Below are 72,089 nucleotides of genomic sequence, written 5' to 3' on the forward strand. Positions count from 1 at the left end.
AGCGGGGAGCCACCAATGCCAGGTCTGGTCTTTCCGAGTTTTTTTTTTTTTTTTGTTCTCTTTTAAGATTTCTGGCTGGAAAAATCAGAAACAAAACGAAGAACTGAAACGCAGGATTTTTAATAAAGATCACCAAACTCAAAGGTAGTGGGTGCATTAGCCCATAGAAACATCCCTTACATTGCCATTGGGAGACCTGAGAGGGGAAACTCGCTGTGGTCAGCCCGGGGAAGGACCATCCACGAGCCGATCGTGTATCCCCGTACCTCCTATCACTTCCCTGCCCGCTAAAGGATGCGGTGGAGGAGCAGAGCGAGGAAGGAGGCAGAGAGCTCCGTCAGACGATGTTCCGCCAGCACGAGAGCAGCACATCGGCTGGGTGTGCCTGGTTCACGATCACAACTTTTGCCTAACGGGATTGTACGATTGCAGCCCAGGAAAGATATTTGGAAAAGGTGAACACACAAAACTCTCCCAGTATATTTCTGTGGTCTCTTACAGGCTGTTCCCTCTGGCTCCTTTGAAAATCCTCATCTAATGCACTGTACTTTTTTGGTTTATGCATAAATCCTTTGGGATATAGTCTCTTTTAATGCACCTATTTCCATGATAGGTTGATTGACTGAAAATGCTGCACAAACATCCAATTTCCAGATCAGTATTTTAACGTGGTTAGCATAAACCTCCAGATCTTCTCAATTCTCATGGGAGAATTTGCATCCCACTGTAGTGTTTCCAAGAAACTCTGTACAGTTTGGGTTTTTTTAATGTAGGAAAAAAGATTCCCTCGTAGAAGAAACAAACCAAGATAACATACCAGCTTCTTTTACATTTGCTGTGTACACTGATCAAGATGGAAGAGCTTGCAAAGACTGCAGATGAAGAGATACTATTAATAGTTTCATTTTCCAGAGATAAGGTGGCTTGCAGTATTTTTTTTCCTTTCTTTTAGATAACGATGACATATGCTAGTGTAGAAATAAAGGAAAATAGGGTCATTCTAATTCCTCCACACAAGGGTAAACCACAGCACAGTAATAGCAAGATTGCCTATGACAGAAAGGTGTAAAATTCAGATGAACTTGAGGAATATTTCATGTGCCAGCTTGAAGAGAGTGGTGGCACGGGACGTCCTCAGGACTCACATTAGCTTCTGTAGGTAATGGAGCTCCCATTACTTTCAGAAGATTTGTAATTAATATGAAACCATTTAAACTAACCAAAACCAGTGGTGCTTGGGAGCTGTGAGATGGGGAAGCACATCTGAGAGGGGCCTTCAGAGCTGCGAGTCATCTCTGTTTCATGCAATAGTACAGTCACCGGAGTTTTCCTGGGTTCTTTAGCAGGGGAGCCAAGCTTTCCATGTTGCAATGATATTTAGCAAGAGCTGAGGCATCTAAAAGCAAAAAGCCATGACAGCAACATCCCAGCCATGCTGGGCTTTGCACGTATTGCAAGCGCATCTCACAACCAACAGTCTCCAGAAATCAGCAAAAGAAATCAGGAATTGTCCACAAAAGTCACCAGTTCTCTTGGATTTTAAGGTTTTCCTGATGCCATTGCTCTCACTTCAGTGTCCTTTTTTGTGGACCTGACTGCTTTCACACCAGGAAAGAGAAATATCGCAGAGCTCTCAGATCACAACTCCACTCACCCTTCCTTGCTTGTCCCACTGTGAGATGACCCTGGGTGCTGGATTTCCCTCTCAGCACAGCATCTAGAGGAAGGTTGACCATGCAGGACAGACAGACAGCACAAGGCAATCACTCTGTGGCTGCGTTAGAGTCCTTCACCAGCCAGACCCACACTGTAGCTTGCTTTTCATGCTGGAAGCTTTGAAAAGCCACCTGCAGACTGCTTGATTGAAACATGGCAACCACAATTTAATCAGCACGGATATTTGTTCACACCTAGTTGCAGAAGTAAGAATAGGCTGGCCCTCTTCCAAAAGAGTTGGCAAGATTTTCTATACTACGTGTAAAATAGGCTATGTTAGTGCTAAAATGTTTTGAAACATGGGGGAATAGACCATGAGCCGGTCCAATCCATGAAGACAAGCTATGTTATTCCTGGTGCTTTTACAGCAGGCAAGGCCATGTAGATGCCAGGCTTGAAGCACTGAGTGTTGGCAGCAGGGCAGTCTCAGCCTGTGCTACCCCAGTTGCAAGGTTCTTGTTTCTCCAAATGTTTCACCTTGTGACCCAAGGTTATCCATTGCTTTCTCCATCACTCAACAGGACCTTCGTATTCTTTTCAGAGATTTGATGTTCTGCAGTCCAGTAGCCTTTGTATTTCACTTATACTAAGAAAAGATTTCTTGATGTATCCAGCGTTTTATATCTTACAGTGAAACATCATATGGGACCTCTGAGACCCCCTTAAAAAGATAGTCTCCTTCTGCTGCATGTATGGCTCTGAACAGATTGGTTGTTCCACCAGTGTCTGATTCTGGAGCTGTCGCAGGATCTACAGTTTAGGAAAACTGCTTTGCAAATCAGTGTAACTACTTAAATTTCCCCTCACAGCATGGCTTATTCTTTTTGGAGCTTATCTCTGGAAAGATACTTTACATACTATTTATCTAAGTTGTCAGTGATCAGTCTACGCAACACTATAGGAGCATATATAGGAAGAAGATGGCTTTAGAGAAAGGAAGCTGTTCTTGTGCAGTTTCTATTCAATTTAGCGACTTGAACTTCTTCCCACTTGTATCCTTGGATCTCACCATTTCTTCTGACTCCACACTTGACCTTTTTCTTCCCGGGTACAAGACAGGCATTGGCCTTCATGGCTTACATGAATGCAATGTCTAGGAGAGAAATCTCTACTGTAAAAACCTCTATGACAAAACAAAGAACTTCAGATAAACCAAGGAGATATATCTTAATGCCTGCAAAGGTGTGACCTAGTCCTCTGTCTCAGAGTACAACAGAAAAAGAGAAACCGAGATGAGGACTGTGATCTCACCTTCCCCTGACGTGCAGACACACCAGGCAGGGACTCCTGAGGTGTGAGAAAATCTCAGCCTGGCCTGGAGCCATCACAGGCAGGGCTTCAGCAGGCACTAAAACCACTGGGGGTGAGCTTCTGCATGGGATGTCAGCTGCGCCCTGCCTGGGAGAAGGACTCAAGGACATTATAGGCGCCCAGCAGCAGTGGGGATGCAGAAAAAGGGAGGTGAGGTGACCCCCCTCCTTGCCCCCTGGCCGGAGGGCAGCCCCAGCCTGCTCCCACCTCACGCCCCGTGGGCATCACGAATCTTATCCGGCCACCAAAGACCTTCCTCCAGGTCAGGACTATTTTCCAGAAGAATAGCTTTTCACTGGGAAATTTGTTCCTGTTTGTTCTTTTTTTTTTTTTTCAAATGGGGAAATAAGCTGCTGTTACCTTTTCCTTCCATAGCACTACATAATACATAAACTGGGAAAAACAGCTACACAGCCAGCATCTCATTAAGTAATGTAGAGTGTTGTAAGAGTTGGAACACCACCAGCAACATGAAAGTCAGGCAATTACAGATTTATTTGAGGCATGACAGATCTGAGTGTGCTTTCATATTCCAGGCAAGAAAAGCTTAAAAGTACGTAGCCCTGGTCCTTCTGCCTCCCTTCTCATTTTTTACCAATTTCAGGATTTACTGCATTTATCTCAGAAATGTGGAGCTTTGTGAGCATCTGTGAACAAGCTATCAAGCAGCTGGCTTCTCCCACTCCAGCGTGCACGGTGCTGGGGAACGTGCCACCGATGGCAGGTCACTGTGGCCACAGCACTGACGGAGGAGCATGGTCCGTATCCTGAGTTCCGTTGACACGGGGCATTTTTCCTTTGTGTAATTCAGGGGAAAAATCACAAATATATGCAATCAGTGCCCCATACAAGGGATTTGAATCAGGTGTATGTATGGCTGTTTGCCTGCCAGGCAAGGCACTGTTTTAAATTCCCATCACCAGGTCCCTAGAGATCCTAATTTCTATCAATGGATAATGATATTTATATTAACTCTAAAAATTAATGCATTTGCTATATCATAAAGAAAATAATTCACAAGACACAGACCTGTCAAGTCTCTGTGTGCGTAAATTGTAATTGCCATCCCTCATCTTTGAGATATGGAGCTGACCCCCTGCAGTGTCACCCAACCCCACCGCTGGACCTCTTTCCTCAGTGACACAGCCACACACTCACTAATTCAAAAGTAAGACCGAATATTTATCAAGCTCCATGTGCAGGGATCTGCTATGATCGATCACAGCGATGGGTACAACCGTACCACAAAGTGCTGTGCCTCAAAAGCTGCTTGTCCCAACCTTGCTGTGCCTGACCCTGTGTCACCCCAAAATGACCTCCACGCTGCCCAGTGTGGGGCTGCCTGTTGGGAAGGGAGCGTGTACCAGTCTGGCAGCAAATCTGGACTCAGAGTTGAATGGAGCAAGACAGAAGATTGCCTGGCAGCTCCAGCGAGCGGCACCACGGCCACGGACGAGGATGCCATCATGTGGCTGAAACTTTTTATTCACTTCCCACTTCCTTTGCATTTTTTTATATCAAAAGCTTTCTGTCCTCTGCTCCCTTTCTACACCGCATAGTCCACAGCTCTCCCTGACAGCTCCTTCTGGCAGGTATGTGTTACACGAGAGTTTTGTCCAAGTAAATCCTGGGCATCCATCTCAAAACTGTTTGAATTGGATGAAGAATATCAGGAAAAATCACCATGCAACTCCAGTGTGTGTCTCAGGGCTTTACGCCCAGGGAGGCACTGAACAGACCAAACCTGGGCGCCGTGAGGGCAGGATCATTCAGATACACAGCTTGTTGCAAACGTCATCATTTTAATTATTCATGGTCCATTTTACATAATGCAGGCAGATAAGCATCACCATTTATTTGCACTGAAAAAACCAGTCTCCCAAGCATTATCCCTGGAGACGTGTGATATTTTGTATCTAAAGAACATATTTTACGTATATGCCTTAAAATAGGTAACATGGAAAGGATGAATCCTTAAATGCAGCCAGCAACAAATACTTGTGTGAAGGCTCATCAATTTTATCCATACTGTTTATCGAAAACAGTTCCCTGTGTTCTTGCCAAGCTCAAAGGCACTGTGAGCCTCCACGCCTGCAAGTCCTGAGATGAAGCAACACCAGCTGTTTCCCCCACTTTTTAAGGCCAGTTTTGGGGGGGGAAGCTACATGCCTGGTTTTAATTTGGGCCCCAGTGAAGAGGACCCCAAAGTTGGGGACCCCATTTCTGAGTACTGCTCCAGACCCGAGTTTTCAGGCACTTTCCGCTAAGGTCTTCAAGTCTTGTCACCAATTCCTCCATTCGTCCAGGGAGGAGGATGTAGGAGTTTCTCTTTCCTTCTCCTCCTCTTACAGAGGGAAGCTGGACAGCTGCTCCAGGTTGTCTTCAGAAACCTTTACTGAAGGCATCTACTAAAACTGCCATTGCTGGGCATTTTTCCCCAGAGCTCCTCTCCTCCAGAGGAAGATGGGGAGGAACCATACATCTCCCAGAGGACAGTGTTGTCTCAGACTGTTCCCCCATGCCACGTGTCCCTTTGCATGTGAGGCTGCTACCCCTCAGCCTCTCCTGCCAGCGCCACCAGAGTCCTCGTGTCCCAGCGGAGCTGGTTCTTCTTGGGTTTTGGCATCAGAAGCTCCATGCTTAGAAAATAAAGCATGGAGATATTTAACAGCATAAACAGAAATAAACGTGATGTAAAAGGTCTTGGAATAATTGAAAGGCTGAGGTAGACCAAAGAGAGACCTGGGTCTGCCCCAGCTGTCTCAGTGGGATTGCAGCGAAGAGCTGGAGGTCTGAAGCCGGCCTGTGTATTTTACTGAATAGTCTGGAGTAAACTCTGCATCCCTTGAAGAGACTTCCTTTGGTGATGGTCTCTCAAGGCTGCAAAGTGATGGCTGCAGTGTTTGGCAGTTGGCAAGCTGGACTATCACGTCAGGGAGATCAGAAGGTCTAACAAGATACCTCTAGTAGGTCCCTGGCGGGCTACACAGGGCAAGTTAGGTAAATTAATAGGCAGCCATCTATAGGAAATGCAGAATTGTTTTATTGTTTTCTGAAGAAAAAGAGCAGCTTAGTTTCTGAATTTTAACATCCTCCTGTATCCCAGTTCTGTTTATACCTTGGATAACAAACTGAAGCTGTTGAAGCCCTTTGCATTTTTCCATGATAGTGTGTTAAATTGTGCCAACTGAAGAGTTCTGTGATGTAAAACACGAGTATCCATTCTTATGCGTGGAGTCATGCATTTCTTTGATCGTGAAAGCAAGCTAGGATTTGGTGGGAATCTAGGCCTTCCTACACAAAAAGCACCTGCACACTCGCAACACCTCCTCCTTTCCTTGTTCACAAGAAAGATGAGCTTTATATGCAGTGATGTACAAAAGATGCTCCATCAGCTGGTGTTGGGTGGGCTGGGTTTGGGTGTATCATCTCATTCGTGTGGGTAAGGGAAGTAAGTTGTTCCCTTGGCTCAATGGGAAAAATGTCATCAGTGAGAAAGCCCAACGATGGGAATTATTAAGGTGCTCTTAGACAACAGAGTGAAAGATTCGATAAGAAAATAGTTTTGCATTTGATTGAGCTGGTGCAGTTTTCGGAGTCCTCCAGGGACTAAGTCTGTGGTAGAAGAGAAAGCAGGTGCTGTAGGTGCAGGACAGGAGTCTTCGGTCAGAGCAGCTGAGCCCTCATCAACACCACACTGCTGATTTGGCTCAGGAAAGTAGGAGACTTTCAGGTCTTCTTGGCAACACTTTTGAAATAAGAAAGAAGGAGGTTTATGAAGTACTGCAGAAAACAGCAAAGACTGGCAAGAATAATTTTGAGTATTTAACCGCTTAAAAAGTTTCTTTAATCAGATATTTTTAATGCTGCTCCTTTATACAACCCTAGGTTTATGAGGGAAAGAGTAAAACTGTGAGCTGATAGTCAAGACACTTTGAAAGGGCTTAATTTCAGGTCTTTGTGAATGGATCAAGGGAGGAAAGGATACTGTGCAGGGACTTTAGGGAGAAGGGTATTTCAAAACTTATAAAACATTGGAGAATATTCTCCTTTCAGATTTTCTTTTCTGATTCATACTAATCAAAACAATCACAACAATCAGAAAAGATTGCAGTGAAATTCCAGATCTGGAATGAAACCAAAATCCATCGGCACATCTATTGTCTGCTCCAGATCCCACAGACCCAAATTTGAAAGTGTTTGACTATTGAGATGTAGGTACCCATGTGAGTTATCTGACTTTCAGAGGATCTATACAATTGTGACTCCATTTGATTCAAAGATTAATTCTCTAATTTTAATAAAGCTAGAGGGTCTTTATGCGCTGACCTGGAAGTTAAGGATTGGTCTCAGTTTGGTCTCTTTTCATTGCTTTGAGGGAAAGTTCATAGCCAAGAAACATGGCTGAACTCACTGGGAATCCTCGCACTGTATTGACCGTGATGCCCCTAAAAAAGACCTGTTGGGGATGGAGAAAGGTTAGAGCACAGGAATATACTGGCTATTTTAAGAAGAAGAAGAAAACATTGAATGAAGTCACGGTGGGATTCTGAAGAACCAAATCTTGGTTTGCTCAGAAGATAAGTTCTCACTGCTGGTCTTTGCCAAAGTCTGCGCTGGAGAACGGAAACTCAATGGCAAAAGTCACTGGTTTGGTATTATTGTGCTCCATGCTCCCTATGGACCCCCATCGGTAACTGCCGACAAGAGTTACAAGAGGGAAAGGGTAAAAAAATGGCCTCCTGCCAGTGGGGTAGAGCAGAAAGCAAGAAACCTAAACCATCTTCTAGTGTCGTCCTGCCTAGCTACAGTCCCTCCTTCCCTTTGCATACCTAAGCGTGTGGGGATCGTTCAGACCTCAGGGTAGAACTAGAAGTCTGTTGCTTTCATGCAGCAAATGCTCTGACTCCAGGGCCCGGGTCTGTGGCCGCAGAAGACTTTTGGAAAGCGGAGAGGGAGCGGTGTGGCTGCAAGCCAGCCCAGCCAATGTGGGCACTGTGCCACATGGACTATTTTGCAGGTTTCACCTTTGAGCACAGAAAGAATTTCTCAATCGACAGAAAACTAGACTTACTCTGTACCTTGCTGAGAAATTGCTCTCACCACTGGCTTTGGGAAAAATATTCAATAGAAGCTGATTTTTTCACATGTGGGTTCCTAAGGTCAAGCTTTGGTGCCCATACGTATCCCAGCATTTTCTTTCATTAAGATAATAAATATCCACAGCCAGGCTTCCTCATTCTGCTCAATATATATTTTTTAAAAAGTTGCTGGGACTTACAAGAGTGAAAGAACCTCTGCCTCTTAAGTGCTTGAAGAGTAAAGTGCTTTCTGGAAAGTGGAGAGGGGTCTTTGTCACTCCTTGCTCCTCGTGTTGGCTTGTCTCCCTTTGAACATCCCCCCCCAGCTACAAACACTGTTGCCTGGTATGTGCAAGTCTGTGCACAAACCACTTGTGCTGGGGTGAGCCTATTTACAAAATGATGGTTGCAGGGAGTATCTCTGCTGGCCTGTTTCTCACAAAATCTCTCCATTAACCACCCAGGCTAATCACTGTGGTCACTAATCTAAACACCAGAAGTTCAGAATAGACATGAAAACTAACATCAGCAAAGCAAGCCCCCTTCTAAGCTTTACAAAGGCAAAGCTCCCACGGCTACTGTAAGAAAGCATGGAAGATCTCGTCTCCAAGACCAGAAGCCCATAGATTTAAGTGTCTAACCAGGATTTCCCCTGAAATACTGAGCTCTGCTAAACAGCACCGTATCGTATGTCCAATAAATCCAGTGCATGGTGCCGACTTGTACGAGATAGAATCAAAATATGTTCACATAGTTTAGGAAGGAGTTTGCAACGTGAAATTGCAATATTGGGATATTTAGGATATTACTCAATTTATTGGGGTGTTTTATTTTGTTAGGAAATATAGAATTTTCTGGGAGGAAATTCAAACTTTTGCAGCATCCGTAAAGTTACACTAGAGTGCCAGGTTAAATAGTAATGAAGATTTATGAAGAAAAGCACAGAGGCATAAATTTTTCTCCTCAGAATGAACACACCTGACTACGGAGAAAGAAGAGGGCTATATTTACATTTTTTTGTGTACATCAGGCAATTATTTTCAGCACTGCAAATTTTGTTCCTTTGTCCCAGAATGAAAACATCCAGACCTGGGTTTGCTATTTACCAGTTGTGTGTCTCCCAACATATAAAAAGATTTTCCTTATGAGAGAAGGATCTAGTCTTATCAACTATTACTCAACCCTATTGCTGGCTTTGGTCCGCATGCCAGGCGTGATAGCAGACAAACTGCAAGCAGCTCAACCTCAAACAAAAAAACCTAAGTGCCTGAATTAGTTGTGAATATTCAGGCAGGACAAGGAGGGTGGGGAGTGAGGATGAGGATGGAGAGAGAAGGGAAAGCACACGGAAATTCCCTTTTCAGCTACCCTATGTTTTAGCATGAAACTGCATGCCAAACTGAACGCACAGGGCAGGGAGCCTGCGTAGAGCCTGGGGCACCCTGACCCTCCTCTGACCATCCAAGTGTGGTCTTTAGCATCTCTCCGGGTGCCTGTGCTTCCTAGGACTGTGACTTTCTTCACTCAACGGCAAAAAACGAACCAGACTGCAGGGTCCTGTGACGGCTGGCATAACATAGTGGCATGTTGGCAAATATTTAAATCACACCGAGTTGTGATTTTGCAGGTTATTTTTCTTTTTGCGACTTGTTATTTTCCCTCAGAATGTGAAAAATAACACTTTGGAGCTAAGAGCCCACATGATGTTTTGATGACAACTTAAATACAGATTTATTTCAATATCAGAAGATGTTGCTTTTCATAACGATGTATTGGCAGTGCAATAAAGCTGCAAACCCTGGTTCTCTGCCATTCACATTTAACTGAGGCAAAGTTTGCAGGTAGAGCAAACATCTTTTATTACACTAATAGACAAAGTCAGAAAAAGGAGATAAGTGCTTTTTGGCACACAGCCGCCCTTCATGTTTGAAACCAAAGCAATTCTGATTTAAGAACATCGTCAATCAACTCTATCTTAGTGCAAAATGAGGATGGGCAGTGCAAAATGCAGCATCAGTTCCATCAAAGCATTGCCCAAGGCAATCAAACGCACCTGGGGTGCCAGCACCGTCCCACTGGAATCGGTTCCCACTGACTTTGATGTCAATGGGAAATATTTGAGCTCTGCATTTTGTAGAAGTAATCACAGAGGCAAGATTCTCTACCTCTGATTTATAATAAGTCAAATCATGTTCACAATTAAATGCACTGACATGAAGTGTTATTTTCAGTTAATTACACCAGCAGACTGTGACCCCCAGTCATTCATTTTTTCATTGCTGTAAAGCACATTATTACTCTCACTATTATGATTTAGAAAGAATCTGCCCTGTAATTACCTACTGTCATTATTATAATTTAGCAGTAATTGGCTTTAGCTGTCTCTCAATCCTGCAGATAAGTTTGTAACAGCCATTATATTTCCCAATTGAAAATTAAATGTCTAATACCCAGATTTTACTTCAAATATCACTTACTTTTAAGCCCTCGTTCTGGTAGCTCTGCAAGATACAGTCAAGGGTCCCTTTGTACTTGTTTAAATAAACTCCATCTGCCTGAAGTCGAGTTTTCACAACATCCATTGGAGTAGCAATCGCCCAGGAAATGGCTCCTAGAAAAATGCAGAAGTATTTGAACAATTTCTTCGCTATATTTCCTTGGCCGCAGGTCAGTGAACTCAGAAATTCACCTCTCATCTACCGCATCATACTCATGGGATTTTCGTTTCAGGGCATTCACCCTACTCAGGTACAGCAATGGTATTTCTGGGAACAAAGTTCCCTGTTTCTGAAGAAGCATTGAGATTTTGGGGGTTACGCTGGTAGTCAAATGCAGGCAGCCCAGGAGGTGCTCCCCCAGGTGCGAATACATCTTCTGCCATGCTTCTGGTGGGGCATGAACACGCCGTGAGGAGAACCCGAGCTGCAGGCAGCTGCCACTTGGGGCAATTTCAGAAAAACTGGACTCCTCGGATAATACTGTTGAAAAGCAAAGTTTGAGCTGAGAATGCAAATAAGAGGCAGGTTCTTCTTATGCAAACAGGATTAGGCTCCACACAGCTGAGATACATCATCATTCCAATAATGAAGCCATCTATTTACATTGATTACCCTGCTGCTGAGTGGGATGTTTTGCCTTTCTGAAAAGGTCAGTGTGTGACTGCAATACATGTCCCAGTTGGACAGACAAGAGTTTGTTTGGAACTATGTGAGTGTTGGGGCATTTTAGAGAAGCTGTCCAGGTGGGCCAGGGCTCTGTCTATTTGCAGGAGAAATGGAGACAGCATTTTGTAATCATTACCTGAGCTAAGGATTGATCTGCATTTAGGGGTCTGCAATTTAGAAATGGCCAAGAAATGGGGAGCGGGTGTAGGGATGACCTTACACAGGTAAGCATGGTGAGGGATGCACACGCCGGTCTTACTGGCAGGTGTACACGGGGGAAAAAAAAGAAGATCAGTAACAGTCAACTCTGCTTCTGCTGCGCATGGGTAGGGTGCACACCCTCCTGGTGGGCAGCCAACAGGTTGAAGTCCTCTACTGGAGGCATCTTGGCTGCCGCGTATCGCTGGCAATGTGATACGCAGGCTGCTGTGAGACATCCAGGGAGATGAAGGCACTGGGTGTTTTCTTTCTTGCTGACATTGAGCCCGATGAAGGTCTGATAACGTGACTTCCATAAAGTTTGGCAAGTTGTAAAGTGCGGTCGTGGTGCTAGGGAACTTGGTCAGGGGGGAGAAAGGTCGTTCAGCCCCATGTCCTTTCCTGGTGACCAGGAGGATGTGGTGGCCCCTGAGCCACCCCGTAATCTGCCCTGGGAACCTTCCCATCCTTGTTTTCCAGTGTTGTCGGAAAAAAATGGGCTTACCTGCTACACCCCCTGCCAGCCAGATGGAGGAGGGATTAGGCGAAATGCATCCATCAGGCGTAATCCAACCACAGAAAAATGTGTAAGGGATGAAATAGAAGCAGTACCCAGGAACATCCCTCAGAAGCATTGCGCCCGCGCCTCGGTATATTCCTGCTATCCCCTCTTTCTGTAGGACTGTCCTAAAGCAGTGAATTGGGCCTTGGTACACAGGAAAACCAGGAACTGTGGGCTTTAGTTTAATGTTTGCTGCAAAAAAAAAAATACAACCGTTATAATAGACATATTGCTGCAGAACTCCTCTCAAAACCCCACCACCATTGAACAGAAATCACTGCCATCCATTTTGTTTTGCTGGGATCAATATGTAGCATGGGAAAAAAAGTTTTAAGATAGAGGACTTAGGTCCATTTTTGAAAGATATTTAGATACTTCAGGACAGATTTTTCTTAAATGCATTGCATGCCTCCCAATAAGTATGTGCCTAGTGAGATTTCCAAATGAGTTTAAGGCTATGTGCCCAATTTTCGTGGATTTTAACTGCCTCTGGTGCCAAGCTGCACCTCTGAAAGCCTTGAAATCTTCAGAGTCTGGCCCTTGCCACGTAGACCAAGTTGCTTTTGCAAAGGGCATTAGGTTGCTAAACTGCATGGAGGCTTTTAAAAATGGGCATAATATTATTTTATCAAAGCAATACAAAAATGTCAGTATTTCAGAGTTAAACACCACAGCTGCAATCATGAGAAAGGTGTTTCTGAAACTGCTGAAATCCAAGCTGTTCAGCTCTGAAGCTGTGCCGTCTCGTCCTTCAGCTATGCGTATGCTCCTGTGGGGTTTGCTCCGTGCTGGCAGCCTGCGATGAAATTCAGCCACCATCTCGAGCAGAAGCAACTCCTTTCTGCAGGTTCTGGAGAGGTTACAGCTGCCCACTGCCATCCTGCCTGTGTCCCCTCCTGACCCGTCTTACCTGCGCCTGGGTACCTGTAACCCTGCTGCGAATAAACCAGCGGTTTTCAAAAACGGACGTGTAATTTCTGCTTTTGAACAGAGGAGGGTAGAATAACAGAGAGGGGGTTATGGGCAAATATATTTGGGACTGAGAGTGTGCGATGGGAGATGGGGAGCTGGCGTTACCACTGGCAGCTGTGGTGTTGCTGGTGGGATCTCTAGGGGACCCAACAGCCTGGGGACTTGCTAGCCCGGGGACTCACTGTTCCTGCCCCACGGCCGTGTGGGGAAGGTGGCTCCCACAGCTCCTGGTCCTGAGCAGACCTGTCCCTGTGTTCATTACGGAACCCAATCAGCTGGAAAGGACGGCGGAGTTCTCATCAATGTCATTGATGAAAACCCTCCCCTTGAGCTGAGCAGGATGGGGTCCATCCCGAGGCAGAATGAAGCTTTTTTAGCTCAATTGCAGTGGCCCGAGGCAGCAGAGAGCCAGGCCTTGAAGCGAAGTTGTCCTAAAGCTCTCAGTAAACACCAAGAACTGGGAGAGAAATGAGGGAGAAACTCTTGCTTCCTACCTTCAATGTACGGCTGCGTTTGCATCTGTAGCCTTATCTTTACCAGGTCGACAGGAGTGCCGATGGCCGCGGAGACGAACCCTGCCACCGTGCTGGCTAGAGCCATGTCTGCGAGCTCCGGCGTGCGAGATGGGTCTCCGTGGCGGAGCTGGCTGAGGAGCCGTTGCGTGTTGCTGAAGACGCCGAACACCACGGAGCTGTAGACGGCGATGCTGGCCAGCGGGAAGGACATGCCTTTGAAGAAGCCAGCCACCTACCCGGGGAAGGGAGCAGGAGTTAAGAGAGCTAACGGGACTGAGCAACATAAACCCCAACTTGTCTATCAGGCCAGAAATGCAAATCCAAGTACCAGATGTCTCCTGGAACCAACCGTTTGTTTGCACATGCTGAGCAAATTAAAATTAATTCGTACTGCTAAAGACTTGCAAAGATTGTGCAGAATACAGGATATGCTGAAAGCACAGGAACCCACATAAAAGTCCCTCTTATGGCCAGCTTCTGTCCTGGAATCACCAAAGTCAGCCAAATACCTCCGGTAGAGCTTTGCCAGCAGGTACGGGCAAAAGAGGCACTGCGGATGTAACACCCTGACCCACGTGGCAGTGTTATTTATCACTCCATGCCAGGGATATGTCTTTTCCCTATAGGAGTAGCCAAGAGATTTACCTTAGAGTTAAGCAAGAGTAGGCTGTAGGGATTTGCAGGCTCAATTGCACGGACTTTATTGGTCTTCATATAACTGCTGGTGTCAACAGTGATTTTGTATAATTGCTTTATGTATTGATCTATTTATCTATTTGCATTTTCTACTAGCACATTTTAAGTAAGGTAAAGGACTTACAGACTCATTTCTGTACACAGTGAGAACGCAGTTGAGTGTATTTCCATACCCTTGTCCAGCTTGCAAACGAGTCTGCAAAATACATTCATGAAATGCAGTTAAAATCCCATGCTTCCAGCCCAATGAAAGCTCATGCTACGTAAACAATGTGTATTTTGCTTTGAGAGCGAATCTTTCCTTAGTTGTAAAGAAAACAGAGCAATAAAATAAGATATATATGCATCCACCCCCCCTTGAACTTTGCCAGAAGCTGGGCTAAACAGGACCTCAGAGGTCTGAAGCTTTCTGCAACATCTGGAATCGATGACTGTCAGATTGTTCTCGAGACCAGACCAGCTACCCTGGCCCGGCCCAGCAGAGTGCTGGTGTGCGATGCTATCATTGGCAAGTTCATGATTTATGTGGAAATTGGAGAGTGATGTGGTCTCCTCCGTTCGGGGACTCGCAGTGGAGGTTGGGATGCGTTGCTGAAGGATGGAAAGGAGAGATCCCCTGGGAGGCTTCCAGGGCCCTTCTGATCCAAGGTGGATTCTAAGACACAGAAATACTAAACAGAGCCAAAATAGTTCAGCTCCATCTCAGAAATTCTCCATGCTTCGCTCAAAAATCCATTTTTACATCATTTCCAACAAAGACGTTTTGTTTCTGGAAAGCAATGGTTATATGCCTTCCAAAAAATGCCTACAACAGCTGTAAGAAATGGCATTTAAGTCACGACAAAGCCTGTATGATTCAACATACTTTCCCCTTCTCACATATATTCATATACCCCCACATATATTTAGATCATCTTTCGTTCAAGCTGCTCACAAGTTTGCACTAAACCCATCCTAACAAGGGATGCATTTTTTTGTTTGGGCTTAGAGGTGTGTGAGGAAACGGAAACCCCATTCAGTTCGCAGGACCTGGGGCTGATCTTGGCTGAGGCCAGAGCTCATTTTTTGTAGGAAGACACTCACACGTGGTCTGTCGGGGATGTTTTTAGGGAATGGGGACAGCATTTCTGGTCATACCCATCAGCAATGCTGCTAGCAGGAGTGATGAAATGAAGCTTGGAGGGGACAGTGCCAACCTGCGCTGGAGGGACAGTGCCCAGTCCCCTCCGGTGGCTCAGCCCTGACTTACACCAGGGTGAAGCAGGAATTTTATTTGGGAATTTTAAGCCCAGAGGAGTGCGTGACCTCCAGAGTTTGTGCCTGGGGAGAGCTTTTGGACAGCAAATAGCAGGTTGAATGACCCAATCATTTGGCCCAGAGCCCTGCAAGAGGCTGGCCGGTGGGGTGCCGTGGTGGGACCCTGACCGGGGAGCGGGAAGGTCCAAAACCTGGGCTCAACCCCTCACCCCCGGGGCTGCTCCGTGCAGCCATCTGCATGCACCAAGCACCGCCGCTCCGCTCCGCGCCTGGCCGGAGGCCACAGAGAAGGCGGCAGCAAAAGCAGAATATGTACTGAGCCCTTAGAAACAAGCTGATACGTGAAGATGCCGGCTACGGCTTATGCAGCACGCGTTGTGCAACGCAGGCAGGCCCGGGCCGTGGGTGCAGACCGGTGCATGCCGTGACTCACACTGGGGGTAACGGGGCCAGGGGGGGCTGGCGGGGAGGGAGGCTGCAGCCCGAGGAGCCCAGGACAGGGCGACCACGGTGCACAGTCCCTCATTCCTTCCTGGCTTCATTTGCACGCTTAGCCCAGACGTTTCTCTTTGGCCTGCATGGGCATTTTTTTCTTTTACACAGTAACCAGGTATTTAGAGGTTCAAGTTAATACATTTTTTGAGTAACTGAGGGCAACCAAGTGTCCTCACAAACTGCTTCTCACACGTGTGCCCCTTAGATAAGCTGTTAACAGCCAGCACTGAAACCCCTGCTGGCATCTCTGTCAAAGTCAACTGACACCAGTATGGATATTCCTCAGGAAAGTTCTCCTTTTTGTTACATTTTGATTAGATAGGGCTCTTGGGTGACACCCAGAAACTGAAGAAAGTTCTGGGGAAATGAATGCAATGTGGAAGATGAAAAGTGAGTAAATGTAAAACCATTTAAAATTCCATGAGGCCGTGGAAAAAACCAGCTGCTTGGGTTTGATGGAAGCTGCGACGCTGGGAAGGGGCCAGCTGAAGGAGGAGACCTGCTTGGTGGGAACCGTGGTGTGGATACCACACACCCCACCCAACCTTTCGTTCAGTCCTGTCCTCTCCTCCAGGTGGGGAAGGACCCCCCCGTCCCCGGAGGCTGCGAATGCCACTGAGCTGCCCCTTTGCTGGCTTAGTGCTGTGTAAAAACTCTCCTTTCCACTTCCCTTCCGCTAAATTTGGAAAGATAACAAGTCTGCCTACTTGGTATTCCCAGGCAACGTCCAAAGCCAAGGACAACAGAGGGGTCAGCCTGACAGTTGTCTTTATAAGCACTGAAGGATGGGCTCGCTCTTTCTTGGCATCCAGAAACTCGATGTTTCCCAGCAGGATCCTCTCTCAGTTGTTGCCAAACTCCCCCAAACCTGGCAGCGATGCTCTGATGGCCAGCCTGAGATGAGGATTGCCTTGGTAACCCTGGGCAGAGCCTGCCTGCGCTGCCCGTGCCCTGGCCCTACCCATGGCTGGGATAGCGTGGGCAGCCGTGCGGCTCCTCCAGCACGGGGTCTGCGCCCGTCCTCCTGCGGCGATGCTTCCAGGGCTGGTATCACCTTAGCAGCTCAGAAAGGATAGGGCTGGCAGGCCATCTCCTGATCCCAGGAGAGGCGGCTGTCGTGCAAGGGGATGGCTGCAGTGGCTGGGGAAGGGATGTGGCGTGGGCTGCGCTGGACCCTGCCTCCTCCCCATTGCCCTCCAAGGGTCTCTAAGGTGCAAACAGGACCACTGGCTCTTGGGTTTGCCACATCTGACAGCCCTGCCTGGTGCCAGGAACAAGGCTTGAACCAGATCAGAGCGTGTGGGCAGAGCAGCTGAAGCGATGAAAGCTGGCCAGAGATGCCTATCGCACTGCACAAGAAGAGAAAGGAACAGGATCATCTTCTATATTTCTGTATCAGTATGGACAGTAAACTTGGTTGGGCCAGGCTGTATCGGTGTGTGCATGGGCTTGTCTGCATCATGCTAGCAAATATCTTCTGGCATCTCTAAACACTTCCCTCTGAGGAATAATTGTCTTGCAGGAATAGTAAATACTGTATCTCATAGCCCTGGGATAAAATCTCAGCACTCTGCCCTTCCAGCTTTGCCAACACTAGGAAAACACATAAAAATGCGCCTGCAGCAAAACAAATATAGTTCCCCTGTTGCCCTTTGAATACTTGTCTGTGGCAAAGTTCAATAAAACATTGGCAGAACTGTTCGGTAAACTGTTAGGTAAACCACACACTAAGTAAGGCCAGATTTAATTTTCAGCATTAATCCTCACTAGAGGAACTCGCATGTATCAGCCAGTTCTTTTAGTTTCTTGTTCAAAATAAGCATTGGAGAGGAAGAAAGTCTATGAAAACATTTCTACTTAGGCTAAATTCCTCCTTGGGGTGAGGAAGTGAAGGGCTTCTGAAGCGTCAGTTAGAGAGAGGCCACCTTCCCATCAGTGGGGTTTTGGGTGGTGATGGGAGAGCACGGTTCAAAAGTGGTTTACCTTGATTGTGTCCAGGGGGTGGCCCACAACCACGCTGGCAGCTCCTGGGGATGAAAGCAAAGTATTATGCAAAACATTGAATAAGGTTCTGTGATGGGACAGGAAGCAATGGGTTTATAGGGGAGGAGGAGAGATTTCCATAGGAACAGTTGTATTGGGCCAAGCCAGAGCAATCCCCAGTACGGTGCCCCGTCTCTGACGACAGGTAAAAGCTGGGCAGAAACGCTTGCACGTCTTTCCTTGAATACTCTCCTGGACTCTGTCAACTTTACGTCTCAAAGGCATCTGAGCAAGAGGAGGAGGTGTTGTATTTGTCTACGAACAACCCCTCTCGCACTCTTGTAGGCTCATGCAAATTTTTAGCCTCAAAATGGTGAGATTTAGGTTAGACACAAGGAAATGCATTTTTCTTCATTAGATAGAGATGCTCTAGAGCTGACTGCTGACAGGGACTGTGAACCCCCATCCTTTGCTGGTTTAAGAGCAGTTTATAGAGATACCTGTCAGAGACGATTCAGGTAAAGAGGATCCTGCTCTGTATTGATCCCTACAGTCCATCCAGCCTCATTCCCCATGGTTCTCTGGGAGAAACTGGCCCATTCTCCTTACCATCCTGCCCACCTACTCGTGCCACTCACTGCCAGAAAGGAGCCCCCGTGGCAGGGCAGAGCACAGCTTGGTTTCCCCCTTCTCCGGGAGGACAGAGCAACCCACGTGCCACGGCCGGGATATGGGTTTGCGTGCTTGTTGCGAACACCACCGGCAGTTTTTAGGGTGTTTGTGGAGATGGGGGGTAATTTGTGCTGCTTCCCCATTTGCAAGTCTCTGTGTAAACCGTTGTCCCCAAGTGCTTTAGAGACTACGTGAAATTTCCCGCTTGTAGTGGATTAGGACTGAAAATAGCATCATGTCCTTGGTCAACACATTATGACTTTACTCAAAAACATATTATAAAACGTCCCCTCTCCTCCTGGACCTTAACCCAAGACCACCCACGGTCCAGCGCTATGCATGAAAACTGTCCGCTGCCACCGACACTGAGTTCTGGTGGTTGTTCACCCCCTTGGACATCCCGTCCCACTCCTGGGGGTGTGTGGCAATAGCACAGGGGCAGAGGGGCAGAGAGAGCGACTGCATGCTATGAAGCCTCTGCAGGCTGCAAAGATCCAAAAATCAGCTGCTCGCAATAACCTTTTGGCAGACGTTCTGGGGTTTTTTAGAGTTGGCTAACCTATTAACCTCGTCTGGCTGGTCAGGATCCATGAGCCGTCTCACACCCCCTTCCTGAGCCTGGTGTGAGCAGTAGCCCGGGCAGAGCTCCGGTCTGCGGCCGTCAGTGCCACGCTTGACCCTCGGCCCTGCCGCCCCCGCAGCCCACCCGGGGAAGCCGGACAGCTTAGCTGTGCACCTTATCAGCTGTTAAACCCAGTGGGAACTCTCAGTTCTGGAAGACATCCTCCATTACTGGTGCCTCCACACATCCTCACTTTTCCTTTTCTTGCCGATATCTATTTTCCCGGTGTTTGCAATCAGCATTTTCAGTAGACCGGATCGATAACCCCTCTCTGCCAGCACTGCTGCCCCAGCCATCAACCTGTTTGCCCTGGTGGGATGGCTGGGGGGTGGGGGGAAAGCCAGACCGTGCCTCTCCCGGGGGTGGGTGTGTGCCGGGGGGACCCCGGGTTGGTTGTTGCGAGCCCCCGGCTGCTCCCCCCCCCGAACCCGGGGGGTGTTTTCCAGCCGTGACAGCAAGGAAAAGAGAGCCCGTGGGTGTCGGGGACGTGCCGGGGTGGCTTTGGCAGCCGCCCCCCCCCCCACTCCCCGAGGCACACCCCCCTCCCTGGGAGGGCAGCAGCATCACACACGTCCCGATACTTAAATTTGAAGCATCCCGCCCGTGGAAATGGGATCAAACCGCAGTTCGGAGTCGAAACGAAGCAAAACAAACCGCACATCCACGGGTGCTACGAGCACGCCGGTCGGAGGCACAGACCGTAGGTGACACGGGAGGATTTTATTCCCACGCACCCACCCACCCACCCAGAGCCCACGGCACCACTTACCTCCCACCCAGCCCGCCGCGAAGTCCTGCAGCTGAAGGCTGCCCATGCTGCGCTGCCGAGCCCGGCCCTACGGCGGGGGGCGAAGGGGGTCCCCACCGGGCAGTGGGGGTCCCCACCGGAGGAGGGGTCCCCACCGGACAAGGGGTTCCCACCGGACAAGGGGGTCTCAGTGGGTAGAGGGTCCCCACCGGGTAGGGGGTCTCGGCGGGCAGGGGGTCCCCACCGGGCAAAAGGGGGTCCCCACCGGGCAAAAGGGGATCCCGCCGGGCAAAAGGGGGTCCCCAGCGGGCAGGGGGTCCCCCACGGACCACGTTCCCAGCGGCAGCCCCGCCGCCCAGTGTCTCCCAGTCGCACTGACATCACGCAACGGGGCTTAAAGGCGCCGCGCAGGGGCCGGCGGTGGGGAGACACCCACCGGGGCTGGGGAGGGTCTCGGGTGGGCGTGGGGAGGGGGGTTGACGGTGGGGACAGAGCGGGGGTTTCCCGTGGGACTGATGCTGGCGGCTGTCAGGTCACAGGGGGCAGAGCAGGGTCCTCTTGACCGCGGGGGGCGGTCGGATGGAGGAGAGGGGAAGAGCAGGCAGGAGGGGCGGGGGGGTCTGCGTGAAGGGGAAAAAAAGAGGGGGCTGGGGGGAAGAAAGTCTGGAATTGAAGATGGAAGTGCTGGGAGAAGGAGTGTAACTCGCACAGCCTCGCTCAACTGAAAAAACGTCTCCGTTTACTTCATTGAAATCACGCTGCCTCGTCTTTTCAGGAGATGCGCCCGATTTCTGTATTACCTTTTCAGGAGGTATCCCCAATTTCCGTATTTTGGCAAGCAATGGACAATCGCTTTCCACCTCCTTCCTTTTCCATAGCATTCATAATCTTCTTGTACCTCTATTACCTGCTTCTCCCTCAGTCCTGTCTTTCCCAGAGTCGAGAGCCCAGCTCTGTTTAGTTCCCCTTTCATGCCAGATGCTCCTTTTCACCCTCGTCAGTCTTTTTTTTTTTTTTTTTTTTTTTTTCAGTTTTTTAACTGGGCAGCCAGAACCACAAGTGTTAGGAACGAACCAGGCACTGATCAGCGTAAGGATATTTTCTGTTTTGATCTCAAACCCTTTTCTGGCAATCCCTAACAAGCCTTTCTGATGGGCACTGAAGACTGGGCTCTCTTTCTCAAATGGTAAATACCTGATTTTGAGCCCAGCCTGGCCGTTGTGCCTCCTGGGTGGCACTTTCAATTAGTAAACCTAATGTCTTACTCCTGAATAGCACCCAGCCACTCAATAGCAGGACATCCTTCTGGTCCTTCACCAGATCACTGATATCCTTGTGCTCACAACTCCATCAGAAAAGTCCTCTTGGACTCCAGGGGCACGACTGGGCTCTGCAAAAGCTGCCTTGGCACTTTGCCACCGTATGTATACGTATACATTTGTCTCATCTGGCCGTGGTTTACTATAGCCCAAAGCGAATTTTGTTCTATAGAGGTCAGATTTCTGCAGATAGCAGCTCCTTGGATCAGTTTGGGAAGCTTTCTAAAAAGATTGGCATCGGGTTTGCTACATTGCCGCCTTGGAATACCAGACTGGGTTTTGCTGAAATGTATTTTGTCTACGTATTCTGGTAACTATGGAAAATGTTGATAGTTCATAAACAAGAAATCCTGAATCCTGAAAATACTGGCTGAAAATATAAACATTTAACATTTTTGCTTAAATAATCAGTACTTTAGTTTCCATTAATAAATGAATATTTTCCACAAAAAGACCTTAAAACAATGTCCCCTTATGTGCATGCACATATATGCAAGAAACCTTATCACCGAGTTGGCTGAAGGGAGCTTTTGTCTAGAAGTTGCTTACAGAAATTTGATATTAGGTGCATGGTTATCAGCTCAGATAATCTACACCTGAAACTTTAGATTTTTCAATGTATATAACAATGCACGTTCTCCATGAGGAGAGTTTTCCTCAAGCATCAAGTCTCTAATGGTGCAGAGCGGGTTTCAGGGAAACTGTGGTCCTGGATAAATGTTGGAGACAACATGTGTGCACAAGCACTGTGGAAACTTGTCAGTTATTTGTTTTCTCAAATAAAGTTGCTGTCTTCTTTTCAGAAGAAATGTGATTCATATATACAGTAATACAGAAGAGGATGTTGTCCTCATTGTTCACGCATATTTTTCTTGCAAAGCCAGAAGAAAAGCTGGCTGAATGAGGTAATTGTTCAGACAGCAGCATTAATCATTAATCACATGAATTGTCTTTAACTGTAACATTTCCACACCAAATTCAGAACATCTGCTAACTCAGGGAGAATACTGGAAATGGTCTTTGTGCAATGTTGAACCAAGAGGTGAAACCAAATGTTACAGAGACTTTATTGTCATCAACTCCTAGCCTAGAAGAGGAAGGTAGAGAAGCTAGGGTGGATGCAGAAGGTGAAGGGAGATGCCCTTGCAGCTGTACCTGTGGGCACCCTCACCCCAGCAGCACGCAGGGGTGCAGGATATTTACGGCTCTTGCCATCGCCTGCTGGTAGCAATGCCCACAAACCTGCAAATCCGCCCCAGAGCGGGCAGAGACCTGTGCGCAGTCTCGAAGTGGTTAATATTAGTTTGGCCTCTCGGTGCCCTGCTCCTCTGTGGTTTATGAGGGTGCGTTTGCCCCTGAAGTGAAGTGGCTGCAACTCATAAAGAGGTTATCATAACTGTCAGCTATGGATTGTGAGCAGATGAGCCATTTCCACACAGGCTGCAGCGCCTCTCAGCAGTTATGCACAAGTAAACTCGGGCCACTGCTGGTCTGTCTGCAGGCATTTTGCCCAACTGCTGTTACACTGGAGTGAACTGGGACCCGTTAAAGCAAAGCAGAACTCCCCCTGCTTTGGGCAGTGGTGCTAGCAGCTGCGTCTTTGCACTTAAAAATACTTGCCAGCACGCTGTCAAGTCCTGCCCATGGGCTGAGAAGCTCATGGCTCTTATCTTCAGCCAACAGGGTCGGATCCACTGCTGTTTGTTGAGACTTGTGCACGCACCTCCATCTCCCAGCTGATGGAGGATCTCCTTTGGCTGATAACAGGCAGCAGTGCCGTATGGAGAACTGGGAAGGGATCCATCCTTTCTGCTGCTCTGAATCCCAGCCTGGGCTTGTAGCCACTTACAACAAGTGCTGGTCGGAGGGAGATGAGCGTGGTTTCAGTTAGGAATGAGGAATCCTCCTCCTCCTGCCAAGAGGGGGAACAAGGAGATTGTGTCTTGATTCTGCCTCCTCCTCAACTACAAACCCATTGTTTTTCACCGTACCCCACTCATTTGACCAGCTTACATACATTCCACAACAGTTTTATAACGCTACTGATAAAAGGGAAGACCTTTCCCACCATCTTACCAGGAGCCATATATTTTCTCTGGGTGAGCGCTGCAGTGCAGGGACTGGGGCAGACTCAGTAACTTGTGGTAGATTCACACTTAACTGCTCCGGGAATTAAAAAAACGACTCAGCAGAGACAGGGTATGTTAGAGATGAAACTGGATTATAAATTTCTTGTCCAGCTGTAAAAGATTTCTGGGCTGGATGCATTTCTGGAAATACAGCTAATCCAGGGATAAATTCCCTTTAAATATTAACCTATTAATAGCATATAATGGCTTAAGCTGCTGGGCAAGATACGAGTAAAACAACATTAAACCTCGCTGCTGCAGCCAGCATCACTGGTCATCAGGGTCTAATGCTTGGTGTCTCTTTGAGAAGCTGAGTCCCATGAGCAGAGGCCAGTAAATTAAAAAGCAATGTACACAAACATCCTGAAGCAATGTGCAAGCAGTGATAAGAAGACAACTTCACTGGCTACAGGAATCAGACGGATCCAGGCAGCGGGAAGACATGTCAAGGGCCACATAGCAGAAATAGCTATCCCCTCCAGGAGCTACCAAACAAGCTCATTTGTGTGGGCAGCAAAACATGAGTGCTTTCTCTGCAGGAATGTGTGTGGAAGATGGATTAGGGACTACGAAGACGCCAGAAACAGGCATGGACCTGGGTAGGTTTTACTGGAGGAATAGTGCCCCAGGAAGAACCAGGCAGTAACGGGTATCCACTGGTCTTTTCATTACCTGCTTGCTTATGCTATTATACAGGGAACACCTCTGAAACATGCTTGAAGTATTTGATGTCCCATGAGAAGGTATGTCTCCAGACCTACAGACAAGACTCAGCTGATGCAATTGCGCAGTGCTGGAGCAGACCTCCTGGGACAGGCTGCCCTCAGCCTAGAGGGACCAGGAGATTTCCCAGTTGCATCCAACATATCCCCATAGATCACAGCCTGGCTAAGCACCAGCCAGCAGTCAGGGCAAGTGTTCCACGAGCAGCCCCCCTAACACCATCCAACATCTTTGCTTGAGGACCACGAACAGCCCTCTCTGGCATACCGAGGTCTTCCTCTGCCACCATTTCTGGAAAGCAGGAGAAGCAGCAGCATCTGGAGCCCGGCGAGCTGTAGCCACGCTCCCACCCAGGCAAGGCTGACCTTCCCGCAAGCCAGGGAGGTTTTGGCTGAGATGATCTTGCTCCGTAGGGACATGCTTGAAGCTGAGAGCGGAGCAATGCTGCAACAGGCCTCTAAAGTATGGAAGGAAAGGCATTTTTCTCCGTCCTGTCAGGAGGAGATGGCCAGCTGTGACTCGGGCTCCCTGCTCCCATCCCCCAGGTTCATTTTCGACACAGCAGCTATTGATAAGACATTGAAAGAGCAGGAAGTTTCCCTGGCAGAGGCGGCTGGACGGGCAACGGACAACGTGTGGTTATACTGCTAATGAGCCTAAGTGGAGCACTTTGCTCAAAGGCATGAACAAGTTTCCAAGTGTTGACTGTATCATCAACAGCCGCCTGCTCGCAGTGCTCAACTCAGCCCCACCACACTTCATGGTCAAAGGGACACTTTCACCAGCACCACCATTATATAAGTTTTATTATAGGCAGAGAAGAGAGAGGGCTGCCAAAGAGGAGATCAGGGGACGGGTTGATGTTCAACCAGAGCAGAATTTAATAGCACAGGCTGTGCTGTGTGCAATAGCAATGTGACGGTCATGGGAAAAATACTTTCCCAGATCTCTCTAGGAAATGTCAACTCCCGTGACCCGCTCTCCTACGTGTCAAACCCTCCACACTCTCACAGAGGGAATTGGAGCATGTAGAAAGAGTAGCTGAGCAAGGAGGAGGTTTTCTCCAAGGTTAGAGACAGGAATGTCTCTGGAGGCTGCAAGCAAGTTGCAAGCTCAGGGGGCTTCATGCTCCGTCAGCCAAGCATCTGCAACAGCCACCCCAAAGTACTTACACTGCAAGTAGCTGCAGGAGAGATGGTGCATTTGCTGCCATCCAGCCTGCTGTGGTTGAGAGGCAAAGCCCTGACCAGGCTGCCCAAACTCTCTTTCTAAACCCCAAAATACTTCAAATATGGCCATCACATGTTATGCCCCTGACAGTGACTACCTGATGGACAAAAGTCCTTGTAAAATGCCCTCGGAAGTTCACCAGGCTCTCTGTGTTGTCATTTCTGGGACAATGGTTAATGTTTCAAGCAGAAAACCAAGTTATTTTTCTCAGACACATGAATGAGAAAATCTGAGCCTCAGCAAATTTTACTGGAAAACAACAGCAGAAACATGGAAAAAACTTGGAAAGAAGTGTCTAGCCCCGTGTCAGCTGTGATGGTTGTCCTGCCCTCTCTGACGGTGGAGGGGAGCCGAGAGGACTGGAGCCAAAGCAGGGCCCGTGTGGGTGGGCAGGAGCAGAAGCAAAGGGGAGCAGAAGAGGAGGTGGAGGCAGGAGGCAGGCACAGGTCTGCAGGGCTGGGAGAGGAGAAGGTGCCAGAGAAAGGGATGGTGGTGGAGAGGAATCTTCTCAACATTTGGGACAGGATTTGTCCCTTTGAACTTTACGTTTCCCTTCTGCAGTTGTCTGCCCGAGCTGGTCATCTCAGCAGCCTTAGGCATCTATGATGAGCTGTGGCTTGTGATCCAGTGGGAACCTAAGCTCAGATGTACACATTTCCACAACAGAAATCTACGTTTAGGTAAAACAATTCCCACTCTCGGCTTTCAGGTCTTGTGTCAAGTCAGACACCAGACAGAGACTCACCAGGTGAGATGAGCTCCGTTTGAGCTCCAGCTTCATGTGAACAAACCCCTCCTGCTTATATGCATATGCTAAATAAATACCACATCTGTAACAGCAGCACGTGAATACACAGTTCCTCACACAAACCCCGCTGGCAATTGAAAATTAGAATAAACCGTTCTTTTCAGCTTGTGGAAGCTGGATATCTAACTCTCTGGAAAAGTAAATGGCAATTTGGAGCTTGGCTTTTGTAAATTCCCCTGAAAAATCTCAGTAATTGTGAGTAATTGAAGTATTTAGTCCTAAAATATAGTTTAAATGGGGTCTTGTGTGCGTGTGTGTGATTGTCTTCAGCTAAATAGTTTCCTCCATGTTCACCCCTCCAAACATCCTTCCACCCTTTTTTCTATTATTCTCATGTAGGCAAGGGATTTTGTTAGGTTGCCAAGCCCAGCTGGGCTGAGGTAGACGCTCATCAGGGGGGAAAGAGGAGCAGGCTAATTTTACAAGGTGAACACTCCTATTTGCATGGAAAGATCTCTGCAATCAATAAAAGCAGGAAGAAGAATGGCAAAGAAGACAGTTAAACTGAGATCTTCGAAGTTGCAAATACTAATCAGAGTGCTTGAAAGCTGCAGGAAAATTTACATGAGAGGAGCAAACACCACTTCTTTGTGGGCAACGATTTGATTAAACAAGCACAATGAGACAGTTTCTCATTTGTGTTAATGGAGAAGCATCCTTTGTTCATGTTCAGTCCCACTGTTTCCCTGCTCACAATGTCCTATTTAAGCTCCATTAATTAATTCACTGTGGAGCCTATAGGAAGAATTTGTGTTCATTCTTGCTGGAAGGACTCACAGCATCACTGCTAGTGAAAGGAAAAAAATCAAGAGAACAGATGAGAAGGGCTCAGATATGAAAAATTGGCAGAGTGAAAACTCCAAAGTGAGGAGCGGAGCCTTGGGTCTGCTGAAGAAACCCTGGTGGTTGTGCCTGAGCCAGGAATTTACCCTTTGCGAACCTCTTAATGTCAATTATCTGACCTTATAAATCAGGACTCCTAGAAGGTCCCTCTGGAGGTTCCTCAAAGGCCAGTAAGGCAGGGAAGAATGCTGCGCCTTTAGCTGGGGTTGGATGCATCCTTGTGCATTTTGGCTCCATGAAGTATTAAAGATGAGAAGCACCTCAAGCACCAGTGCCTGCATGCGACCCCGTTCCCTCGGACACGTGTGGGACCTGCCCTGGTGCTCAGTGCGAGGCTGTGCGATTAAGTAGGAGCTGCCCATCTCCAGTTGCCTGGATAAACAGGGGAAGCAAATACTCTGGAGCAAAGAGCCAGGCCTTCTGCTGACCTTTAACAGGGTGAAGCTGCAACGGGTCTTTCAAAGAAATAAATAAAGTCAAGGTAATGCTGGCAAATCCAATTGCTCATCACACATGGTCCCATCCGCATCCAGGCAGTTGGGTCTCAGCAGCCTGGGTGCCGTGAAGGGTTACCTCCCTGCGTGACAGCATCTCGCGCTGGTTTTTGGTGCTGCCGTGGGACGCGGGGCTGTCTCAGCACCCATCTCCCCATGCTGGGCTTCACATACGTAAGGGTGATGGGCCTTACAGCAGGGGCTGGGTCTTTGTGTGGATCATTTCCCTCTACAAGTACATGGTTCAGAGCCCAGATGCGATCCAAGTGGCGCTTTTGGGGCATCTATCCAAAGCTCGAGGAAATGCTTATTCTTCAAAATGTATTATTTCTACATATGGCTCGTTACTGTGCACCCTCGCTGTTATTCCAGGCTCCCCATCCATGTGACCACTACCAAAAGGAATTTATGCACAAAAACTTCAGGTCCAGGGTGTGCCCAGTGGATATTTATTGCTCTTGCAATGCTGACTAATTACTTAATTGCATGGATCAACACCTTTCCTCCCAAACCTGTGGAAACAACAGAAACAATTTGCTGCAATATATTTCCCCCAGCAGCAAGAGCCGCATTTTGGCACCTGGAGGAAGCCAGACGCCCAGGGAGGGATTGCTGATGATTTGATAATATTTGGGCAGACAGTGCCACCACAAGGAATCGTGGTAAACTGCCCAGCTTAAAAAAATGCCTTTTGCCGGTGCTTTTCGAGCAGTTGCCATGACTACCCTCCCTCCACAGACCTCTGCTTTGTTCAGATGGTGCTTCGGTGCATCCATCTCTATCAGAAGCACACACAGCCCTCCTGAGGTACCAGCCCTGAGAAATCAATGGGTTTAGTTGTTCAGCTAAGGGAGAGTCTCTTTTTAGCCTAGCAGCTAAAGATTTTTCCAGCCCTATACAGCACAATCTTATAAAATCGCTTGAAAACTAAATTGCAATGCATGGAGAAATCCTATTCTTTGAGAGGTTTTAGATAACATATTCCCCTATATCCTGCAAAACAACATTTTATTTGCTCATGATTAACTGGAATACTTTTCTCATTTTGTTTCAAAGCAGGCATTACCAACAAGAAATTAAATATATTAGAGTTTGCCTGGATCTTCAAAGTACCCATTGCTGTAGCTGACATCACTCTGGGATGCAGCTCAGAGGCTGAGCCCGGTCCTGGTCCATGGCCTGACTCTGGCCACTGCTGCAGGAACATCACGGTCCCATCATCACAGGTGAGACCCAGCTGAAGCTTGGATCTGTCAGATGGGGACGAGGGACTTCACATCTGATGCGCTTTACACCAAGCTGATACCACAACTGCAAGTTTCTCTTAAATTAATGAGAAACCTGTTGTGGTTTAACCCCAGCCGGTAACTAAGCACCATGAAGCTGCACACTCACTTCCCCCCACGCAGTGGGATGGGGAGAGAATCGGAAGGAAAAAGGTAAAACTTGTGGGTTGAGATAAGAACAGTCGAATAGAACAGAAAGGAAGAAACTAATAATGATAGTAATAACAATAATAAAATGACAATAATAATAAAAGGATTGGAATATACAAAACAAGTGATGTACAATCCAGTTGCTCACCACTCGCTGACCGATGCCCAGTTAGTTCCCGAGCAGCGATCACCCCCAGCCCCACTCCCCCCAGTTTATATACTGGGTGTAACGTCCCATGGTGCGGAATACCCCTTTGGCCAGTTTGGGTCAGCTGCCCTGGCTGTGTCCCCTCCCAACTCCTTGTGCCCCTCCAGCCTTCTCGCTGGCTGGGCAGGAGAAGCTGAAAAAATCCTTGACTCGGTCTAAACACTACTGAGCAACAGCTGAAACCATCAGCGTGTCATCAACGTTCTTCTCCTACTGAACCTGAGACATAACACTATACCAGCTACTAGAAAGAAAATTAACTCTATCCCAGCTGAAACCAGGACTAAGCCAAAATAACATCTCCATTTATACGGCAAGATGGATTAAAATACTTCTCCGAGGCTGGTTTTCCCCAGCTTTCGCTACCGGGGTGGCTGCAGAGGGTGCTGTTAACCTGCATACACCAGCACCGAAACAGGGACTCCACCGAGCAGGACAGACCCTGCGGGCTGCTGCAGGCGGTGTGTGCATTCAGGGGGAGATATTAAAGAATTTTACTGTTAGGATATCAATTCAGGCTCTGCACAGACCTGTCTGCTACGAGCCCACCTGAAGAATTTAATTGAATATGACCGAGAAAGGCTGCGTCCTGTTGGCACATCCCATCGAGCTGCCTTGAGTTTGTATCTTGGAAAAAACATTGTCCTCTGTTTTGATATTGAGGGTCGCAGGATCGTGCAGCTCCCTGCTGGTCTCGGCATACCCTGGGTGTCCCCAGACCGGTGTGTTTTGGGGGGGACAAAGCTGGCGAAGGGGGTTCGGTGAGACCAGGCTAATTGCTTGGAGCAGAGCAGAAAGGATCAATGAGCTTTGCACAAGTTGTATTTTCGTTGCTGGTGGGGGAGGATGTATATCCTTATTTCTTTTTAATCTGATAATGAGGAAACCATGGCTTGGCCTCCCTGCACTGCTGCAGTAAAAAAAAATAGTCCTTTATCACTGTCCTAAGGATTCTTGTCCCTTCCCAACATTTGAATTTCATTATTAATGACAACACCAGTTGTTATTTATTTTACCAGTCTGAAAATGCCCCATTTGTTCATGGGAAATGGGCTGGGCACAGTTGGGCTGCATCAGAGCCGGAGCTTTCCCACAGCATCACCTCTCGGGAGGCAGTAAAAATTATTTCACTCCTTTGGTATGATTCAAACCTTCATTTTCTGTTTTCAAAGGCATCTTCTTGCCCTAAGTAATGATAAAACCAGGCTGTGCTCCCACCACTAAACACTGCCTTCTGCCCTTTCCTTTGATTTTCCCTAATTCGGAGGAGACCGCCGCCGGGCTGAGAGCACGCTGCAGGTTTCACTGCGGAGCTTGCAGGGGTGGCCAGGACGGGGCAGGGATGAGGACACAGATGTGGGTGGCAGGTGATGGTGGGGGCCGTGAGCCCCCTCCAGCCGCTGGACATCCTGGAGGAGCTTTCACAGGACTCAGCAGCTGAGATCATTTTTTCATGATGGCTTTTAAATCCATTTCATTTCAGCATTAAATGCATATGCCTTGCTCATCATCAACTCTGCGATGGTTTAAAAAGCTGGGTTTTTTCCCTTAAAAACCCTGCCATGCTTTTGCTCCTGGTTGCTCTTGGGTTTCCTCTAATCCTGCCGCTCTAGCGAAGGCGGCTACAGCTCTCCCATGCGTCCGCTCTGACGCAGACCACCTTCAGGACCGTGATTTTCAGCATTTGGCTCACCACCTATGCAATTATTTTCCGTTCAGTGAGTACACACAGGTGCCAGCTAGCAGATGCAGCTGACAGACTGGCGTGAACGGGCCAAGGGTGGTGAGTGCCCTTTCGAGTTGGGACTGTGACATTTTTACATATGGAATGTTGTTAGCTTCCCAGGTTTTCTGCTTTATTTTGGGGTTTGGGTTTAGTTGGTTGGGGGTTTTTTTCCTAAATAATAGTTTCAGCATCATTTCTCTGGTTTTCTGCCTATCCCTATCAGGAAGAGTAATGTCAGAGGAGTCAGTCCAAAGCTGATTGAATTTTTGTTACTGCTGCTGCATGAGGATTGGGGGAGCAATAGATGCTGGAGAGTGAGGATCCTCCCAAGGGCAGGCTGGGGCTGTGCGAGGAAGAGGCAGAAAGCTCCCGTTTCCAGCCTCAGCACCCCTCAGACAGGACATGTGGTACCCAGCCCGCTCAGCCCTATGTCTCAAACCACAGGCATTTTGGTTGTGAACAGGCAGAGAAAACAAGAGGGAGAAAAATGCTCACAGTGAGGAACTAACAGCAAACATCAGAAAAGCAGTTCCCAAATTATCCCAAGATCATCCCAATCCATCCACTGCTGCTGCTCAGTGAAAAACCAGTGAAAACTCATATAAAAAAACTAGCCCAGAACTGCTGTGCGTGAAGGCAAACAGAAACTTTCAGCTTATTTTATTACCTTATAGCTGTTTGCTGCTGCACGATGTTTTCTTCAGTCTGTGTGACCCAAATCTCAAAGCTGCACCTGTAGGCACCGTGTCTGGACGTGCTGTGACTTCGTCCCCGTCACTCCTCACGTATCGCAGCTCCATCAGCAGAGCTGCTCCGGCAGCGAAGGTCCTGGGGAGCCTGGAGGGAAATACCTGCAGCAGGTAGTGCTGCGGCTGCTTGCTGCGAGCCCTGAAGTTGTACAGTTAGTGCAATTAGTGCAATTAGCAGCGTTAGTGCTGTTAGCACACACACATGCTGGGGCCAGGATTGAGCCACCTGAGCTGCTGCTGCTCCTGCCAGCTCACCTGCAGCCGGGCTCCTCACCTGTGTTGTCTCCTTCCCTTTTCCTTATATGTGTTTTTATGTTTTATTAAACTTCAGAGTTCTTTGATGGTCCATAAGAAGCATCATCCTGGTCTCTGTCCCTTCCTTCCCCCATGAGACAGCAGCAGTGATTGCTGAAAAGCCATTTGTGTTTTTCTCCCCAACTGTTTCCTCGCTGATGATTCAAGAGTGCCGTGATTTCCCTTAGGCTCCTCCAGAGTTTTCAGTAGTTCCTTCTCCTGTCCATTTTCTGTGATAACTCAGTTTGAGAAACATCTGCACCCCATTAGGAGCAGCTTTGGGTACATAAAGCTGAATACAAAGGGTGAAAAAATGTTTGATGGCCGAGTCACGCTCTCATCCAGGAAGCAATCTGGCGATCAGCACAGGGTCCCTGGGGTGTCCAAGCTGAAAAACAGGCTCGACCCTTATTTCTAGCACATCACTGAAGCTACTTACTCTGTTAAAATACTAAAGCTGCTATGAATCATACCTAGAGCATGAAGAAGCCGATGTCTTCTGTCACCTAGCAATGTCAGCTTCCTTTTTAATAAAAATTACCCGGTGAAGTGCTATCGTAGTGTCACCACCCAGAGAGAGGGGCTTTGTACCCAATTTCTGGCTGCTACAGCAATTGGCTTTGCTTGATGTTTTCTCAAAAGCTGGAACAAATTGATGCTAGAAATCTGACTCATTGGCAAAGGGCTTCAGGTAGATCTGATTTTGGTAAATTGGGGACTGTTTGGCAGATTCCCCATCAGACAGCAGTGATTCGCCAGCTGTGCTTTGCGGTTAATCTCGGACGTGTATCTGAAGTCAGCGTGGTGCTTTTCAGGGCCCGCAAACTCAGCGTGGGACCGGCGGGATGCATCTCCATTGGACTCGAGTCCTAAGATTCCCCCCCCCCAAACCACCTCCCCTGGGTGATTTTATACTCCGTCTGCCTGCCGTGGTTGCTTAAGCATGCCCTTTGCAATCTTTTCTCGGGAAATTCAGACTAACCCTCAATTTTGGCAGGCTTCAGGATTTTTGCGCTACCTGCTGATGCGCCATGGCCCCTTTCTTCTCCAGATGACCAGCACTCTCCCGAGAGCTCACCTCCCCTTTCTGCCAGCCTGTTTTCTCTTAAAGCGTTTCTGATTTTCCTTCCCTTTCTGGGAACAAGCAGAGATAAAGGTGTTTAACGGCCATTTGAAGATGTAGTTTTCCATTTGTACTCTTCAGTTTTGAGGCTGTTCTGACTGTGTAGCTCCTTCCGTGCCCACTGCTGTCCACAGCAGACTTGTTCCTGGCTGCTGCAGATGCTGGTGGTGGGTCAACTCCCGTGTCTTTCTCACCCTTTCCCTGGGCTGGATGTGGTTAGCCACATTTTCACAGATGCTGGGGCATTTCCATCAGTTCCCGAAGAAAACTCACAACGGTGCATGCAGCTATGTTATTTTTTTTCATACAACCTGTTCATGCTTTCGCTGTGCCCACATGGTTTAACAACTTCTTTTGGAAAATCTGACTCTAAGATGAAGCCTTTGCAGGCTGAGGAATGTTTCGGGCACAAAGGCTGACTGTATTTTACAACCTCATCTGCTGATTTTCTTAGTCTTTGCATGAACGTAGTCACAAGATTCATGTTCCTACTTTCAAGTGAGAGCAAAATCAAAGAAATCGTATCCATCCAGCCAGGGTCCAGGCCTGTCCGGGGAGGGTAATAAAATAGTAAAAAAATGGAAAATGTTTTTCATGCTGCCTATTGCTGCAGCTCACAATGCATTGCTGAGAGCCGGGAGGAGATCCCTCCAAATTCAATAGCCAGGACTTAGATGGATAACTAGAAATAAATCAAGACTATCATAGACAAGAGCCAAATGGTTTTCAATGGTGTAGATAGAGGATTGTGGTTTGGGAAGCACAGTGATTAATTTGTTTTCATAGAGTAATTACCAATTAATCATTTGTCTAATGATGCTGCATTATGAATTAGTTATAAAGAGACTTCAGCCCAATTATAAGGACTCAACTAGATCATTTAATTGAATGTTTATTCTTCCAAAAGTGCTGCACAAGACTTTTTTTTAGCAGCTGAACACACACATCTAACTGGAAAACAGCACACATTTAAAATCACTGGCTGCTAAAGATGCCTTAAATTACACCCTGTTGTAATTAGGAGGCTCAGTGGTGTATCCATAGCTGAGCTTGACCTCTGAGATAATGCCAGTTGTGTAAGCGTGTAATCGTTCTTTTACATCAGATCCTTTTTCCTGAAAATGTTGGTATTTAAGGGTTTTTTTTACTTCTTGAGATGAGGGGGCCTAAAATAAACATTCTTCTCTAGGCTGACACGTGACAGCATTAACAATGAGTTGAAAATAAAAATCGCACATAATATGCTGTTTAGAAGAATGTCCTCAAAGTTGCTGCGGAAAATACCAGCTGTACATAACAGACTAATACTTAGCAATTCAAGTTCCCCCTTGGGGGTACATCTGCCAGATATAAATATTAATGAAAGGGAATTGTGACAGAAAGATTAAGATTCATTAATCATTATTATTTTCCAGCATCAGGTACTAACGGGGCAGCTGCTTGGAGTGAGACGCCAACACCTTGCCCTGGCGCACACATTTGTGAGGACGCCGTAAGAAAACGAGGTCTTCGAAGGAAGCAATAAGCGCACCGCTGCAAGACGAGATGTACTGAGGGAGCAAATCCGGAGCTCGGTGGCCGTGGGTGTGCGTCGGGTCCCCGGGAGGAGGCGGTGGGACAGGGGAGGACCCGGGCCACGATCTCTGGTTTCAGCAGCCGCCGTCCCTCCATCGCCGGGGTCATTCCCTCTGCTTTCCCCTCCGCAGACGGGACCCGCGCTCACCCCACACGCCGACGGTAACTCCGCTCTCTAGGGAAAATACAGTCAGAGAAACCAGGAAAAGCTGCAACTCCCATGCTCTGGTGGGATATCGAAGCTTTCGCGAACTTTCCCATCTGACACTTTGTTCAAACGCTCTGCAGCTGTCAGACCCCTATTGTTCAGGTTTATATTGTGTTGGGGGTTTTGATGTCTCAGCCATTGCAGAGTTTCCAGTGGGAAAAAGAGGCCTCTGCGTCTTCCGTGCTGATCGCCCCTTCCCAGCCAGGTTGGTGCCTATTTTCACAGCCTTCTGTCCAGCCGGGCAAGCTTAACTCCTCGGTCTCCCCCACACCCCCTTTGCATTGCATGTGTTGCCAGTTACCTTCGGACCTTGCTCCAGCAAGAATTTCCATTTTAGCCGCTTGCATTTGATAATTTTGCTCAGTACAGGCTGTCACGGAGTGTGCTTGCTCCTTGGTGCAATTGAAACAGAAGCAGTTTTGTGCCACCTCTAGTCTTTGGCATGATTTTTTTTCTCAGCTAATAACATGAGAAGGTGCCCCAGTTTCACCCCAGACCGCAGGCAATCGCCATGCAATAACCGATAACACTGTACAGAGGAGGTAGGTGCTCAGAAAAGCAGAAACACAGTCATCCCCCTGCACAATATATATGTTTCAAACACTAGCTTCAAGGAGTCCCGCAGCTCAGGTGCTGCTGCTGTAAGGCTGTCCTGGGGAATTCATTTCTCCATTTATATTTACCAGTAGCAGAAACTAGCCCAAGGACACCAGGCTTGATAAAAGACTGCTAACTAAAATGCATAGCACATGCATTTTTCCACGTGTGAGACTCTAATGATTGCTGCAGAAGTCAAAATAAAAGACTACAGAGCTTGGATCGGGTGCTAGCATTTCTGCCTTACCCACACCTGCAAATCCCATCAGCTTGCGTCCCTGGGAAAGGCGAAAGTGCCCCCAGAAGCCTGGGAGCCTGGAGGGAGTTAATGAGAACTGGTAGCACTGGGTTAGAGACAGATAGATTTATGGGGGATTATGTAGGTCAGTGGGCTATTTGCTCTTTCGTCATCCATTCCCACCTGGATCATTAACCGAGAAAGGCTCACAGACAGGTCTAGCCTGCACCTTCATCCCAACCTAGCTTTTCTTTAGATTGGATATTAGGAAAAATGTCTTTACTGCAAGGGTTGTCAGGCATTGGAACAGGCTGCCCAGGGAAGCGGTTGAGTCACCATCCCTGGAGGTGTTCAAAAAGCGCGTAGACAAGGCACTTCAGGACATGGTTTAATGGGCATGGTTGATGGTTGGACTCGATGATCTTAAAGGTCTTTTCCAACCTAAGTGATTCTATCCTTCTATGATTCTCTTCATGTTTTGGGGAACAGTTGCTCTGGGCAGATACCTCACTTGGGTTCCACACACATTCGTTCTAGTGAGACTGAAGATATAGCTCCAGGTAGATACAGATATCTGTCTGTGTGTCAGGATAGACTAATCAAATCTGTCTGAGGGTCCAGGTGTGACAGGGAGCGCAGCTCCTTCCCCTCCTGATGCACCAACTTCCATGTGGCTCGCTGGAGCTTGCGTCCCTCGCTTCTTCATTCCTTTCTATTTCTATTTATTCCTGCTGGTGATTAGCATTCAGCACCGCCCTCGGGCACTACCTTCAACCGTGTTCTGCAAAACACGGTTCCTAATGTCTGACGGGGTTTCTAAATAGCATTGGCAAAACGGAGAGGCCCGGGTTAGCCTGTCTCAGCCGGAGGGCTGTACGGTTCCCCCGTCGGTGGGCTTACACCCTGCTGGGCATGTGCTGGTATTTGTAGGGGAGGTATATATCCAAGGTATTTTCTAATCACTCACGGCAAATACGGTTCTGAATGAAAACCAAGTTGTTTCATGTTAAAGAATCGCTTCCATTCCTCCCTATCATGTTGTTGGGAAGGGACCTGTTTAAGCGTCTTTGTTTAATGCTGGGTTCTGCTCCGCTGTGATAAGTGCTACTTGCCAAAAGCTTCGTTTCTAATGGAGTTCAAAGCGAGTAAGTCATATACGTCGACATAATCAGGATTTGGGAGAGGAAGGAGAGCTTAGCTAATCACGGTCCTTCGGGCAGGATGCGCACCAATACTGTCAAACGTCGGTGAGCTAATTTTCTCCCTAAAACAGCGTTTAGTGGAGTTCAGGGTTATAGAGAGGGAGCATTTCAGCCTGCTGCTCTGCACCACGTGGGGAGACTGATGGCCCAAGCCCAGCCTTGCTGAGGCTGAGGGAGTTTTCTTCTTGATTTTAGGATGTTTGGGGTTTAGGTCTCAGGGCCAGGAGTACTTTACTAAAGAAGACCTCTCATACCTGATTTCAGAGACAAACTCCATGCCCTGCAATGTCTGCGTGAACCTTTTTATCAACACTGAAGTAGGTTTTTTCCCTAGCCGTATGCAGATTAACAAATATTTTACCCTAGGGGTATGCAGATTAACAAATATTTTACCCTAGGCGTATGCAGATTAACAAATACTGTGACTGTCTTTTCCCCCCATTTCTTAATGAAATCTAACATCAGCTTTTGAGAAAAAAGAACCTGCATTATAACAAATCCCCAAAGACAGTGATGGTCATCACCACTCTTGTTATTAAAGGGCATCTTTTGCTGCGGTTTGTTTGGTTTGTTTTAAGAATTAAGTTTGTGAATTCATGAGATTAAAAGCTTAAATGGGATCAATGGGGACTACACAGCATGCATCAAAGTAATTGCAGATTGTTTTTCAAACTCTAGAGGACCACTAGCATTGAAGTACTAAGGGTTTAGAGCAATAATTATGAATTTTTCAAACAGAGAGATGAAAGGAAATACATTATCAGTACACGAGGCTGAACTGAACTGTTTATTTCCAGTTGACTAAGACCTCTCTTGGGGTAAAGATACATGATGTCCTCTCTAAGGTAGCAATCTGATCCATGCAGCAGTTTGCAAAAAATCGTTTGCTGTCTGTGTACAGGATGTTAACTATGTGGAAAAGTAATAACACACCATAAGCCTTTGAGAGAAACAGAGAAGCTTCCAACTCTGCCCTCCATCCTTTCCTTTTTACCTCTGAGCAAGACTATGGAAAATACGTTAAAATCATGAGTTTTGTTCAGCTCCAGTTTCCAGATGGTAACATATGATATTTGCTGTCTTTTTATTAAAATTAGGCTTTTCTGATCCGTAAGGGTAAAGCTTGTAATATTCTCATCTCCCAAATCCTTGATTTCTGATGTTCTTTGTTCCCATAAATTATCAAGTACAGCCAATAGAAAGCAGCTAATTTCTATCTAGTGGAAGTCAGGCAGATTTGTGGATTTGATACTGCGTAGTTTGAACTATTTTAATATGCTGAATCTATGGAAATGCTGAATTTAATATTCTCAGAACAAATCACACCTGCTTTTCAGACAGAATTCCCTCCCTCCTCTGCCTGATCCCTTGAGTTAGGATAATCTCACTATATTTTGCATGGCTTTCTTTCAACGTACCCAAGACGTATGCCTTCTTCATGCTTAAAACCAGAAGCTGTTTCATACAGCCTGACTCAGCTCATCCAGAGTCTGATTTGTCTTGTTTTTTCAGTGAGAAGGTGGCAGAATGATATTGAGGTGCCCGTGGGGATGCAGGGATGCAGAAGGCATGCCAGCTGCTCTAGATGTGTTCCCATTTCCAGCCAGGGCAGCTGTGTGGGGATATTGGGATGAATTTTCACCACTTTGGCTGACCCCAGGTTTCCTGAAACAGGGGGTGACGCATCACTTCATCCTGAGCAGTCCCTAGCAGAAAGACGGGGATCGAAGCTCCAGTCTTCTGCTGGGTCCCAGCATCCACCCAAAAACCCTTCCCTGCCTGTCAAAAACACTTAGTGCAGCATGGGCAGAAATTATTATCGAAATCGTCATGTACCTTACAAGGCTGTAGCCTTCCTGGTCTCAGTGTCACACTTACCCATAGGGAAAACTGGTCTAACTTTGGAGGTGTGAAATAGCTAAATATGATGTGTTTTCCTTCTTTGATCACTAAGAGAAAATAGGTAACACTGGTACATTTAGCTGCAGGCTGCTCTCTGAAGACTGTTATTGGAGGCTATTGATACTGATGTGTAATTATTACAGAAGCACTCAAAGATTAACTAAATGATTGGAGTAAACACATCTGTTTTGAACGGGAAGTGTCTACACACCTAGCAGGAATGGGAAAGAGCCGTGTTTCATCAACTTGTGTGGTGTCTCAAAGAGGTGACAGAGTTGGCAGTAAGGAAAATATGTTGCGAGATTTCACAATTCCAAAGAAAACACTGAGCTGACCTTTTTCTGGTCAGATCCTCATCTGGTGTAAATCGGTCAAGATTCACCAAAGCCAAGTTGTTCCTGGATGCTGTTGCCTGGTTTTCCAGAGTCAAAACTGATATTTTATAGAAGCTCATAGTTGCACATATTAAAGTAATCAGGAGTATTTTCATTACTGACTGTGCAAGTGAAATGAAGACAGACATAATAGAAATGTGTTCAAAAAATTTTATTGACAAAGAATTTAAATAAAAATGTTTTAGGTTTTTTTTTTCTCCTGTGTATGACTGTTGTGCACAGTAACCAGGTCTAACAGATGCCATTAATACAATGGAAGGATTGTAGTGGAGGGGAGAGGAAATGTATTTCCCAATCCCTACTGGAAATTATGTCTCTGCTTAATTCCTCCAAGCAGCTTAGATTTAAATAATTCTTTTTTTTTTTTTTTTTTCCCATTGGCCGTTTCCCATAGCTGCACATCCCTCAAGTGAGCATCTAGCCTTTGGGATTAGCCACAGAAAAACACACTTCTCTTCCTCACCCTCCTCCTTCGGGATGTTTTCTAGAGCAAGTTTATCTGGATTCCCCCAAATCAGTCATTTCCCTCTCTGCTGCTTTCTGCTGTCCTTACACAGTCAGGGTTATCACTTGTTTTCTTTGAGGGAAGGCGTATTTTTACTCCATATTCATGCAGATTTTCATGTTGTTGTAGGTTTCAAGAGCTTCTCGTTCACACCTGCGTTGACTCCATCTTTTGCTGACAAAGACAAACCCTGTGCTTTGTTCTCAGCACACCAAGCAGCTGCCACTAAGACTCCAAATACCTGGTTCTTCCTCTTGCCCTTCTTCTTTCTTCTCCAAACCTTCTCTCCTGGTGAAGAACCTGTCCCCTAGAGCTGGGTCAATGCAGAGCTCTCCCTCCGTCCTGTAGTAAGGAAAGTACCCCTCGGAGGGAAAGGGCTGGTTCAGACCAGTTAGCCCACTGGGGAAGGAGATCGTGGACAGGCAGCGTTCCAAGGTGTTGACTCTTAGGAGCTGGAGGTTTGTTGGCTCTTCATCGGTCATAGAAGAAAGCGTCCTCTTGGGCGACTCCACACTTGGTGGGATGGTCTGAAAAAAAACATGTACAGGACCAAGAACTGAGGTCTCAAATGCATAAAAAAGTGGTGATGACACATGGGAAACGGTGCTGCTTTTGGGGACACAGCAGTCCCCTGCAGCAAGGGGACAGATCTCATCCAGAGCCAACAGCGGCCCCACACAGCAGGAGTCCGGGGTCCGCAGGGTTGTTTCAAGGGACAGGGGCCTTGCCAGGTCTGCCTCAGGTAGCTCCTCCTTGCAGATAGCTCTACTCCTGCATTATGGTTTTGGAGCACAATTCATTATTTTGTTCTTAAGGACCTAATTTGGGGGAACAGTATGGTGGGAGATCTGCCCACCACTCTTCCTCCCTTCCTTCCCCTTTCAGAAACATTAAAGGTGACTTTCACCTCACCTAATTTGCAGATATTTAACCCAATTTAACCACGTAGACTTGGAAACAGTTTGTGCAGGGTGACAAGCACTCCTAAGAGGTAGCTCACATGATGGAGGGAGCAGAGGTGCCTCACTCAGACAGGGGGAACATCCCACCTCACACACCTACAGGCAGCTGCAAAGGCTCCCACTCTTGCCTTTGGCTTATTTTGTTTGAAATTTTTCCCAGTTATGTCTCTTCCTGCCCTGAAAGTATGTGTTCGTGCAAAGGCACCGTCTGCACAGATTCTGCATTTCTTTGTGCATGACCTCAACTAAAGGAAAGTGCAGTAGCGGTACTCGGGCAAAGCAAGTCTCCACATCTGATTCAGCTACAACGCTGGCGCTATCGAAAAAGCCCCGGGGCAAGTGGGAGGCAGCGAGGCCGGTGGGGTCTGTGGTCCCAGTCGTGGCGGACGGAGCATTCCCTGACTGTGCAATCTCTGGGAGCAATTTAGCAATTAGCCTTTCAACTTACTGTCTCAACGTCTCCTTTGCTTTCATCTTCCCCGTCATTATCTGCATTTAATCCATACGTGACTGGCTGGCCAAGAAGCATTTCGTATGTTCTGTAATATGGAAAATATCCTGTGGAGATGACTGAATCACTCACTTTCTCATCCTGCTTAGTGTTAACCTTGCCTCCATTGAAGCTTTCTTCTGTTTCTGTGCTGATGCGTGATGCAGTGAGGGAAGGCAGACTGATAAAGACGTGAGATGTTCTATAGTAGGGCAGGTACCCAAGAGCAAACACCGGGTCATTGAAAGGCACGAGTTTGGTATTCAAGTCTTCAGGACTGTCCCTGGTCAGCAGGACGTGCTCCAAGAGTCCTGGGCTGGATGGTGGGGCAGTGGTTTCATCCCTTGTCTCCAGATCTCCTGGAAGCTCCTGAAAGAAATTTGTATTTGATCAAATACAATAAAATTATTCTGTCGATGGGCAAGAGCCACTAGCAAAATCAATCACCAGTGTTAATCAGTTCTGCTATCCACTCAGGGCATGCACATTGGGACTGCAAGAAGATAATGAGGCCAATTAGAAGATTGAGGACTGTAAGGATTTGACATTATCTTTCAGGTCTTTCTTTTTGAGTTTTGAAATGGTTTCTCATGTAGGGGTTTCAATTAAATTTAAATATTAGTTCCTATACTCTCAAGCAGTCTTTAGTAGTTCACACAGGAAAAATATGGAATTTCATGTTTTCCCTGTGTTGATGAAGAGCAGCAATAAACCGGCTTCAGAAATAAAAACTTAGTCTCCATGCCCTGCTACCTGATATTTTACAGACTACTGTTTGGCACTGTATGGAACCATGGCCTGCAGAGGCAGTGTTTGTACCTGATTTGAGGTTAAACTTACATCTGATTTCATGAGCTGCCTTGGCAGATTCCAAGCCAAAGAAATGGGACTCCCACAGGCTTGGGCTATTTACTGTGATTTATGGCTTCCTGAAAATCTTGGTAGATCAGTGGTGCATGTGAGTACTCTGGAAACGGAAGAACATTAAAGTTCAGGTAGAGCCTGAAAAAAAAGTCTGTAGAACCCTCTTCTCCTCCAGTTATTTTCTCTTTGAGTTTTCCATACAACCAAAACTGGCATGTGGAATTCAAGTCTTTAGAAGTGTTTGGACTTGATGTTTCAATTCATCTCCAGTTTTATCTCTGTGCTTATTTGAAGAGCTAATTTATCAGATCACCACTATTACAAGACAGTATTTCATTGAAAAAAAAGGTCATCTTGCTGTTCTAGATAAACACACGTAAACATTTTTCTACTAGAAAAATTGTGTGCCCCTTGGCTGTTTACTACTCTGGTGCTGTTAATTCCCCACCCACGTTGACTTTCTTCTGCTTTTTTCTTGTCAAAAGACCTGCCTCTAAGGGTTTGGGGGTTTTTTTTGCATTTTAAGGATTTCTTACAAATATCTCATTCAAATGGGCCTGAATCTACACATTGGGTAACAACTGCAACCCATCTGTTCACCAGGGTGAGAAAAAGGATATTTTTATAGTTACCAAGTACCCAAGAAGCATCCAAGAAGGGAAAGCCAGTGAGGAGAGCATCATCCCGCATCCGCCTGGCTGCCGTGGTGACGGGGTTCCAGGGCAGCATCACAAACGGGGGGACACCCCACCCACCCCCAGCTCCCTGCTGGGATTTACTGGGATGCTCACAGACGGCCTGACTTCCTTCTAAAGAAGCATCAGTTGCTTTTATCCCTATCAGTGAGAAAACAAACTACTAAGACAACCCCTAACAAACCAGCCATCCCCTTCCTCCACCTCGTTCTTCACTGGCGCGGGAGACCCTGTTTGATGGACCCCCAAGCAAGCCACCAGCAGCCCAAGTGACACATTCAAAAGGATAAATTTCAACAGCATCAGAAATCGCATCAGAGTAATGCATTTTTTTAATTTTCGTACTAATCACTGCAAAGACAGTGATAGGTATAAATTTCATTTTACTGTGACAGAATAATGTATCTCTCTCTGGTTTATAAACACAGAATAAAGCACAGGAATGCCCTGGTTATGACTTTTAAGGCATTTTCAAAGCCACATTTTTCCATACTTTAAAAAAGAATATATCCTGTAAATATATAAAACCAGACAAAGACTTGCTGATATTTCACGTTGAAATAGTTATCATCTATTTTCCCCCATTCAGGCTTAAAATATTTTTTGCTAAATGACAGATGATTTTTCTTATTACTGCATTAACACGTACGCATTTCAGTGTTTAACTGGCAAGTGTAATAGAGTGGAGCAGCTCCTCTGACAATACATTAAAAATGCTCATAAATACATGGGTAACAGAGAAATTCAGAATAAGGTTCATTCCCACAAATTATTTGATATATTTACTGAAATTCCAGAACTCTAAAGCACAGGAATGATTTTGAATGGACTATATTATTATTCATCCCATTCATTATCCTGGTTTCTGCCTGCAGTAAAAAGTGGTTTATTATAATGTGATTTCTCAACTGCATCAGTATGATGTACCGGCAGCTAATGAAGTGTTCAGGCACCCAAAACCCCAGCTTCATTGAAATTCATTACCACAAAGATTCTGCCAGAACTAATTGCTGTCAAGGCTGCTTATGCATATGTCTTAGTTTCATTTCACAAAATGACAGAGCTAATGCTGGGTACAAACTGACGTAAAAAACCCCTCCAGCCTGCAACCCACCCCAGCACATTGCAGGGTTCTCCAATGAGCTGACACTCCTGATGGGCCAAGAGTAGTCTGAGGATTTGGATACTTTTTTTTTTTTTTTTTTTAATTGAAATATGGCATTTATGTGCAGAGGATATAATGATTGAGTATGGGAGGGTCTTAAGGAAAAGAAGGGGAGGTCTCTGCTGCCTCCAGCGCACCCTGAATCACCGGGCTTTGGGCAAGGCGTGGGGTTTGGGCCAGAGAAGGACTCAAAGACCTGGGATTTGAAGACAGGAGAAGGCAGGGCTGAGCACCAGCCTGTGGCTGCTGAGGTGTCCCGGCCCCCCCTGCACCCCTGGGTGCTGAGCGCCCACCTCCAGCTCCCGCTGCCCTTGCAGCCTCCCCCGGCCGAGGCGCAGATCCTCCCTGTGCCCCCAAATTCATACCCACGCCCAGAAGACCAGACCCTCTTGCCAAGCTGCAAATGCTCTTTTGCAAACCGAGTGTTGCTTTAAAGACGCTTTTGAGGCAAAAAAAGCAATAAGCGCAATTTGCCGGGAAGGAAGGGAGAGGAATTTGCGAGCGCAAGACGAAGTTTGTGAACCCGGGGACTGCTTGAGCAGATTCGCTGAACAACTCCATTTACATGACGTTCGCGTATTCCTGTTTCAAAAGTCAGCCTACGCGGATCCCTCCAGATACGCCTTGCCAAAATACTTGGGACTTATCCAAGGGAATGATCTTGACTGTTGCAGGTGGGTTACGGACCCCCCCGAGAGGTGCCGGAGGTGTCAGGGAGTTCACTAATTATGGCTCATTATGGCTTGTAGGGGAAGGATGCTCTCAGCACGGCGAGTCGGGGTGCTTTAGCAGGACACCTTTTCGGACACCTCCCGATGCGGGTGAGGTGAACAGGAATGTGGGTTTTTCATTTCAGCCTTCTGGAGTTACAGTTTGCTGCTGAGATCGGTGGGAGCAAAAGCTGCCCTTTCGTGGAGCCTTTCAGCGTTTTCCGTAATGCTTTCCCTGCGACTTCAGACCTCTGCGACTTGGCCAGTTAGTTTCAACAAAGACAACTTTTATTATCTTACTGAAAAGCCTGGATGTGCTGGTATGTTGTGCTTGCTACATACACATTTTCAAGCATTAGTCATGCCATAACATCTGCTTTTTATTGGTAATTACACTATCCCCATTTTAATAAGAGGTAATTCTTAAATTTCTCATAAAATATATATGACTCCAGGGAAAGAAGGTGAAAGGTTTTGCAAGCCTCTCACAACCACAAGACCAAAATGAGTGGAAATAAATCCTTTCTGAGCAGAACTTGTCCAGCCACTCACGACAGCGCGTCCAGGGATGCCTGTGCGACTCGCCGTCCCTATTTCTCCTAATTGTTCATGCTCTGCAGAACAGACCTGCAACGTCTGTGTGCCGCAGCCCTTCTGGGTGCTATTAATGTGCTCAAAAATGGGGACCTGGTCCTAAAACTACACGTACATGGTTACCCCCTCCTGGGTGTAACTTGACTGGAATTAGCGTGAAGGGGGTTCTGTGAGATCAGGTCCGAACAGGGGAACAGTAAAAGTCTGTGGGCTGTTTCCAAGTGGTTTAGATGCTTTAGAATTGCAAATAGGTGTCCAGATTAATGGACCGTAGCTTGTTTGCGTTCATATTTATTGTAGACTCGGTATAAACTGAGTTGAAATAGTGTGCCTGAAAAATGAGTAACATCTAAAGTGCAAGACCACTATCCAGATAAAGCATCAAGAAAAAAAATCTTTTGAGGCTCCATTAAAAGCTTCCAGTTTCTTATTTCTCACTGTCTCTCTGTAGGTAAGCGCTGCTGCGCTGCTTTGGCAATGTGAGTTGGACTCTGTGATTCCATAGCGTGTTTCCAGGGATTTTTCTAGCAATTCTGGACAAGGCAGTGACAAATGACACTTTTGCAAGGTCATCCCTAAATCTTTGAAAACCAGGGAGCTTTTTCAGTGGCTCCTGCCATTCACTGAATGCCAGCATCCAAGCCCATATGGAGCATTGTGTGCTGAGCTCATTGTTGATGCAAATGCACACAACTAGTTTTGATTAAGAACAAAATGCAGAATTGACTCAAACTGCTTTTTTTGTTTGAAAAGCTTCAAACCTCTCATTATCATCAGGGTTTCTTTCAGGGCAGGAAATTGGAATTTCCATAAAATAACGCTGAAAGGCACAGAGCGAAGTCAAAGAACATTTACGTTCCTAATGAATGGAAGGGTAAACATGCAAAACAAATTTGGGGACACTCAACTAAACATTTGGGGGCATGTTATGGCATGTGGATTGTTTAAATTATTCAATATATATTAAGCAGCCACACACACAAATGGTAAAAGGACAAAGCAGTGGGTTTAAGAAGGGCCTTTTCCCTTTGTGCAGTAACTCATAGCTTCCAGTATGTGATTATTGCCTTCAAGAGCCAAGGAGGGTTTCTGTTGCAGCGTGCCTGGGCTGCGTGGTTTTCATGTGATCAAGGAGCTCATTCCAGTGCAGAAGAAGGTCCCACGGCACCATTTGTAGCCCTGGGGTCACTGAGGTGGGATCAAAAAGACTTTGTGTAACCTCAGGGCTGCTCTGCTGTGTTTGGAAACGCTGGTGCTTGGAGGGACTCGCCGGCCGCTGAGCACAGCCAGCACGCAGGTGGTCCAGAGCCGTTTCCCATCCTCGGGATGGCCTGGCTGGTTGGAAAATCCTTGTGCCAAGGGAAACTGGAAAGTGGCAACCACATTCTTCACTCTTTCAACACCTGGAAGAATCTGGCTAGAGAGTCTCCTTATAATTTGGGGGTTTAATCATACCCAGGGCTGGCAGTGTTCCTTACAAGTAAGGGTGCTGGGTATTTCCCAGTGCAAGACCAGGCTACTCTGTGTATGACACTGCAGGGCGGTTTTGTGTTTTCTGGGAGGAGGGAAATACAAGGAAGTACATTTGTGTGAAGGATGACATTAAAAAGCTATATTGCAAAGACGAGCTTTTCAAAATTAGAGAACTGGGGAATTGAAGTTGCTTTGTCCCTATTTCTCTGCATGCCTCATCATGCAGATTTCAGTAACAAAACCAGCTCCTGTTTCCTTGCGCTGTCTGCCTGCCTTCCCCGCTCTGCAGTGAGCTGTGGCACGCAGAGTTCAGGTTCATTCGGCGTGGCTGGAGAGAAGGAGAAGTGTTTTCAAGGCACCGTTTCACAACCCAGTGAAACCATCGTCCTAAACAACATACAGACTACTCCTTTCCCTCGGGCTGATGACTGAAACAGCAGCTCCTAGCCTCTCGAGTTGCAGATTCCCAGAGTACCAGTGGTGGTCAGAGTGGGAATAATCCTAGAGACACGGGAATTTTCCTATGGAGAATATTCCCGCCATTTGGGAGTTGGTGGCATGGTGTTGGGGAAGCCTTGCAGAGGAAAGAGAAAGGAACAGGACAGGAGAAAATAAGCCAGATTTCATGGGGAATTGGAAAAAAACCTGGAAAATATATTTTCTTTTGGTTGTTCAACCTCAAATAAAATATCACCGTATCTGTGCAGGACAATCCCAAATGGGGGAAAAGTATTACAGCTAACAACATCTAGGAACCAGAAGAAGCCTAGAGCAGAGAGGGGGGATGTGTTGGGGATTGGCACCGTAACATTTTCTTAAAACAGATCTATCTCTGCCTTCACACTGGTAAGTGGCAGTGGAAAGAAAACCCATTGTGTGTTTAAAAAACAGGTCATTTTCAAGAAACGTCATGGAAACCTTGAGTAGACATGAGCAAACAACCCTGGGGGACTCATTTTTCTTTGCTGTCAAGAGGAAAATTAAGACTCCAGGGGACACAGGCTGGGTTTGATGGATGCTTGCAGCAGAAGACAAGTGGGTCAGCATTCCTGTCTGCCATGAAATCGGGTTCTTTCCCTGGAGAAAAGTGACTGTATCAAGTGCAAACCTGTGGGGAGGAGAGAGGGGATGGGGAGATAAATGGTGGAAAGTCCTTAAAATGACGTGTCTCTTCTTGTTTGGTATTGACAGGAATAACCTCACTCTAGGAAGACAAAGTGGATCACGAGGAGCTGGGGGCTGGTTATTGCTGTGTGCATGTTTGTGGGCAGAGCATGGTTAGCGGCTACACCTGCATTAGCTTCAGCAAGCAGGTCTGAGAAGTGGGTGTCCGTACTAGATGTTTTCAGGGGTGATCGGTCCTGGTACTGAGCTTAAGTGAGCTGGAGCACATCATCTGCTCTCAAGTCCTCCAAAAGCCATCCAGTTCACCACTCCACAGTGCAAACCGAATTGCCGTAAGTAGAGATGATTGGGGTATTTGCTTCACAATTTCTGATCCTGATGGCAACCCTTATGTAAATATACATGGGTACAGTACCTATTGGTTAGGAGAACATTCCTGTGATGGATGATGCCATGCAGCTCTGCAACCCCCAAACCATACTGTATGATACCCAGCCCTGAAAAAGAAGAGAAAATACAGTTTCTGTTAGTCAAAATCCAAGAAAATATTGCCCCTTGTATATCCTTGGAGCTCTTGTAGATTAAGTACCTTGTCATCCATTTAAAACACAAAGACACGCGCAGAAGATATCTGCTGATTAATAGCCCGGATCCATTTTAGCTGACAGTCGCACCCCAGTCAGCTGTGCAATATGTATTTCTACTTGAAAACAGAATTTGACTCCTCTAAGCAACCTATTTCAGTCAGTGAGTGTATGGTGAATCATGCCACTAGTTATACTGGGGTTTTTTTCTGTTTTCTGATCAGATTTATTTCAGCCATAAAACACAGAATCTGGTGATTAATGTTCAGCAGATTTCAGCTGAGCATTCTGTGGTCTTGGGTTACTAATACAAAAAATAAGGGAAAAAAATTCTGATAATATTTCAATATCGATAACTGCCAAGGCTGGAAAAAAGCTGCAGACTGTGTCCAAGGCTTGAGGTCATCTTAAATAATATTAAAGGTTTTCAACTTTTTAATTATATCAGTGTTTTTTCATCTACTTTTTCAGTTTAGGCATTGAGGATGTACTGAAGTCTTTAAACTTACTTTTCTGGCAGTTCTCACATAATCACGGGCTGCAGGAGGGGGGAAAGCACCACGTATAATGAGACATACTAGGAAGCTGCAGAGTTTGGCAAGTGCAGAGATCTCTAAAGAGACTCAAGGTGTTTATAGACATTTCAGCCATGGTAGATCTTAAGGACTAGGCTTTAAATTCTCAGCATCTGCAGCTGTGTCCGAGCAGGTAGAGAAGAAAAGATACCGGTGACATAGGGGTAGGGCTGGAAAGAATCGCCTGGACCCCGAGCGCAGTCCCCGAACATGGCAGTCACCTCCATCAGTTAGACCCCAGGACAGGATTAGCCCCCGCTTGGCAGCAAACATCCTCATTATAGTGTCCTGTCGGAAACACATTCGATTTCCATTGCATCCCGTGACATCCAGCCCTGAGAGGGAAGGAAGAAACAAAAATGCTGTTTGGGTTGCCAGTCTCACCGCCACCTCCACGCACACACAGCAGCAACCGTACACACCAGTTCGTACTGGTGGTCTGATTAACCATTCCCTTTATTTTAGGGAATATATTCTTCATTCGGCATCTGTGACTGTTTCCTATCAGGGAATGATTCATGGCTGCGGCGGCTCTCTCGCTTTGCATTCACTCAAGCTTCAGCTCATTTGCCTCTGGCAAACTTTCGATGGTGCAGCTGGAAAACAGGTCCACAACTGCTCTCGGCTCAGTCTGAGATAGTTTCACGCCGTGGGTTTTTAACACGGGTGTCCCATCTATATTCACTATTTACTGCAGCAGCAGCTGCAAGCAGCTGTGCTCCTCCAAAAAAACGGGTGAAAAGAAGGTCTTGCCCTGTGGGACTGGTCCTTCTGTGACTCCGCCGGTCCTCTCCGTAGAACAGGCTTGGCCAGAGGTGCGAGGGAGGCCGGTCCCAGCAGGACGGGCAAGCAGGGGAAGGTGGATGCAGCGTGTCCAGGAAGCACATTCCCGGGATGTGACGGCACATCCCGGGGGCCGGGGGCTGCACTTGTGCTGGGAAGGAAGGACTGGGCTTGCTTTCAGGCTCCCCTTCTCGCTCGGGAGCAAGACTCCGAACACATTTTCTAAAGACGCTTCTGTGTTTTTCCCAAATTCCCTCCTCAATACTTCCACTATGATTCTGAAGGGAAAATAATCCGTAAGCAAGGGTTAGTCTGCAAACTGCTGAGAGCTCGTGGCACGGCCAGGATCCCCACCTGCCTCACTCCCTCCATGCGTGTGTGTGCCCTACGTGTCTCCCCATGTCGGGGGAAAACCTCTACGGCGAAGGGACATTTTGTCACACAGCAGCTAACACTGGGTCCACGGCATTCCCAGACACCAGGTTAAGACACTAAATAAAACTCCAGTAACGTGGGAGGAGGATGTGCCCAGCTGCAGCCTCACCGCGGTCCCAGCCCATACAAGATGGAAAGGACACGGTGCGGCTCAGCCGGACTCTGTCCTCGCCTTCTCGGCAGGTTCACGGTCAATATTGCAAGGAGGGAAAGTACAGCAGGACCTGAATATCCAGCCTCATTTTAGCTGGATACGCTTTGTCTGAAATTGTGCTTGCTTTTGCCTGAAAAGGTGCTTTAAGGGAAGGAACCGAGTTCACCCACAGAATGCTCAGGTGAAATTTGAATTCACCTTCCATGTTTTTCTTGCATAGAAAGCTGATTTCTGTATTCACACTAATACAACCCAAGACTAAGAAAATCTGCCATTTGCTCTTCTCCACTGACCTGTACTGGGCAGCACAACTGAACTCTTGAAAATTATGAAAATGAGATCAATTACTTTTAAGTCACAGATACATCTGAATAGATATTAAAAGCAAATGAGAAATGTTGGAGAGAGCCAAGGCAGAGCATGATCATGCCAGAAATGAGATTTGGAAATATACCTTCTAAATCGATGCAGGCTCCCCTGTGATGACGGGCTTGCAAGCTTGCAGCAGAGCTTTGAGCCTGGAATTTGCTCCAAGGGAGCTGTGGTTGAATTTCTTTTTGTCACTGTTGTTTTGCAATGCCATAATAAGTGTTGGTGAATTTGCAAATCATAAAAGCACGGACCATGGGTGGGTGCTTTCATCCAAGGGCTAGAACAAACATTTTTGGTGTCAGCCCATTCCAGGGAGATTTTTAGTGTTATAAATTAAAAAAAAAAAAAAAAAAAAAAAAAAAATTAAAAAAGCTAAACAAGCAACAGCTGTTTGGAACTGGGCCCTAAACCTAAAGTATATAAATGGTGTTCAGACAAATGCTTAGAGACAGTGGCAAGAAAATGCTGAGCGCAAGAACTGCAGGGTGATTTCTAGCTACCCTGCTCACAGGATGCTGATTTTTGCCCAGCCACAAGAAATTAGCCATTCTTAGTGATGAGAGATGCTTTGACGACACAGCCACTGCCACATCTACGTGGTGGGCTGCATCGGTCAGAGCCCCCAGTGACGGGGGGGCAGCTTTGGGACGTGTCCCCTGTGACTGCACAAGGACGTGGCACAGCAGGTTAGGAAATATTTCAAAGAGCTGAATTAGGAAGCTGTCCATAGAAATTGTAACATTGGGGATAACAAGCAGAGATGATAAGAGAATAAGTATCGAAAGAAAACAGCAATGCCGGACAGCCTCCTATAAGGAGACATACATACCCTCCAAGTTGAATTATGAGTATTAGTTTGTTTGGAAAGGTATTTGCCCCTTGGACAGCCATATTTGTGTTTTGAGCTTCAGAAACATAAATTACAGTCATTTAAACCCCAGGCTTACATTTTACTTCAATGACGTAAATGAGTTCCCAACTTTCAAAGGCCAGCTGTCCCTTACAGCAAGAGGTAGCAATTATATAAAATTCTTTTATTGCATGGAGGTATTTTCAGTCCTTTAAGTTTATGTGCCCCAGGTGAAGCAATATAAACAAACTATAGCTGTCACAATCGTGTTAATAATGGAAACTGCATTTGGGAAGTTTTAGGGATAAAACCTATAACTTTATACTGCTAAGGTGTCAAACCTTTCCAATGTAAAACAGAAGTGCAGCTGTGTAAGGCACCGAGAAAGGTTTCTGAAAAGCCAACATTCACAGGCTCTTTAGGTATATAAAGGCAGTTTCTTCCAAGCCACAGCCATTAATAAGAATTTCTGGGAAAAAATAAGGTTAAAAATACATTTAAATGGCTCTAGGTTTTTGGTAAACTTCAGATACACAGAGTTAAATCCACCCCTAATCCAGCCTCACTGAAATCCATATTTTACAGATGTGCATGTACTCATGGCTGGTGGCAGCGATGAAATGCTGAGGTGCAGTATGAACGTGGACACGCCAGACAGTCCAGCCTGGCTCTCAGCTCAGGGAATTGCTCCATCAGCCCCAGTGCTGGGGTATTCCATTGTGGATTTCTAATCCCTTGCCTTAAACTCCAAAAACAGACCAGGCAAAGCAATTGATTGCAACAGTGCAGGTGGCTGGGTTTGGGTTTTTTCCCCCTGACCCCAGTAGATGAACAGAGAAATGCCACTACCTTAAAAGAACTGTTTAAAGCTTCAAAGCCAACAAAATTCACATCAGAAAGTACCAGCGTGCCTATGGGTGACTCTAATTTTCTGTCCTGTCCACCCTGAGAGCAGGGCATGGTGCAGCAGCCGAAAGCACACCGTGTTCCCAGCTGTGCATGCACCTGGAGCTGAGCTTATTCTGCTTTCCAGCTTTTCGTTGGGTTTTGTACAACAGTGACATACAGAGCTACATGGAAGACAATCATTCTGCTCCACGGCAATTTTTAGAACCCGTTTTCATTCTGCATTCAGAAATACTATTTTCCTTTCACTCTTTTTCAGGCAGAACGTGGGAAAATTGGCCCTCCTAAATCAACAGCAGTGATGTAACCACCACGCCGGAGAGCTGCGGCCAACCTGCCTGCTCCAAGGAGCCACGCATCCCGGCATCCTCACAGCTGAGCCAGCACTGCAGGTCATTTGCTTTGGCAAACGGGGGGACGGAGGTGGTCTGGGAATGGTTCAGAGTCAGAACCGTAGTTCCTCCGCTCTGCTGGGGGGATGGACCAGAGCTTGCAAGCCCTGGTCCCAACAGAGAGGTATGAAACCTCCTGGTGAAAGCACTGTTGAAACCAATAGCCTTCCAGTGCTACAGTTGCAGTGTTGATGTGTATATTCGTGAAAGGCCTTTTGCAATCTGCAAAATGCGACATTATTTTTTTTCCCTAGGAAAAGCGGAAAAAAAACCCCAACCAACCAACCATTTAGTCATCTGGTCTGATTTGGGGACAGGAAATCCAAATTCATTCACATCCGGAGAACTGAGTTCACATTAGGATGGGCATCCAAGCTCTTCTCTCCTCCTAATCTCCCTACACTTTCAGCTGTCACCTGGAGGGACAGCTATTTTTTAACACACATTTTTTTCTGACCTTATCTCATGAAAAAGTCAGGGCATTTACTAGAAGGCAGGCTTCCGGCAAGGCAAAGGTTTGGAGGCAGAGATGGGAAGGTTTGGATGCAGTTCACGTCTCTTACTTGGTGAACTGACAAGGGGGAGAATCGAACTTCAAAGGCTTCCATTGCACAGCTGATGACATTTAGGAAGAAAAGGAAAATTGTTGCTTTTTTAGAAGATTTACAAATGCCATCCATGTCCATGGGTGTAATTTTCCATTAAGGAAAAAGAATTTCAGAAGCAACATATGGACCATGCAGTAAAGAAGTTACCATAGCAACCAGCCTCCTAAAAATCCCTATATATGTATACAGAAATCAAATGCATGTAGTAATTATGGCCACATGTCTAAACTCATTTATAAGTCCCATCTTCCTAGCATTTTTTTTTGTCTATTAAAAGTCTAATTCATGCTTCAAATATCGGCTTACTGTGCTGCCTCTCGAACCTGCACACATTTTGCAACTGAAAGTCAAAAGCATCATGACTGACAGCGACCGACAACAGAGCGAAATCTAATTTAGCTAATTCAAAATATATGCTATAAACATAAAAGAACGGTTATGGGACCAGAATGAATGAAGCTCTGGGAATACAGCTGAGATGACATTTAGGTTCAGAAAATGTTAGCTATTAAAAATAAGCAGATGAAAGGGTGTGAAAGTCAGAAAAAATATTTCAAAAGCAGGGTGTTTTACCAGGGCAGAAGGGACTTTGGGTGGGTTACATCCCTCCCTTCCCTCTGCACTGTGGTCCCTGTGTGGACCACATCCTCTCCCCACAGCCCTGGTGCTCCCACCACAGGGGGGCTCAGGGACATGCACTTCTCCTGCTCTAATTTTTTGCAATCTCTGAAAGGATCTTAAAAGATTTCATGGCTTGGCACAGCATGTTCCCATATTTCTCTGTGCTCTGGTGTTAGGAACCAGAAACCTTCCTTACTGTCTGCTGGATGCTCTGGAAATTTAACAAAGATGGACATCTAGGAAAACAAAACCTCTGCTGTTGAGAGGAGGTGGGGATACGGAGTCAGTGCCAAGAAAAGACCTCCTCCTGCCACAACTGCCTGTGGGATGGGAGGCCATCAGGTGCACTGACGTTGTCTTCCAGATCCTGCTCCAGAAGATGCTGCGAGGAGAGGTCTCACCCTTGCCCCTGGGGCATCATCAGGTCCTCTTGGCTGGCTAGAGTGGGGAGCATTCATCATTGACTAAATGTAAATTTTACAGACTGATGTCACAGTCTTCAGGCTGACGATCCTGAATGTTGAGGTTGGTTACAGCACCCAAAAGCCCCAAGAGGGTCTCAAGTCCCTTTTTGACGTTTCTTCAGCCAGGAAATTATTAAATTAAATGCATAACAAATGGACAGACTCTTCCTATCTACCAGTGTTCAGAAAGACTCTCAGTGAGCTTCAACACATGCTCTAACCAAGCAGTGTTCAGCTTAGTCTGCTAAAACCATTTTTTCATCACACCTGGCTCTTGTTACTGCAGATGGGAGCCATCTCCGTGCTGTGCTGTGCCAAAATCTGCACTCCCGTTTGTGGGATGCTGCATCCCTGGTGTACCAACAAGTCTCCTGCTGCCACAGGAGCAGACAGTCTGAGGAAGACGTTCACTTCCTTCTCAAAACAAATAATTTGAAATGTCAAGCAAGTACCTGCTCATCGCTGGGACGTTTCACAGTCCCTCCAACTGCTGTTCCTTTTCCTCCTCCGAGCATTGGCTGCTGCAGACTCTGTGCAAAAGGAGCCAAAATGCAGCCTTCGACAGCTTTTGTGCGCGTTGCCTCCGCTTCCACCCTTTCAAAGCCCTTCCAACTGCTCGTTCTCTCACCCTTTCAAAGTGAGTTGAGCAGCTGGTGAGAAGATTGGGAAGGGTGAGGTCCTGCAAATGTCTCTTCTGAGGGAACGCATCGCTAATGCTCTTAAATGGACATTTATCCTGCACCGAACATTGATGGAAAGTTAATAAAACCACATTTCTAAGCCCCTCGAGCACTTTTTCTTGATGAGAGCTATTTCCATCACAAGCTTTAGCTCTCTCCCTCTGGCTAATTTGCAGAAAAGTCGCTCAAGAAAAGACTGAGCCATGATTCTTCTTACGTGAGCAAAGACGTATTTGTTCCCCCTGAGTGGAAATCAGTGCTGTTAGAGAGCCAGAAGAAGACCTTTGCTGAACTTAAATCCTTTCTTTAGTGTGAATGGATCTAAAACTAGCTTTTGCTCAAACGTCATTTCACTCTTTGGTTGCACAGACACTTGATTCCATCTTGCTCAACCAAAAATAAAAGGAATCTTTGGACCTGAAAGGTGCTACCTGTTTTCTACAATGTCTCATGGGACTGTAACACTTCCCTTCTGCCTGCAATGGGGACCAGAGGCTTTCTGCCCAGATGAAAACTCACTGGTTTTGCTTGGTGTTGTTCTGTTCGGGCAACAAGAGAGGTCCTTCTAAGCAATGAGGCTTCAAAGTCCACGTCGCATCTGGACTGGACTGGATCCCCCTTGCACCTTGTCTGCTGGGGAGGAGATTTCGGTAGGTTCCACCCAGTGTGTCATGCTGAGACTTACAGCTCTGGCCTGGGGGGCAAATGAGAAAGAGTCCCAAAGCTCGGTGGTTACGGGAAGGTTTACCACCTTGCTTCTTTCCTTGCTGACCAGCGGTGCCAGCCCTGGTGCCACCCCCCCAGCTTCCAGCCTCAGCCTGGCAGGGATCGTCCTCCCACGGCATGCGGTAGAGCAAGGAGCTGTCTACAGGGATGAAAACAGCTTATTGCAACACTTTTTCTAGCTCACATTAAGTCATAAATGGCAAAACAGATGGCTTTTAGGAAACTTGGGCTTGTTTTTGCATGCCATGGGAAGGCCACACTTGTCACTCGCAGGGGGATTACAGTTCCACCCTTGTCCCACAGAGAATGTGTGGTTTTATGGATGATACATAGTTTGGTAAATGTTTCTTTGAAACGGACGTTCTTTTTCCTTATGGGCATATAATATTCTTTCTGGTGGCTGAACACATAATACTTTTTCTTAACACTTTGCCCATAAAAAATTCACTTAACACAGGGAACTCCACATGCCTTTAGGATTCTGGCTGAGGGATACCAATTCTGAACAGGGTAGAAACACAGCAGCGTTTTAATGTCTGGCAACAACAAAGAGCCAGCAACAAGAAGGGGGCAATGAGCAATGTCTTAGGGCTGGGTATGTGATTTCTTGCACTGCAACACTTGATCTTGTCTGAAACACAGCACTCTTGGGTCCTTAGCTTGGCACCTGTAAAGTAAAGATAAAAATATGTATATCACTGCATCCCCTACTTTATTGTGAGAGAGAAACAATGTAGAGGCACAAAGATGCAGGAGCTGCACAGATCCCTCTGACACAGATCATATGGGCTGAAACAGGAGGGACCTTCTGCTTCTCAGAAGAAATTCTTGTACACACAGACATAACGGGTTTTTATAAACTCAGACGCCTAAAGATGAGCTCCACGATCTGCACGTAGCGTGCCAAACGTGAGGTTTGAACGTCTTCGGTTTTGTCTGTTCTGCATATCCCAATTTCTCCTGCTGAAGGGGAATTTGCCAAGGCTGATGCTGTGATCTGTGGCTTGTACGCTGAGAAGGCAGCGTGCAAAACCTGCTGGCTCCTTCTGACCTGCTGGGCAGAGTCTGTCCTTCCTCAGAGCACAAGAGCCTGAGGGTCCAGACTTGCTGGCAGTATCAGGCCTCCTGGAGCTCGTGGTGTGCTCATGTCTCTACCCGAGTCAGTGTAACAACTTATGTCATCGCTTCTGGCAGATGTTCAGGAAAGCATCTCTAGGAAAGGACTTACACTCCTTTGTGAAATGAACCTTAAACACATGCTCAGGTGCCTCCTTGAGCAAAGCTATCTATGCACGTGATAAAGGTGAGAAGGTGGCACAGTTCACCTCGCAAAGAACAGGCAACTTTCCTACAAGCTGGCATCTTGTCCTCCTCAGGCCGGCATCATGGTGCCCCAGATCCACAGATTTACCCCCTTAGGCTTGAAGAGAGGCAGTCCATGGGACAAATTCCCGTGACCTTTCCAAAGCTCTCCCCAGGCTAGAGATGCCAGGCTTGAAAAAAGTCATTTGCCAAATGATTTCTTAATGTTTGTGTCTTCGGGTGAAATTTGTCATGCCTTCAATTTATTACAGAAGAAAAGTGGAAAGAGGGGAGGCTTTATGATTTTTAAATGTTCTAACATTTCTTTCAGTGGTTCAGTTTTTATTACAATTATGTTTGTGGCAGACGAAATTTCTCAAGACCAAGAGCTAATGTTGCTTTCAGCCACTAATGCATTTTCGATTAGTGTTCAGAGAATGCTAAAACTATCCTTTTGCTGCTTCAGAAGTGAAGAAAAGCCTCTGGCACACACATTGCCACTCCCATTAGTTGTGAATGCTACTCAGCTACACCTTCCTTTTACTATCCGTTTACCTTTACTGAGTCATGATTTTCCTCTGTTGCGTCCTCTTGAGCTGCATTTCTCTCTGCAGGCTTCTCAGTGAGCATTTTGCAAAAGCCACTTAGTTCTTTTCAGGCTGGCATGTGAGAAGAAATCTGTTCTTTTCACACTGTTCTGACCAGAAGTGCTGAATACGCACATCTTGCAACAGCTATTTTCCTTTCCTGCAACTACATCTGTAAGTGCCAGGTTCCCTGTTGCTGCAAATCAGTGTGGTTCCAGCTTTACTACCAGCAATGTGCAAACTGGTGTCATCAGATGGTCTGGATCTCATTTCAAGCCTCTGTGTTCTTCCACGTGACATCTGAACCTCGAATAAAATGTTTAATACAGTCACTTAACTCATGATCCCTGGATTTCCTACCTCTGCATTGTTAATAACTTACATCCACTTCTGGCATTATATGATACTTATTTTAGTCGCGGAAGTCACGCCATCCAGTGATTTAGATCATGTTATGACACTTCCTTGACCTCTGTGTCAGCACGAGGACAGCAAACAGAATTGATTGTTCAGGTGCTGTTCTTTTACCGTCGTGTTTCAAGTAGAAAAGTTTACATGGATTTCAGATCTCAAAAAATACACTGAAACCTAAGTACCGACAGAGGAAAGGTGCCTCTTTGTGTTCTAAAATTTTGCTTGTAGGACGCTTCCCCAGCCAACACCTGTTACTTAATCCTTACGTTTTTCATCTCAAGAATATCTTCCCGATGCCCGAAATGTGCGGCTGGCTTTGCGGCTGCCTTCCGTCGCGGCAGACGGAGCTCGCCCCTCGGCTGAGCGCAGGCAGCCCCCGCTGCCGGCTGGGGGGGGGGGGTGGCTCTGCTGACCCCCCCAGCAGATGTGTGCTGGGCTTTGATCTGGCCGGTGCGGGGTTGCAGGCAGCCCTGCTCTCCCCTTTCATCTGCGGAGCCGAAGCTCTCGGGAGCGCGGATGTCAGACCTGGCCGCACAACAGACGCCGCGCAGCAGAGGGAACGGAAACCCACGGGTAAACAGCTTCTTCTTGCTGCTCTGTGATCACCTAGAATATTTGGATCCCTAATATTAGAAGTTAAGATGTGAGTCCATCAAGTAAACCGAACGCATGTGGTGTTCGCAGAGATGCATGATGCAGACGCCGCATCTTGATCGAATTAGGTAGGGCTCAGCGTCTACACATGATGCATTAATTCGCAAGCAGCAAGTTGGGAAGGAGCCTCCTGGACCGGGATGTGAACTTTGATATGATCCTCTCTCGTGGTGCAGAGCCGTTTGCTACGATACGTGTCCAGACACACTGGACTTGCTAAGTTTTTTTCCCAAGCATATGGATTGGGGTAGATGGTAAGAGGCGAAACCCCCCAAAGTCTTGCCTGAGTCCCACCATATAGGGGGGGAACAGGGGAATAAAGAGAATAGGGGCTAACAGGGGAATAAAAACAGCAGGAACCTGAAGGCTGAACAGCCAAGATGAGGAAAATCAGGATGGGGAAAATGTATCTCATCCTGGCAGTAAGACAAATGGATTAATGTAAAAATGTAAGAAAGGCTTCAGTGGGCCAGACTGAAGGTTTAACTACCCCGGGAGGCTGTGGCCAGCTGTAGCCAACACCACACATCTAAGGACCACAGACATCAGACTGCAGGAACAACCTAAGTGTATGCCCCCTTGGTTTACCTTCCCAGGTTGCAGGCGGGGGGGGTTTATTATTATTTTCTTTCAAACCGCCACATCTGTTGCTCTGCTGTATTCCTCTGCTTCCTAAAACCATCTTGGATCGCTTCCTACACCAGTGATCCCAAAAGGGAGACTCGCAGGTAGGATAACCAGCCCCACCAGGTAACTCGCCCCGTGGAGCGCAGCCCGGCGTGTCCAGCCTTCGCGCCCGCGGCTGGTCGCAGCCGGAGGGAGCGGTGGGGCTGGGGGGCGGCAGCATTAGTCACCTCCATACCGAGGGCCTTGGAGCTGTTGTCTGTTTGTGAAATGTTGCGATGAGTGGTTTTTGGTTTCTGTTGGTGACATAAATCAATCTCACTGCCTTGGCGCTACTTTTCCAGAACAAAGAATTCCCAGAAAAAGGGAACCCCGCTGCTGGGTTGTATAATACAAATGTATGATCCTGTTGGCCACATGGTATTTCCAACACTGGATATTTTTTTCTCCAGGATACAACCAGGATGCTAATGAAAACAACACGTGGAAGACCTCAGCATAAGCCCCAGTGTCTGCTGAAGAGTACATAGCTCTGGTCTGGGTCCTAAAGAAAATACAGATGCATCTAAAACAATTATCAAGGAAAAACAGCATGTGACCCAAGAAGGAAAATCTATATGTGCCTGCAGTAATGGCTGGCTGGTCTAGGCTGCGGGATTAACTTCCAGAATTTGCATATGAAGAAGCAACATCTAGCAAGAGGAAGAGGAGCTGAACGTGAAAACGGCCACGAAGGGAACGTTGAGTGTCTTCTCTCCTGCTGAAGACAGAGAGGAGCTGTGGTTCTCTCTAGCTGGGGAGAGCTTCCCGCATCCCCGCTTCATTGCCTGGTGAACCAGAGCAAAGTGCCTCAACCTTCAAAAAGCAAACCCCAGAACCCTCCTGTATCTCGGTGCATTGCAAAAATTCCCAGCAGAAAGGTGAATTGTGAGCCCCACGACCAAAATGAGAAAAAGAAAAAAGAAAAAAAAAAAATCAAGCCTCTGTTCCTCAAACCAGAGCTCTCTTGTCTGGAGGGAATTAAGGAGCAGCTCGTTTCTCCTGCTGTGAGTGCTGAGGGCAGCCCTGGGCTAAGGCCTCCACAAACACCTTCAAAATATTTTGACAGACTTTAAAATGCAGTTTCTGTAGGGAAAAATTCCTTCTTCCAGGTTAGATCGCAACAAATGACAAACATTTTTCTCAGCTATAAAGCTGAATATTTCATGTGGCTTTTTGATGGGCAAATTTTGTACTGATCACAGGTGATACAGTACAAATATCCAGAAACATGTCCAGGCAGATGGATGAGGAAAAAACGTGATTTTTGGGGGGGTAATTCATTCAATGGAGAAACCAATGCCTGAGCACAAGAATACTGCAATAAAAAAGTTTAAAAGCAAGTCCTCAACCCAGCAGAAACCTTCCAGCCCAGCTTCACACCATTCAGTGTGCTGGCTGGCACACCTACCACTGCGTGCTCTGGCAGCGTGCTCCTGTATTACTAATATGGGTTTAATTATATCTGTTTGGTTTGATTCCTGTAATTTTTCAGAGAGAAGCACTAAGGAACTATAAGTGGATAGGAAATTATTTGGTTGGGAGGTTGGGATTTTTTCTTCTTTTTCTTTATTTCTGCCTCAAAATATCTCTGGCAAAGTATAAAGTATTTTTCCATTGACATTGGCCATTCAGTACATTCTTAGGAAATTTTAGTTTGCCTTGTGCTATTTGTCAGTTAGCTCCATGGAAAACTATATTTTGGGGCAGGCTGTAGAAATACCCAAGAATTCAGAACATAGATTTCAACATCCCCAGTTGGAAGAATTTTGGAGTGACAGCAGATCTGTTTTCCAGTCTACACAGTGAGCTGCACTGCCGTCCTACAGCCAACATCTCCCTACGGTCAGCCTTGTTTCTGACACACCGTCAATGGAGCTGAAAGCCAGCCCTGGTGTAATCCTGCACTTCTGTGCATCAGGTCTGATGCGTGCGGGGGACACAGGACAGATGCTGGCCCAGGAGCCAAACTCAAATTGCCACACAGCGCATCAAACACAGACTACCCTAAACTGACCGGGAAGTTATTTAGCAGAATCAAACTTTTAAAAAAACGTGTCATTGCCGGATTATACCTTCTTTATTCTAAAGCAATTTATTTTATCTTTGCTTTTACCTACTGGCAGCTCCTGCTGTTCTGAGTTAATGTGCTGAGCAGAGCATACTCTCATGAATTCTGATTTCTCTGAGTATATTTTCAACATTTTCCCATTTCCCCTGAAACAAATGCTATTGTAAGGAGGTTGCTGACTGGAGCAGTGTCAGAGGTGGAATATTCCCAAATGTCCAGCGTTTGGTCCCATTTCCCTATCCGCCTGAGCGCTTATGGGGATTGCATCTCATACCCCTCCAACATGCCCTGTGTAGCATTAAACCACTGGTGCCTAATTCACCGAATTTCCCACAGCTGGGACTCACTCTGGCAGTGACTGTGCTCTAAGGGAAACCGATTATCCTCACTCGTCACAGAAAAACAACTTTTAAGTCTTGTCCATCATTTATCCAAATACCTCATTCCTGGCAGTTGTTCAGGCAGCCTCCCTTGCCAAATAAAACTCTTCTCCTCAAAGGCTGAGGCCAGTGATGAACCTGAGTGTCTGTGTTTAACTGGATTACGACTGTCACAAGTGATACATCTAGTAAAATCATCTCATCCTCCTTTTCTGTCTGCTCACCACTATTTATTCAGAGAGGTAATGAAATACCAAAGTACTCGAGCAGCTACAGGCGGGGTTTGGGGTGGAGAGTTGAGGTTTCATTTAACTTGACTTTGGTAACTTACACATAACAAACAAACAAACAGAAAAATCTTTCTTGTTATTAAGGGAAAAGATCAGAATTTCTTTGATGGTTTTGCATGCCAAGAAGTTATAACTGAGCAAAACAAACCCTTCTCAAACTTCATTTAGGATTAAAACTAATTTATTCTTCCCAGCAGATTCCTGCAGCAAACCTATCTCCTCTCCAGTCCCTCAGTTACAAATGTAATTAGTGACTGGGGAGCGGGAAGGGAACGAAATCTCAAATTAAGCTTGAGATAGCAGGTAGCAGCCCATAAAATGGAGTCTGCCCAACCGACTGCTCTCAGCAAAGACTTCATACTTCAGGATCTTTTTTATTAGAGAAATCATGAAATTCCTCTCATCACAAGTTTCCTGTCCGAGGGCCTGATCCAAAGGCAATGGATGTCAGGAGAAAACTGCCATGGGCTGGTTTCCATGGCCATGCCCCTTGCTGGTTATCTATAGGATTTCCAACTTCAGGTTTTGTGCTGAACATTTTCTGCATTGCGTGCCTGAGCCTTGATGATGTTTTTTTAGTTTCAGCTGGAATGGTTCAGCCACATTTAGGAAAAGAGACTTCCTTTTGTCCAGTACCCAAAAGAAAATAAAAATGCAAGTGATTTTACTACAGATTCCTGAGACTCCAACCTTTGGAGACATACCTGAGTTGGGATGAAAAGGCCATCCAGGGATCAGGAGCTGATGCCATAAAAATCAATGTTTCTTGGGAACAAGTCTGGAAAAAAAACCCCAAACAAAACACAGGGCTGAGCATTGAGTTCGGCACGTTGGGATTTATCAGGGGACAGTCCCAGGCACCCGGGGCCGTTCTTGGCATGGGTATGCTGGGGCAGAACAAGGACTCTGTGGGCTTAGGCAGGAGGTGCAAGTGGGCAGCATCTTCTGTGTCACCTGCACAGCCAGAAAGTGACAAAAAGTGGATTTTTCAAAGCTTCCAAAAGAGCCATTTGTTCCTCTGCTATCTAAATTTATGAAAGTCAAGCAACCAAATCCCTAGGTTTTGCTAATGCCCCTCAGTATATGCACTTTCTGAGCAGACTTTGAATATCTGAAATGACTAAATATCAAGAGCAGGAAAGTGGATTGAATAGAGACATCCTAGCCTCATAAAAATCCCTCCTGTGCCCCTTCTACCCATGAGCTTTAGCACCATATAGCTTTGCTTTTCTTTAAAAAAACCAAAATCTGTTCCCATATTTAGGTTCCTCTCCTCCTGTGAATCATACTCAGATGATTTTCGAGGACATTTCATTCTCTTTCTGCCTCACATGTTAATCCAAATCTCCTTTCTTAATTAAAGTTTTACTCTACAAGAGTCTTTAACCTCTGTTTCCAAGTGGCAAAACCAAATCCAGCTCCTCTTGATAAGGAAAACTCATTTCTGGTTGATTGACAAGTTTAATTAAATACCAATATTTTTCTTTTAATTTCTAGATTATTACCAAGACAGCAGCTTCAAGGATTATTACGGGTGCACCGGAGAATGGTACCTAAAGAGTGAGCTGTACAACTATTTCTTGTTTTCTGCTTTCCCTTTCCCAGAAGGGGCTATATCTCTTTGATGTTACATGGAGGAGCAGGGTACAGGCAGGCTCCGAGTTCTGATCATGTTTGGTGAAGGCCACTGACCTTCCCGTGCTTACCTGTGGTCCTGAGCATCCCTATAGACACATATACGGTCTCTCTGTTAGCACACCGAACACCTCCTTCTGCTCGCAAGAAGAGCAAGCCATCAAGCTTGCTGGGGCTTGGGAGTTTTTAATTTGCTGAGATACGAGATGCAAGCAGCCAAGCTGTGCCAAGCCTTGGTCAAGATATATCTCTGTTTATGCTGAAAATTGCAATAAATAACCGAAAGATGGCAGGATGGAAACTGCGTTATGAAAAACATCCCATCCACATTCCTGGGGCTTCTCCGTATTACGACACTCTGTGGTGTTGCAACACAGTGTTCGTCTCTAGAGAAAGTGGAAAAACCTGGTTATGGGTCTATTGCTCCATTGTATGTGCCAATAGCCATTATCTTTCCAAAACCATCGAATGTCTAGAGAAAACAGGGTGGCCATCGCAGAGCAGGGATTCTCTAATTAATTCAAACTTCATTCGCGATGAATCACTGCTTATTTCAGTTGCAGCCTGCAAACAGGCATAGGAGTAATCATGTACACATGTGAAGCCTTGTTTTCAAGGATTTATCCTTGACACTGATTTTGATAAATTATTGGTGAATAGTAGGCAATTACAACTGGTTTTGGTTTTTTTTCCAGGTAGTTACACTTTACTTTGTTGGATTGTTATTTCAGAAAACAACCTAACCATAATAAAAGAGGCTAATAGTTCTTTCCTCCAACACACAATTAAACCCTTCCCCTGTTCCTGATGTTATTCGTGAGATATGAGTCAGACATTGGGTTTGTATGAAAAATAGAGGAACAGAGCTGAATCACATGAAAGGTATCATGGTAATGATCTTGGCAACAGGATAAAGCCCCAAGAGCCAAGTCAGATAAACTTCCCTAACAAGACCTTCCACTGTTCTCCATAAAACATATAATATGGCTTGAGATAGGAAAGCTACTAAATAACTCTTTCAAAGAGCAATTACATCCCAAAGCTCCCTATCTTGACAAAGATATTGTCATGACGCCAAACTATTCATCATACCCTATTACAATGTCAAAGCTGGAAATTCTCTTTAATTTGTTTATGTATCTTAGGAAACTGTTTATTGTTTCCCATCTATTAAAGAAACACTGTTTAACGTGTATTAACTGGACTGTAGTTTTCATATGGTCTTTAGTGTAACTTTGATGATATACAGGAATGAGATACGATGGGGGGATCCTGATCACCGATCAAAGAGACAGAGGGCCCTTGATACCTTTCCTAGGCTTGTTTCTGACCAGTCAATTAAAACATCAAACCACAAGTTCACTGAAGCAGGAACTGCCTGGTGAGGTTAATGTTACTTATCAGTAAAAGCAAACGACCTTGGCTCTCTGCCTGGTTCAACCCGACACGGGCTGTCAGAGAAGGGCAGTGTTGTGTCCAGAAGTATCATTCGGAGAGCCATTCCCTTTACCTTTGAGATCTACTTCATTTTTTATGCACTTATTTGAAGGATATCTTAACCACGGATTTCCAGTTATGATTCTCACTGGGCACCTTCACGAAATCTCCATCCACATAACATTAGCATATGACTGTGATTAGGTTATTATTTCATCTATTCTTGCTTTTCACATACAAACTTGAACTCAATGCTGGCAAACAATTCAGATATTCAAATGTTGCAAAACTAAGCGGTCTCCCCTACCCTCCTTCTGAATCCTAAGATTGCCACAGCCTCTGGGTTATTTCTCCACATCAGTATACCCACAGTTTGGTCCACATGAAGCCAAGCAAACATCACAGGCCAAAAGTGTTCATAATAGTATTTTTATAAAGTTAAGAACAAAAACACTGACCATTGATAGTTTCCATGATACAACCTTGACACCGTGAGACACATTTCCAAGAAAATGGAAGGGATTTCAGCTATAACACTCCCATTAAATTTAACAAAAGCCATGAGACCCACTCTCCACATACATCACAGACTTTAAGATGATCCAGAGGCTCAAAATTCGGCTTTCAATTTAGGTGATTTATTTTATAATATATTCCCCCATCGTATAACTCCATTGATGTGCTGTTGGTTTTCAATTTCATATGCACTCTGGGCTGAGCTGTTAAGTATTTTAGAGCATGAGCATATATGGCATGCTAATAGGGGTGATCTTCATACAACCAAGCCGCTCTTATTTTTTCAACTGATTTGATTACTCCTGCTCCAATATTTAAAATTTCCCTTTCATTGCTGAGAAGAGACAGGCTTCAGCATCTCAAGATCCTTTTTCTCATCCAGCTTTCCCTGTCCCATCATTGATGCAGCGCTCAGCACCAGTTCCTCAGCTGGCACCCAAAGTGGAGGGTCCCAGAAAGTGTCGTTGGGTCATGGGCAACTGCATCCCACCCCGTCCCCATGGGAGCCAACCCCACCTTGCAACCTTCAGGCAAAGGCACATGTGCCATTTGGACGGGAAAAGAGGTTATCCCCACCAAGTCGGAGCAAACCCTGAGCTCTTGCTCAATACTGCGAGCGCCGAGTGTGTGAGAGCCGTATCTGATATGCTAATTAGTGAAAATCGTTTCCTTTCCAACATCCTGTTATTTTACCCGCATGGTGATTTACTGATGTTAAAAATTGGGTTTGGCAGGTGGAGTCTTCCTTGCTGCTGGTAACTGCCAGAAAAGCAGGTGTCTTGTTTCTGGTTTTAAGAAGCTTTTTGTTTTTCTTTGCCTGGATACTTTTTTTCTTTTTGAGTATACCTTCCCTTCCTTCATGGCTTTGTTCTTTGCAATTCATATCTTTTTTTTTCCCTAATCTCTCATTTTGGAACGTTTCCATATTTGACTGTCGCTGGTATTTAAACAACTTCCTAATCTCTAGGATTTCCTTTCGTCTGTAAATCACCTTTAAAAACCCAGCAATCCCTTATTATTTCCTCTTTCATTTTCATTGTTTCATCTATAACAAGAAACATTAAATCCAGAAAGCATTTAAGACCAATTTCAATTTCTGCATTAAAAAAAAAAAAAAAAAACAAAAAAAACACCCAAAACATTTTTTCAGGCCTGAAGTAGGATTTTTGCCAGGGGGAATATTTGTTCTCTCTAGTAACAAGGTGACACGGTGCCAGTTCAGTCTAATTTCGTGTGGGGCCAGGAAAGATTCATTTAAATGGCTGCAATATTCATTCAGCATTTCTTTCAGAGAGTGTCCTAAATAAACTAGGAGCTGCGTGATGTCCACCGAGCTGTTTCCTTCCTCCCAGGGAAATGGGAGGACTGTACTTATTTTCACAGGTAGCAACAAAAGAGACCATCTGCTTGACTATTTTATAATCAGCTTATTTATCTGCATGTGGTCACTGCAGGAGGTTTCAAACGTGCCCCCTGACGCCGGTGGCTGGACGGGAGCCGCGATGCCTGCGTGCTCTTTGGGACGAGGAGCAGCGTCCACCCCTGCATTTTCCAGCCCCTAAGGAGTCCCTTTGGCTGCGCTCGTAGCCGATGTTATTTGCACGCATCATTATTTGCAAAAGCTGGGCTGGGACCCAAAAGGGCAACAGGTGGGGTGAGAAATCAGCAAAGTGGGCATTGCAAGGGGGAGAGAAGGGGGCAATGAGTTTTCTTGGCAATTAGCTGCCTGCAGCCTTCATAGGTGGAAGGAGCCTGGCAGTGTCAATAATTGCAGTAATCAAAGTAAATCACATCTTGCCACTTGCCTAGATGACATTTTTCTCCCCATACGTGAGAACAGAGATGAATTTCCTGGTTGCATTTGAAGATGATGATTTCAGAGATTTTGCAAGAGGATTAGTTACACATTTCAGCTTTCAGTGCTGGAAAAGGAACTCTAATGGAAAAGAGAAATTCAGAGCTTTTTGTGACATTTTGAAGAATGCTATGGAGAGCTGGACATAAGTCAGAGCAAAAATGGACCCCATGTATATCGGAGCGTTGATATCTTTAAAAGAGCATTTGTGCTTTGAAGTACAATAGGAAAATAGAGATTTTTATCTCAATGAGGTATGAAGATAATTGCACTCAGGCGCTTTAATCAGCATGCTTCAGATTTAAGCAGATGGATACAGAGGGCAGATCTGTGAAGGATGAATTATTTATTTTGGGCACACTAAAACTTTGTCTCTTAAAGGTCATCAAACTTTCAACAGAATTGACAAAGTCTGCTGCATATGTGAATGCGATTAATCTTCTCATTAGCGAGAGGCAACATTTTCTTTTGAACTTGATATGCCTGGTAGGGGAACAGAAAAACAGAACAAAATCATTTGTGGAAAAGTACAGCTGAAGAGCATCTGTTTGTCTTACATCAGTGGTTCTGCCCAATTGCTTACAAAAAAATTAAACTGGAAACCTTAGAGCAGAATAATATGATCTGTCCAGTAGGCACGAATATTTGACATATCTATCATTTTTAACAGGATTATAAAATTAAATGCCCCCAATCAAGCAGCATTTATCAATTAGTATGATACCTCTTTAGTGGCTGGCTAAGGGACGTCGGCGTCAAAGGCAATAAGAGAGTCATTTACACCCTGTACCAGAAATCAGCAGTGAATAAAGAAGAAAGAAATGCCATTGTTCATAATTGACTTCAGTGAGACTGCTTGCATGAGTAAGCTTAAACACATGCAGGAATGGCTTTAAACGATTTACGATACTTTGCATTTAAATCAGACATGGGTCAAAACTGGGCCCCCAGCTTGAATTTATCCGTCTGGAACCTGATCAGTGGGGCCAAATTTTCATTTCTGAGGTTACGTTGCGCTTCAGATGACATGGGATGGTTGTCCGCAGAGGGCTGGGACCATGGTTATGCTGCCAGCCCCCACAGCTGGAATTTCCAGGGGGATTTCACATCAGTGAACTCGATGCATGCCCATGGGCTAAAGGGGTTTATAGGCCAAGGTAACTCAGACTCTCCCCTGTCAGCACAGGGAATCAATGGAGGAAATAAAGAGAGAAACTGCATTATTAATGGCTTTAAATAAAGAGATGAAGGCTCATGCGTGATTAAAATATTGTGTCTTTCAGTGGAAGAGGTACACAATGGGTACACTATAATATGGGACCACAGAGATGAACATCGTCGATAAAAATTTGGACGAGACCTCATGGTGTGTGGGATCTGTTCCCTGTGGTACCTGTGCCCTGAGGACAGCTCAACTTCATGATCTTCTCCCACAAATAAAATGGGGATAATAATAATCTTCCCTTTTTTTCAAAGCACTTTGAAATACACAGATGAAAAATGCTCAAGGTAAGTTGTGCAGTACTAGCTGTTTCCAATAAAAAATAGTTTCTATTACTTTTATTAAAGAGTAACTTATTTTTGAATAGTCACTACTTAAAAAAACATTTCATGTGATTGCTTTTGCAGAAAAGCGCTTTAATCTATTTGCAGAAGGCAGAAAGCGCTCTGCGATTTTTCAATCAAACAACTAAATGAGCTAATTAGGGACAAGTGTTATGCCATCAGGCTTCTTAGCGCATTATAGTAATCCCAACATTCAGGACATTTGACACTAACAAATGCCTTTAGAAATCCTTCATGGAGGGATGGAGAGAGAAGGAAGAGGAAGAGCTGCACAGGCATGGGCATGGCTCTGCTAGCAGGACCCACCAGCCAGGAATTTGGCCTTTTTTTCCCCATGAAGACATGCCCGAGGCTGCAGAGCAGCATCCTCCCAGGTCAGGAGAGCACCAAGTTACCGATAAGTCAGGTCTGCCAGCAAAAACCAGCATTACTGGAGGTAGAACCAAACTGGCTACACAGACTTTATGGAAGGATGTTATTCCTTCCAAGACAAAGCCAGCAAATGAAGAGGAGTGTGAATGAAACTGATTTGGTGTCTGGCTTTCATTTTACCGCTTAATTCTTCCACAGAGAGTAAATGCTTAATCCTCACAGCCTAAACCAGAGCTGACCTCCCATCTCCACCATCTCCTACAAAACTCCCACCAGACAATTGTAAGAGGGGAAGGATAAGGACGTGCCGTGTAGGCAACCAGAGTTCAAAAATACAGATAACATCTTCACGCTCCTGTCAAATTAAGGATATTATGTGACTACTCAATGTGAAGGGGGGCAATTAATCCAATCAAATAGCTGATAACCCTTCTTAAAATTACATCTCTTCTTTTCATCCTCCCAGCTTAAAAATCAATAGGAAATTACAGTCTAATGTAGCTGAATATTAAAACTCAGAAATTAATGTAGAATAGAAAAAAAACTGAGATCCTAGCAATTACTCAGATGACACAGTTATTGAGTTAATGACACAGACCTGAGTTGATTTTTATTATTGGATTAGGGCCAGGATAATATTAATGGTTACTTTTGCCACTCTAATAACAGTACAGAGTCTTCATTGTGCTCAGCAAAAGCAAACATTTTAACAAACGGTACCTTCTTTTTAACTGCATGGACTGCAGCCTTACTACCTCAAAGCACGACCTACACATGTTTTAGTGTAAGTTCCTCTCTACTCAGGAAAGTATTTCAAGATGCACAAAAGTACCTTTTTTAATCAAGAAGTGAGCAACATAAAAGGCCGTGTCCATGCGCTAGCTTGCCTTTCATAAATAACTACTCCTCAATAGTTTCTTAAATATAGTTGCACAAAAAAAATGCTGTGGCTATTTCAAAAGCCTCTATCCAACCTAAGTGCTGCCATAAAGACAGCTTTGTCTGAAACCTGACCTCCTAGGAGGAATCTGTCACAGAATTATTTGTACTTAGGCTTAAACGAAAAGCCCTTGGGTACTTCATTTGGAATGATATGGTTTAGACAGGGAAAAAACTCGGCAAAGCACAGCACAGCCTGGGCACCCCAGGAGACAGGGAACAGGGCGAGCTGGGATCAGTCCAGCTCTGAGGCTGGCACGGTCCGCGTCGGGCATTTACATGGGTACTTACAGCATCCTCTGAAGACTTAAATCAGCCTCAAAATGACAAAGCCAGGAGAGCTGCGACATCGTGTGCAATGGAAAACTGGTCTGAAAGGTGGATGCTGAGCATCCTCCAACCTGGAGATCCCCCAGCCCCACGGCAGGGCATCGGGCAGGGATCTCCCTCACCCTCACCGGCCCCACAACTATCCATATTTATTTGTGGTACAAACCTAGCACAGAAACACTCAAAACTCAACTCCAAGATGCTGTGCATCTACCAGGACCACAGCAGCAATTAAAAAAGTGAAAGATCTGCTGCCAAATATTGCAGCGTGGTGTTATTTGCACGGTGAGGGCTGAGCAAAGCAAGCTTCAGAGGCTGTGTTCTTTGCAGAGATTTTCTTTCTTAAGAGAAGGTTGTAACCAAACTATCCTGGGAAGAAAAGGGCCTTTGAACAACATACTTAATGAAATTCTAAATTTAAATTTAAACATACACACAAATCATTTCTGAAAGTTTATTTCATTTCACAACAGGAAAATCCCCCTTCCTTTGGTGAGAGTTATTACCTTTTAATGGGTACCAGAAGATTTGTTCGTTGCCATAATTTTTTCCAGGATTTTTCTTCCTTTGTGTGCCCACAGTGTTCCCCTGTTTAGCTCTTTCTAGTAGTCCCAGGAACGTGCCCTGTATTCACTGTGACAAACAACTGGGTGGTTTCAGCAGCATCTGAAATTTCCAGCCAGGCTGCAGTAGGCAATCTAGGCAGAGATTTTAGACTGGAGATTAGTAATAAAATAGAGTGAAAAAAACCAAAGGAATAAAAGCTAAAGAGTTGTTATTATTAGCAGTTTCTTTCATACGAGGCACTGCACATAACAGAGAAAGACTTTATGATTTATTGGCTCTTTGGAGGTGCCACATCTGGGATGTCTGACGTTCCTCTCTTAAAAAGTAAAGACAAACTGGTGTGACAATTTGTGGACTGATGTGACATACAGCTTATGATTTCAGGCTGTGTTTTTAGCATAACCGCTAGGAACCGTGATGTGTTCCTGGTGTGGGCATGCAGGTCCCCACGTTGGAGAAGACCTTCAGCCCCTGGGCTGGGAGCCGGGAGCGGGGAGCACTAAAACAGTCCCTACACCAACGAGGGGCTGAGCTGGGAAGCCAGATTGACTTAATTTATTGCACAGAGGAGGTCTGGAAAGTGGAAA

General features: G+C 46.0%; 1 protein-coding gene across 1 annotated transcript; it reads right to left on the reverse strand.

The window, feature by feature from the left end:
* Positions 1–4,821: 4,821 nt before the first annotated feature.
* Positions 4,822–20,600, reverse strand: SLC25A48 (solute carrier family 25 member 48). The gene is given in 8 exon segments (XM_049829958.1): positions 4,822–6,592; positions 6,595–6,775; positions 10,586–10,719; positions 11,976–12,224; positions 13,499–13,751; positions 14,340–14,411; positions 17,951–17,994; positions 20,014–20,600. Coding segments are annotated over 8 exon segments (1,017 nt in total). The 5' UTR covers positions 20,060–20,600; the 3' UTR covers positions 4,822–6,554.
* Positions 20,601–72,089: the final 51,489 nt, after the last annotated feature.

Source organism: Accipiter gentilis, chromosome 26 (assembly GCF_929443795.1).
Source record: "Accipiter gentilis chromosome 26, bAccGen1.1, whole genome shotgun sequence".
NCBI lineage: Eukaryota > Metazoa > Chordata > Aves > Accipitriformes > Accipitridae > Astur > Astur gentilis.